The 72,089-nt window shown below is 35.9% G+C and overlaps 2 protein-coding genes across 2 annotated transcripts; one reads left to right on the top strand and one right to left on the bottom strand.

Moving 5' to 3' along the window:
• Positions 1–1,563: 1,563 nt before the first annotated feature.
• LOC138317079 (perlucin-like protein) lies at positions 1,564–30,702 on the top strand. Its single transcript, XM_069258700.1, has 3 exons — positions 1,564–1,781; positions 3,563–3,745; positions 29,824–30,702. Exons 1-3 carry the CDS (start codon positions 1,640–1,642, stop codon positions 30,048–30,050), a joined length of 552 nt encoding a protein of 183 aa, XP_069114801.1. The 5' UTR covers positions 1,564–1,639; the 3' UTR covers positions 30,051–30,702.
• Positions 30,703–52,453: 21,751 nt separating this feature from the next.
• LOC138316358 (sex peptide receptor-like) lies at positions 52,454–55,611 on the bottom strand. The gene has a single exon (XM_069258052.1). It carries the CDS (start codon positions 54,269–54,271, stop codon positions 53,078–53,080), a length of 1,194 nt encoding a protein of 397 aa, XP_069114153.1. The 5' UTR covers positions 54,272–55,611; the 3' UTR covers positions 52,454–53,077.
• Between the last annotated feature and the right edge of the window lie 16,478 nt (positions 55,612–72,089).

Raw genomic sequence — 72,089 nt, forward strand, 5'->3', positions numbered from 1 at the left:
TATTCAAACAGGACTGATGAGTACCGGGAAGAGGGGTTACTCAATATCATGAAGATGTAAATACATTTACATATATACATGTTTGTAGTCAAATGTTTTACATCATGGTAAAAGGCCATAAAAAAAACAAGATACATGTATTAACCCTGTTTTCGGGTGGATAACTGTGATTTATCAACCCTCGAAAATGACATAACGCATAAATTCTGGGGCCTTCGAACTCGGTAATATCACATCCTCGAGTTGATAAATCACCGTCTCCACCTATAAACAGGTCGATATTTGTATAATGAGTATTAATTTCCATAACACGGGATTGTGTGATGTTTCTCGGGCGTCGTGCCAAATATCACCATCAGTTGCATATCACTACACTAGATGGCAGATCCTTCATTGTTACAACACAGATTTACACAGGGACACTTTGGTTTGTGTTGTAACTGAATGGTATGGCATTAGGATTGTCATCTACAAACGTTTATTTTTGTTTCGGTAGCATAATGGGCATTTACTCAAAAATCATTTTTGAGATAAAACTAAGAAATGAAAAGCTGTTAGGAAACGGTAGTGGGCCTCTAAAGACTTGATACTATTTCGCTCAAATAATTTGACGATTGATTTTATAGGGTTTGATAACCATTCGTTATAATACATATCCATTATGGACCTTTCTTGGAGTCCATATGGTGTTTTACCACCCGAGTAGAATAACTAATGACCGAAAGGGCGATATTACATAATACGGACCAAAACCAAGGTCTTATGTTTTATATAAGATATGTCGTTTCTTCAAAAATACCAAAAAACAATCTCTAATGTTTCAAATTAACTATAAGAAAAGCGTTGGTCAACGAACGGCATCCCGAGGAATGAATCGTTTGTGCAATGTAGTTCACAAAGAAATATTGACTCGATGTTTCTAAAATGCCGAGTCAATATGCTATATATTGAACGTCAGGTGACCAAGTATTACCCAATGAAACAGTTGAAAATCAAAGCATATCTAATAAATGCTTATAACTACACTCCAACCGATATTGATCAAACAATATAATAAGTTTACGATGCTTTAACGGGTTATTGTGAGCGGTTGTTGAATTTAGACATGTTTATATCTCGGCTGTACATCTGCTTTCCTTTCTACGGTAAGACCATGGCATAGTTTACCTCATCGTATTTGTTATTATAAAGGATTTTAGAGTTTCATTTTGATTTTGTGTTTCATAATGATCAGTCGTAAAAAATTCAGTAGCAATTGTTATGATAAAACATATGTAACTGCATTTGATAAACATGTGAGATCGAAGTTTAGAACATTTAGTTCTACACATTTTTACGAAAATTATATCTTATTCATTGCAAAAAAACTAAACCAAATTGCATAGATAAAACGAATATCGTTTTTGGAGTGTCTTCGAATATACTTCCACATAAGTACATTATATATAAACACGCCTACCATCAATATAACAGATTCCTTTATCATACAGGGGGGTTTTGAGGCAGCTTTAAAACATTTCATCATCTCTATATTTCAGTATTTTTGGCTAGTGGGTACATAATGCTACGGAAGAACGTAGCATTTGATAACCTATTTCCTAACGTGCCATTAACTACTGTGGGTGTAGTACTATCGGTAATGGAGTGTGGTTTACTGTGCCAACAGGCTAGTTGTATGTCAATGGTGTACGAGGCCACAGGACGGATCTGTCACCTCCACAATAGGATCATCACAAATACTTCGGACTGTTCCTGGAGACCCAACACGTCTTACTACACAGGTACGTAGATTATTATATACGCTGTAATAACATGAACATTTACCAAAAGAAGCAGTAGACTTTGTTCCGTTTCTTCGCCTGATTCCATTCAATTAATATATTGTTTGATTTCTCGATGACAAATGATATCAGAGTGTTTTTAAGGAATATAATAGTAGCACTGTCAGACATAGATTTGGTTGCTTTAGTGGCGAGGTAGATTCTAGCTTTATATCGGATGTAATTCCACTATTACAACATACTATCGTATGGTGGAACTGCTGGGACAAGTGTAGGATGCACTTTTCTCCCATACTTGACAGGGTTATCCCGCGGTTGCTAGGGAAAAATAACTCTGAATTTACCAGGGTAGGGTAAAGACAGCTCACTATAGAAAGTGACGTCATCAATACATGCGGCGACAAAATTTTGACAATCGACCATCGGCAAGCCTTGGGTTGATAAGCCAAAACTTTTCACCCGGGTTGAGATATCCCTGTCCACTTGACAGACCCGTTTTAGATTATATTAGATACAAACACACACACACACACACACACGCACACACACACATATATATATGTGTGTGTGTGTGTGTGTGTGTGTGTGTGTGTGTGTGTGTGTGTGTGTGTGTGTGTGTGTGTGTGTGTGTGTGTGTGTGTGTCAAAGAAGTAATATCAACGGGATTTTCCAGATGACACGGGGTCCAATCTAACGTAAGTCTGTTGGATACGAATTACTTCAAATGGTAAATATGATACAAGGAAGTAATTCCAACCGTGTGGACAAAACAAAATTGTCAAATGTTCGAGGCGATCTGCCCCTTTATCAAGACATACAAAACGAACACGATTACATAATAGGATACGAACAGTAATGTGGGACAAAGTAGACAAATATATAGATATGTGTGCGTGTACAGAGACATCTGCACTTCCGGTGAGGATAAGATTTCTCTATCTTATCCAAGGATAGACAGTCTGCACGCGTAGAACATATTCGCATGCTAATCCGAAAGTTGTAAAACGTCATATGCAAATCGATCATATTGATCAGTTAGGTCAAATTGGACAATCCATCATGTCACCTTTGATATCCAGCTCGTGATTCGCGCACGTGCTCAACTTTGACCTAATTATGTATAATGATCATCGCAATCGGAAGTCCATCCGCCTTCACGTACAATGTACCCGGTAAAAAGACTCTATTTAAATGGTTTTGGGACAATATATGTTAATATTCCTTTGACTTTGAATATTTAAAAATGATTCTCACGGTGCAACGAGATGAACAAAGTTTGTGACAAAGTAAAATATGAGAAAAATCAATTTGATTGAGTTACTAAATAAATATTTGTTTTCGCATTTTGAAATCGTGTAGGCTATTACTACATGTAGTTTTCAACGTTTTTTGGGGGGAATTACAGGGGCAGAAAAAGGATCATTATCTACCTAAAGAGTAGGACAGGGTAATATCTTCCTATGGAGGAGATTTACGACAGTCTTACCGTAGGCAAACCTAGGGTTAGACAGTTATGAATCTCCGGTAGAGATTTTCCAGGCCTACCCTTAAGGTAGGGACAGATCCTGTTAGTCTCTTGTTGTGCATGGAATTGCTAACTGTCATATATACATGTACATGATATTTCACAATGACAAGGCAGACGTAATGAACTCGTCCATAATATCCACAAATGTTTTAAAAGTCTCTGTATTATATTGGTTAACAATTGGTATAGTGATATCAAATTAATGTTTAATACTTTATTTATATATTTGTATTTTTTAAATCACTTTATAAAGTTGTGAGCGGGGTGGCTAACGGTTACGACTGTGATATAATTACGGACAGCTGCCTGAAGAAGTTGCCTAGTGCCATGTCCTGGTCAGATGGCAGTGTACAATGTGCTGCTGAAGGAGCGGTACTACTCCATATTGACAGTGTTAGTAAACAACAGGCTGTCCAACACTACATGATAGAACGAGGTAAATACAATACTATGAATGTGAAAGCACATTATGATATGGCGAGAATGTTCAGAAAACAGTGTGATACGTTTGCATTGCACGAATTAACATGAATATTTCATAATATGGACCTTGTTGTTTATTTAGGCTTAACTCCAGTTATTATGTAGGGACAGGCTATTTAAGTGTTTGAGTTTTACATTTAGGTGTATAAAATGATTTTAGATTACTATTTCCTTATTGTCCTATGGGTGATTTTTGAGGTTTTGGAATGAATACCAGGTTATTTGTAATTTTGTAAAGTATGATAATGTATCTGTTCTATCTATAATGTTTTTCAAGTTGATGTCACGAACGCTCGTACGCTGACTGATTTGTATTATTTTCGCTTTTACGAGTTTAGAAAACACGAAAAAAAATCCTGCGTAGCCTTTTCTTTTTTGGCACTTTTTCCAACGCGGAAAGCGAAAATATGCAAAGCGAAAATGCGAAGAAAAAAAAACAAAAAAAAAAAAAAAAACCCGTAAAACGAATAAGCGAAAAAGCGAAACAATCGTGTGTTTCTGTGTGTATTTGTGACAACACGGGCTCCTCTTCGTTCTACTTTTTTCGATTGTGTACAAATTGCAGACTTATATTCTAGTGTTGGTTTGACAATTGCTTTCTTCTAATTATGTTCTTTGTAGAGATGGATGTCATGTTAAATGTTAATGATGGTGTGCCACTTAGACTCTGAGTGAATGAAGATGATGCTATATATGGCCGTTAAATGTTAATGATGGGTGTGCCACTTAGGTTCTGAGTAAATGAAGATGATGATATATGTAGCCGTTAAATGTTAATGATGGGTGTGCCACTTAGACTCTGAGTGAATGAAGATGATGCTATATGTGGCCGTTAAATGTTAATGATGGGTGTGCCACTTAGACTCTGAGTGAATGAAGATGATGATATATGTAGCCGTTAAATGTTAATGATGGTGTGCCACTTAGACTCTGAGTGAATGAAGATGATGCTATATGTGGCCGTTAAATGTTAATGATGGGTGTGCCACTTAGACTCTGAGTGAATGAAGATGATGATATATGTGGCCGTTAAATGTTAATGATGGGTGTGCCACTTAGACTCTGAGTGAATGAAGATGATGATATATGTGGCCGTTAAATGTTAATGATGGGTGTGCCACTTAGACTCTGAGTGAATGAAGATGATGCTATATGTGGCCGTTAAATGTTAATGATGGGTGTGCCACTTAGACTCTGAGTGAATGAAGATGATGCTATATGTGGCCGTTAAATGTTAATGATGGTGTGCCACTTAGACTCTGAGTGAATGAAGATGATGATATATGTAGCCGTTAAATGTTAATGATGGTGTGCCACTTAGACTCTGAGTGAATGAAGATGATGCTATATGTGGCCGTTAAATGTTAATGATGGGTGTGCCACTTAGACTCTGAGTGAATGAAGATGATGCTATATGTAGCCGTTAAATGTTAATGATGGGTGTGCCACTTAGACTCTGAGTGAATGAAGATGATGATATATGTGGCCGTTAAATGTTAATGATGGGTGTGCCACTTAGACTCTGAGTGAATGAAGATGATGATATATGTGGCCGTTAAATGTTAATGATGGGTGTGCCACTTAGACTCTGAGTGAATGAAGATGATGATATATGTGGCCGTTAAATGTTAATGATGGGTGTGCCACTTAGACTCTGAGTGAATGAAGATGATGCTATATGTGGCCGTTAAATGTTAATGATGGGTGTGCCACTTAGACTCTGAGTGAATGAAGATGATGATATATGTAGCCGTTAAATGTTAATGATGGGTGTGCCACTTAGACTCTGAGTGAATGAAGATGATGATATATGTAGCCGTTAAATGTTAATGATGGGTGTGCCACTTAGACTCTGAGTGAATGAAGATGATGATATATGTGGCCGTTAAATGTTAATGATGGGTGTGCCACTTAGACTCTGAGTGAATGAAGATGATGATATATGTAGCCGTTAAATGTTAATGATGGGTGTGCCACTTAGACTCTGAGTGAATGAAGATGATGATATATGTAGCCGTTAAATGTTAATGATGGGTGTGCCACTTAGACTCTGAGTGAATGAAGATGATGCTATATGTGGCCGTTAAATGTTAATGATGGGTGTGCCACTTAGACTCTGAGTGAATGAAGATGATGATATATGTAGCCGTTAAATGTTAATGATGGGTGTGCCACTTAGACTCTGAGTGAATGAAGATGATGATGCTATATGTGGCCGTTAAATGTTAATGATGGGTGTGCCACTTAGACTCTGAGTGAATGAAGATGATGATATATGTGGCCGTTAAATGTTAATGATGGTGTGCCACTTAGACTCTGAGTGAATGAAGATGATGCTATATGTGGCCGTTAAATGTTAATGATGGGTGTGCCACTTAGACTCTGAGTGAATGAAGATGATGCTATATGTGGCCGTTAAATGTTAATGATGGGTGTGCCACTTAGACTCTGAGTGAATGAAGATGATGATATATGTAGCCGTTAAATGTTAATGATGGGTGTGCCACTTAGACTCTGAGTGAATGAAGATGATGCTATATGTGGCCGTTAAATGTTAATGATGGGTGTGCCACTTAGACTCTGAGTGAATGAAGATGATGCTATATGTGGCCGTTAAATGTTAATGATGGGTGTGCCACTTAGACTCTGAGTGAATGAAGATGATGATATATGTAGCCGTTAAATGTTAATGACCGGTGTGCCACTTAGACTCTGAGTGAATGAAGATGATGATATATGTAGCCGTTAAATGTTAATGATGGGTGTGCCACTTAGACTCTGAGTGAATGAAGATGATGATATATGTAGCCGTTAAATGTTAATGATGGGTGTGCCACTTAGACTCTGAGTGAATGAAGATGATGATATATGTAGCCGTTAAATGTTAATGATGGGTGTGCCACTTAGACTCTGAGTGAATGAAGATGATGATATATGTGGCCGTTAAATGTTAATGATGGGTGTGCCACTTAGACTCTGAGTGAATGAAGATGATGATATATGTAGTCGTTAAATGTTAATGATGGTGTGCCACTTAGACTCTGAGTGAATGAAGATGATGATATATGTAGCCGTTAAATGTTAATGATGGGTGTGCCACTTAGACTCTGAGTGAATGAAGATGATGATATATGTAGCCGTTAAATGTTAATGATGGGTGTGCCACTTAGACTCTGAGTGAATGAAGATGATGATATATGTGGCCGTTAAATGTTAATGATGGGTGTGCCACTTAGACTCTGAGTGAATGAAGATGATGATATATGTGGCCGTTAAATGTTAATGATGGGTGTGCCACTTAGACTCTGAGTGAATGAAGATGATGATATATGTAGCCGTTAAATGTTAATGATGGGTGTGCCACTTAGACTCTGAGTGAATGAAGATGATGCTATATATAGCCGTTAAATGTTAATGATGGGTGTGCCACTTAGACTCTGAGTGAATGAAGATGATGATATATGTGGCCGTTAAATGTTAATGATGGGTGTGCCACTTAGACTCTGAGTGAATGAAGATGATGATATATGTGGCCGTTAAATGTTAATGATGGGTGTGCCACTTAGACTCTGAGTGAATGAAGATGATGATATATGTAGCCGTTAAATGTTAATGATGGGTGTGCCACTTAGACTCTGAGTGAATGAAGATGATGATATATGTAGCCGTTAAATGTTAATGATGGGTGTGCCACTTAGACTCTGAGTGAATGAAGATGATGATATATGTAGCCGTTAAATGTTAATGATGGGTGTGCCACTTAGACTCTGAGTGAATGAAGATGATGCTATATGTGGCCGTTAAATGTTAATGATGGGTGTGCCACTTAGACTCTGAGTGAATGAAGATGATGTATATGTGCCGTTAAATGTTAATGATGGTGTGCCACTTAGACTATAATGAGATGATGTAATTGCTAATGTTATGATGGTGTGCCACTTAGCTCTGAGTGAATGAAGATGATGATATATGTGGCCGTTAAATGTTAATGATGGGTGTGCCACTTAGACTCTGAGTGAATGAAGATGATGATATATGTGGCCGTTAAATGTTAATGATGGGTGTGCCACTTAGACTCTGAGTGAATGAAGATGATGATATATGTAGCCGTTAAATGTTAATGATGGGTGTGCCACTTAGACTCTGAGTGAATGAAGATGATGCTATATGTGGCCGTTAAATGTTAATGATGGGTGTGCCACTTAGACTCTGAGTGAATGAAGATGATGATATATGTAGCCGTTAAATGTTAATGATGGGTGTGCCACTTAGACTCTGAGTGAATGAAGATGATGATGATATATGTAGCCGTTAAATGTCAATGATGGTGTGCCACTTAGACTCTGAGTGAATGAAGATGATGCTATATGTGGCCGTTAAATGTTAATGATGGGTGTGCCACTTAGACTCTGAGTGAATGAAGATGATGCTATATGTGGCCGTTAAATGTTAATGATGGGTGTGCCACTTAGACTCTGAGTGAATGAAGATGATGATATATATGTGGCCGTTAAATGTTAATGATGGGTGTGCCACTTAGACTCTGAGTGAATAAAGATGATGATATATGTGGCCGTTAAATGTTAATGATGGGGTTTGCCACTTAGACTCTGAGTGAATGAAGATGATGATATATGTGGCCGTTAAATGTTAATGATGGGTGTGCCACTTAGACTCTGAGTGAATGAAGATGATGATATATGTGGCCGTTAAATGTTAATGATGGGTGTGCCACTTAGACTCTGAGTGAATGAAGATGATGATATATGTGGCCGTTAAATGTTAATGATGGGTGTGCCACTTAGACTCTGAGTGAATGAAGATGATGATATATGTAGCCGTTAAATGTTAATGATGGGTGTGCCACTTAGACTCTGAGTGAATGAAGATGATGCTATATGTGGCCGTTAAATGTTAATGATGGGTGTGCCACTTAGACTCTGAGTGAATGAAGATGATGATATATGTAGCCGTTAAATGTTAATGATGGTGTGCCACTTAGACTCTGAGTGAATGAAGATGATGATATATATGTGGCCGTTAAATGTTAATGATGGGTGTGCCACTTAGGCTCTGAGTGAATGAAGACGATGATATATGTAGTCGTTAAATGTTAATGATGGTGTGCCACTTAGACTCTGAGTGAATGAAGATGATGCTATATGTAGCCGTTAAATGTTAATGATGGGTGTGCCACTTAGACTCTGAGTGAATGAAGATGATGCTATATGTGGCCGTTAAATGTTAATGATGGGTGTGCCACTTAGACTCTGAGTGAATGAAGATGATGATATATGTAGCCGTTAAATGTTAATGATGGGTGTGCCACTTAGACTCTGAGTGAATGAAGATGATGATATATGTGGCCGTTAAATGTTAATGATGGGTGTGCCACTTAGACTCTGAGTGAATGAAGATGATGCTATATGTGGCCGTTAAATGTTAATGATGGGTGTGCCACTTAGACTCTGAGTGAATGAAGATGATGATATATGTGGCCGTTAAATGTTAATGATGGGTGTGCCACTTAGACTCTGAGTGAATGAAGATGATGATATATGTGGCCGTTAAATGTTAATGATGGGTGTGCCACTTAGACTCTGAGTGAATGAAGATGATGATATATGTAGCCGTTAAATGTTAATGATGGGTGTGCCACTTAGACTCTGAGTGAATGAAGATGATGATATATGTGGCCGTTAAATGTTAATGATGGGTGTGCCACTTAGACTCTGAGTGAATGAAGATGATGATATATGTGGCCGTTAAATGTTAATGATGGGTGTGCCACTTAGACTCTGAGTGAATGAAGATGATGATATATGTAGCCGTTAAATGTTAATGATGGGTGTGCCACTTAGACTCTGAGTGAATGAAGATGATGATATATGTGGCCGTTAAATGTTAATGATGGGTGTGCCACTTAGACTCTGAGTGAATGAAGATGATGCTATATGTGGCCGTTAAATGTTAATGATGGGTGTGCCACTTAGACTCTGAGTGAATGAAGATGATGCTATATGTAGCCGTTAAATGTTAATGATGGGTGTGCCACTTAGACTCTGAGTGAATGAAGATGATGATATATATGTAGCCGTTAAATGTTAATGATGGGTGTGCCACTTAGACTCTGAGTGAATGAAGATGATGATATATGTGGCCGTTAAATGTTAATGATGGGTGTGCCACTTAGACTCTGAGTGAATGAAGATGATGATATATGTAGCCGTTAAATGTTAATGATGGGTGTGCCACTTAGACTCTGAGTGAATGAAGATGATGCTATATGTGGCCGTTAAATGTTAATGATGGGTGTGCCACTTAGACTCTGAGTGAATGAAGATGATGATATATGTAGCCGTTAAATGTTAATGATGGGTGTGCCACTTAGACTCTGAGTGAATGAAGATGATGCTATATGTGGCCGTTAAATGTTAATGATGGGTGTGCCACTTAGACTCTGAGTGAATGAAGATGATGATATATGTAGCCGTTAAATGTTAATGATGGGTGTGCCACTTAGACTCTGAGTGAATGAAGATGATGATATATGTGGCCGTTAAATGTTAATGATGGGTGTGCCACTTAGACTCTGAGTGAATGAAGATGATGCTATATGTGGCCGTTAAATGTTAATGATGGGTGTGCCACTTAGACTCTGAGTGAATGAAGATGATGCTATATGTGGCCGTTAAATGTTAATGATGGGTGTGCCACTTAGACTCTGAGTGAATGAAGATGATGCTATATGTGGCCGTTAAATGTTAATGATGGGTGTGCCACTTAGACTCTGAGTGAATGAAGATGATGATATATGTGGCCGTTAAATGTTAATGATGGGTGTGCCACTTAGACTCTGAGTGAATGAAGATGATGATATATGTAGCCGTTAAATGTTAATGATGGGTGTGCCACTTAGACTCTGAGTGAATGAAGATGATGATATATGTAGCCGTTAAATGTTAATGATGGGTGTGCCACTTAGACTCTGAGTGAATGAAGATGATGATATATGTAGCCGTTAAATGTTAATGATGGGTGTGCCACTTAGACTCTGAGTGAATGAAGATGATGCTATATGTGGCCGTTAAATGTTAATGATGGGTGTGCCACTTAGACTCTGAGTGAATGAAGATGATGATATATGTGGCCGTTAAATGTTAATGATGGGTGTGCCACTTAGACTCTGAGTGAATGAAGATGATGCTATATGTGGCCGTTAAATGTTAATGATGGGTGTGCCACTTAGACTCTGAGTGAATGAATGAAGATGATGATATATGTGGCCGTTAAATGTTAATGATGGGTGTGCCACTTAGACTCTGAGTGAATGAAGATGATGATATATGTGGCCGTTAAATGTTAATGATGGGTGTGCCACTTAGACTCTGAGTGAATGAAGATGATGATATATGTAGCCGTTAAATGTTAATGATGGGTGTGCCACTTAGACTCTGAGTGAATGAAGATGATGATATATGTGGCCGTTAAATGTTAATGATGGGTGTGCCACTTAGACTCTGAGTGAATGAAGATGATGATGATATATGTAGCCGTTAAATGTTAATGATGGGTGTGCCACTTAGACTCTGAGTGAATGAAGATGATGATATATGTAGCCGTTAAATGTTAATGATGGGTGTGCCACTTAGACTCTGAGTGAATGAAGATGATGATATATGTAGCCGTTAAATGTTAATGATGGGTGTGCCACTTAGACTCTGAGTGAATGAAGATGATGATATATGTGGCCGTTAAATGTTAATGATGGGTGTGCCACTTAGACTCTGAGTGAATGAAGATGATGATATATGTGGCCGTTAAATGTTAATGATGGGTGTGCCACTTAGACTCTGAGTGAATGAAGATGATGATATATGTGGCCGTTAAATGTTAATGATGGGTGTGCCACTTAGACTCTGAGTGAATGAAGATGAATATATATGTAGCCGTTAAATGTTAATGATGGGTGTGCCACTTAGACTCTGAGTGAATGAAGATGATGATATATGTGGCCGTTAAATGTTAATGATGGGTGTGCCACTTAGACTCTGAGTGAATGAAGATGATGCTATATGTGGCCGTTAAATGTTAATGATGGGTGTGCCACTTAGACTCTGAGTGAATGAAGATGATGATATATGTGGCCGTTAAATGTTAATGATGGGTGTGCCACTTAGACTCTGAGTGAATGAAGATGATGATATATGTGGCCGTTAAATGTTAATGATGGGTGTGCCACTTAGACTCTGAGTGAATGAAGATGATGATATATGTAGCCGTTAAATGTTAATGATGGGTGGGTGTGCCACTTAGACTCTGAGTGAATGAAGATGATGCTATATGTGGCCGTTAAATGTTAATGATGGGTGTGCCACTTAGACTCTGAGTGAATGAAGATGATGATATATGTGGCCGTTAAATGTTAATGATGGGTGTGCCACTTAGACTCTGAGTGAATGAAGATGATGATATATGTGGCCGTTAAATGTTAATGATGGGTGTGCCACTTAGACTCTGAGTGAATGAAGATGATGCTATATATGTGGCCGTTAAATGTTAATGATGGGTGTGCCACTTAGACTCTGAGTGAATGAAGATGATGATATATGTGGCCGTTAAATGTTAATGATGGGTGTGCCACTTAGACTCTGAGTGAATGAAGATGATGATATATGTAGCCGTTAAATGTTAATGATGGGTGTGCCACTTAGACTCTGAGTGAATGAAGATGATGATATACGTGGCCGTTAAATGTTAATGATGGGTTTGCCACTTAGACTCTGAGTGAATGAAGATGATGATATACGTGGCCGTTAAATGTTAATGATGGGTGTGCCACTTAGACTCTGAGTGAATGAAGATGATGATATATGTGGCCGTTAAATGTTAATGATGGGTGTGCCACTTAGACTCTGAGTGAATGAAGATGATGATGATATATGTAGCCGTTAAATGTTAATGATGGGTGTGCCACTTAGACTCTGAGTGAATGAAGATGATGATATATGTAGCCGTTAAATGTTAATGATGGGTGTGCCACTTAGACTCTGAGTGAATGAAGATGATGCTATATGTAGCCGTTAAATGTTAATGATGGGTGTGCCACTTAGACTCTGAGTGAATGAAGATGATGATATATGTAGCCGTTAAATGTTAATGATGGGTGTGCCACTTAGACTCTGAGTGAATGAAGATGATGCTATATGTGGCCGTTAAATGTTAATGATGGGTGTGCCACTTAGACTCTGAGTGAATGAAGATGATGATATATGTGGCCGTTAAATGTTAATGATGGGTGTGCCACTTAGACTCTGAGTGAATGAAGATGATGATATATGTAGCCGTTAAATGTTAATGATGGGTGTGCCACTTAGACTCTGAGTGAATGAAGATGATGATATATGTAGCCGTTAAATGTTAATGATGGGTGTGCCACTTAGACTCTGAGTGAATGAAGATGATGCTATATGTGGCCGTTAAATGTTAATGATGGGTGTGCCACTTAGACTCTGAGTGAATGAAGATGATGATATATGTGGCCGTTAAATGTTAATGATGGGTGTGCCACTTAGACTCTGAGTGAATGAAGATGATGCTATATGTGGCCGTTAAATGTTAATGATGGGTGTGCCACTTAGACTCTGAGTGAATGAAGATGATGATATATGTGGCCGTTAAATGTTAATGATGGGTGTGCCACTTAGACTCTGAGTGAATGAAGATGATGATGATATATGTGGCCGTTAAATGTTAATGATGGGTGTGCCACTTAGACTCTGAGTGAATGAAGATGATGATATATGTGGCCGTTAAATGTTAATGATGGGTGTGCCACTTAGACTCTGAGTGAATGAAGATGATGCTATATGTAGCCGTTAAATGTTAATGATGGGTGTGCCACTTAGACTCTGAGTGAATGAAGATGATGATATATGTAGCCGTTAAATGTTAATGATGGGTGTGCCACTTAGACTCTGAGTGAATGAAGATGATGCTATATGTGGCCGTTAAATGTTAATGATGGGTGTGCCACTTAGACTCTGAGTGAATGAAGATGATGATATATGTAGCCGTTAAATGTTAATGATGGGTGTGCCACTTAGACTCTGAGTGAATGAAGATGATGATATATGTAGCCGTTAAATGTTAATGATGGGTGTGCCACTTAGACTCTGAGTGAATGAAGATGATGATATATGTAGCCGTTAAATGTTAATGATGGTGTGCCACTTAGACTCTGAGTGAATGAAGATGATGCTATATGTGGCCGTTAAATGTTAATGATGGGTGTGCCACTTAGACTCTGAGTGAATGAAGATGATGCTATATGTGGCCGTTAAATGTTAATGATGGGTGTGCCACTTAGACTCTGAGTGAATGAAGATGATGATATATGTGGCCGTTAAATGTTAATGATGGGTGTGCCACTTAGACTCTGAGTGAATGAAGATGATGATATATGTGGCCGTTAAATGTTAATGATGGGTGTGCCACTTAGACTCTGAGTGAATGAAGATGATGCTATATGTGGCCGTTAAATGTTAATGATGGGTGTGCCACTTAGACTCTGAGTGAATGAAGATGATGATATATGTGGCCGTTAAATGTTAATGATGGGTGTGCCACTTAGACTCTGAGTGAATGAAGAAGATGATGATATATGTGGCCGTTAAATGTTAATGATGGGTGTGCCACTTAGACTCTGAGTGAATGAAGATGATGATATATGTAGCCGTTAAATGTTAATGATGGGTGTGCCACTTAGACTCTGAGTGAATGAAGAGATGATGATATATGTGGCCGTTAAATGTTAATGATGGGTGTGCCACTTAGACTCTGAGTGAATGAAGATGATGATATATGTAGCCGTTAAATGTTAATGATGGGTGTGCCACTTAGACTCTGAGTGAATGAAGATGATGCTATATGTGGCCGTTAAATGTTAATGATGGGTGTGCCACTTAGACTCTGAGTGAATGAAGATGATGATATATGTGGCCGTTAAATGTTAATGATGGGTGTGCCACTTAGACTCTGAGTGAATGAAGATGATGATATATGTAGCCGTTAAATGTTAATGATGGGTGTGCCACTTAGACTCTGAGTGAATGAAGATGATGATATATGTGGCCGTTAAATGTTAATGATGGGTGTGCCACTTAGACTCTGAGTGAATGAAGATGATGCTATATGTGGCCGTTAAATGTTAATGATGGGTGTGCCACTTAGACTCTGAGTGAATGAAGATGATGATATATGTGTGCCGTTAAATGTTAATGATGGGGTGTGCCACTTAGACTCTGAGTGAATGAAGATGATGCTATATGTGGCCGTTAAATGTTAATGATGGGTGTGCCACTTAGACTCTGAGTGAATGAAGATGATGCTATATGTAGCCGTTAAATGTTAATGATGGGTGTGCCACTTAGACTCTGAGTGAATGAAGATGATGATATATGTAGCCGTTAAATGTTAATGAAGGGATGGGTGTGCCACTTAGACTCTGAGTGAATGAAGATGATGCTATATGTGGCCGTTAAATGTTAATGATGGGTGTGCCACTTAGACTCTGAGTGAATGAAGATGATGCTATATGTGGCCGTTAAATGTTAATGATGGGTGTGCCACTTAGGCTCTGAGTGAATGAAGACGATGATATATGTAGTCGTTAAATGTTAATGATGGTGTGCCACTGAGACTCTGAGTGAATGAAGATGATGCTATATGTAGCCGTTAAATGTTAATGATGGGTGTGCCACTTAGACTCTGAGTGAATGAAGATGATGCTATATGTAGCCGTTAAATGTTAATGATGGGTGTGCCACTTAGACTCTGAGTGAATGAAGATGATGATATATGTGGCCGTTAAATGTTAATGATGGGTGTGCCACTTAGCCTCTGAGTAAATGAAGATGATGATATATGTGGCCGTTAAATGTTAATGATGGGTGTGCCACTTAGACTCTGAGTGAATGAAGATGATGATGATATATATGTAGCCGTTAAATGTTAATGATGGGTGTGCCACTTAGACTCTGAGTGAATGAAGATGATGCTATATGTGGCCGTTAAATGTTAATGATGGGTGTGCCACTTAGACTCTGAGTGAATGAAAGATGATGATATATGTGGCCGTTAAATGTTAATGATGGGTGTGCCACTTAGACTCTGAGTGAATGAAGATGATGATATATGTGGCCGTTAAATGTTAATGATGGGTGTGCCACTTAGACTCTGAGTGAATGAAGATGATGATATATGTAGCCGTTAAATGTTAATGATGGGTGTGCCACTTAGACTCTGAGTGAATGAAGATGATGCTATATGTGGCCGTTAAATGTTAATGATGGGTGTGCCACTTAGACTCTGAGTGAATGAAGATGATGATATATGTAGCCGTTAAATGTTAATGATGGGTGTGCCACTTAGACTCTGAGTGAATGAAGATGATGATATATGTGGCCGTTAAATGTTAATGATGGGTGTGCCACTTAGACTCTGAGTGAATGAAGATGATGATATATGTGGCCGTTAAATGTTAATGATGGGTGTGCCACTTAGACTCTGAGTGAATGAAGATGATGATATATGTAGCCGTTAAATGTTAATGATGGGTGTGCCACTTAGACTCTGAGTGAATGAAGATGATGCTATATGTGGCCGTTAAATGTTAATGATGGGTGTGCCACTTAGACTCTGAGTGAATGAAGATGATGATATATGTGGCCGTTAAATGTTAATGATGGGTGTGCCACTTAGACTCTGAGTGAATGAAGATGATGATATATGTAGCCGTTAAATGTTAATGATGGTGTGTGCCACTTAGGCTCTGAGTAAATGAAGATGATGCTATATGTGGCCGTTAAATGTTAATGATGGGTGTGCCACTTAGACTCTGAGTGAATGAAGATGATGATATATGTAGCCGTTAAATGTTAATGATGGGTGTGCCACTTAGACTCTGAGTGAATGAAGATGATGATATATGTAGCCGTTAAATGTTAATGATGGGTGTGCCACTTAGACTCTGAGTGAATGAAGATGATGCTATATGTGGCCGTTAAATGTTAATGATGGGTGTGCCACTTAGACTCTGAGTGAATGAAGATGATGCTATATGTGGCCGTTAAATGTTAATGATGGGTGTGCCACTTAGACTCTGAGTGAATGAAGATGATGATATATGTGGCCGTTAAATGTTAATGATGGGTGTGCCACTTAGACTCTGAGTGAATGAAGATGATGATATATGTGGCCGTTAAATGTTAATGATGGGTGTGCCACTTAGACTCTGAGTGAATGAAGATGATGATATATGTAGCCGTTAAATGTTAATGATGGGTGTGCCACTTAGACTCTGAGTGAATGAAGATGATGATATATGTAGCCGTTAAATGTTAATGATGGGTGTGCCACTTAGACTCTGAGTGAATGAAGATGATGCTATATGTGGCCGTTAAATGTTAATGATGGGTGTGCCACTTAGACTCTGAGTGAATGAAGATGATGATGATATATGTAGCCGTTAAATGTTAATGATGGGTGTGCCACTTAGACTCTGAGTGAATGAAGATGATGATATATGTGCCGTTAAATGTTAATGATGGGTGTGCCACTTAGACTCTGAGTGAATGAAGATGATGCTATATGTAGCCGTTAAATGTTAATGACGGGTGTGCCACTTAGACTCTGAGTGAATGAAGATGATGATATATGTGGCCGTTAAATGTTAATGATGGGTGTGCCACTTAGACTCTGAGTGAATGAAGATGATGATATATGTGGCCGTTAAATGTTAATGATGGGTGTGCCACTTAGACTCTGAGTGAATGAAGATGATGATATATGTGGCCGTTAAATGTTAATGATGGGTGTGCCACTTAGACTCTGAGTGAATGAAGATGATGATATATGTAGCCGTTAAATGTTAATGATGGGTGTGTGCCACTTAGACTCTGAGTGAATGAAGATGATGATATATGTAGCCGTTAAATGTTAATGATGGGTGTGCCACTTAGACTCTGAGTGAATGAAGATGATGCTATATGTGGCCGTTAAATGTTAATGATGGGTGTGCCACTTAGACTCTGAGTGAATGAAGATGATGATATATGTGGCCGTTAAATGTTAATGATGGGTGTGCCACTTAGACTCTGAGTGAATGAAGATGATGATATATGTAGCCGTTAAATGTTAATGATGGTGTGCCACTTAGACTCTGAGTGAATGAAGATGATGATATATGTGGCCGTTAAATGTTAATGATGGGTGTGCCACTTAGACTCTGAGTGAATGAAGATGATGATATATGTGGCCGTTAAATGTTAATGATGGGTGTGCCACTTAGACTCTGAGTGAATGAAGATGATGATATATGTAGCCGTTAAATGTTAATGATGGGTGTGCCACTTAGACTCTGAGTGAATGAAGATGATGATATATGTAGCCGTTAAATGTTAATGATGGGTGTGCCACTTAGACTCTGAGTGAATGAAGATGATGATATATGTGGCCGTTAAATGTTAATGATGGGTGTGCCACTTAGACTCTGAGTGAATGAAGATGATGCTATATGTAGCCGTTAAATGTTAATGATGGGTGTGCCACTTAGACTCTGAGTGAATGAAGATGATGATATATGTGGCCGTTAAATGTTAATGATGGGTGTGCCACTTAGACTCTGAGTGAATGAAGATGATGCTATATGTAGCCGTTAAATGTTAATGATGGGTGTGCCACTTAGACTCTGAGTGAATGAAGATGAATGATATATGTAGCCGTTAAATGTTAATGATGGGTGTGCCACTTAGACTCTGAGTGAATGAAGATGATGATATATGTAGCCGTTAAATGTTAATGATGGGTGTGCCACTTAGACTCTGAGTGAATGAAGATGATGATATATGTGGCCGTTAAATGTTAATGATGGGTGTGCCACTTAGACTCTGAGTGAATGAAGATGATGCTATATGTAGCCGTTAAATGTTAATGATGGGTGTGCCACTTAGACTCTGAGTGAATGAAGATGATGATATATGTAGCCGTTAAATGTTAATGATGGGTGTGCCACTTAGACTCTGAGTGAATGAAGATGATGATATATGTAGCCGTTAAATGTTAATGATGGGTGTGCCACTTAGACTCTGAGTGAATGAAGATGATGATATATGTGGCCGTTAAATGTTAATGATGGGTGTGCCACTTAGACTCTGAGTGAATGAAGATGATGATATATGTAGCCGTTAAATGTTAATGATGGGTGTGCCACTTAGACTCTGAGTGAATGAAGATGATGCTATATGTGGCCGTTAAATGTTAATGATGGGTGTGCCACTTAGACTCTGAGTGAATGAAGATGATGATATATGTGGCCGTTAAATGTTAATGATGGGTGTGCCACTTAGACTCTGAGTGAATGAAGATGATGATATATGTAGCCGTTAAATGTTAATGATGGGTGTGCCACTTAGACTCTGAGTGAATGAAGATGATGATATATGTGGCCGTTAAATGTTAATGATGGGTGTGCCACTTAGACTCTGAGTGAATGAAGATGATGATATATGTAGCCGTTAAATGTTAATATGATGGGTGTGCCACTTAGACTCTGAGTGAATGAAGATGATGATATATGTGGCCGTTAAATGTTAATGATGGGTGTGCCACTTACACTCTGAGTGAATGAAGATGATGATATATGTGGCCGTTAAATGTTAATGATGGGTGTGCCACTTAGACTCTGAGTGAATGAAGATGATGCTATATGTGGCCGTTAAATGTTAATGATGGGTGTGCCACTTAGACTCTGAGTGAATGAAGATGATGATATATGTGGCCGTTAAATGTTAATGATGGGTGTGCCACTTAGACTCTGAGTGAATGAAGATGATGCTATATGTGGCCGTTAAATGTTAATGATGGGTGTGCCACTTAGACTCTGAGTGAATGAAGATGATGATATATGTGGCCGTTAAATGTTAATGATGGGTGTGCCACTTAGACTCTGAGTGAATGAAGATGATGATATATGTAGCCGTTAAATGTTAATGATGGGTGTGCCACTTAGACTCTGAGTGAATGAAGATGATGATATATGTGGCCGTTAAATGTTAATGATGGGTGTGCCACTTAGACTCTGAGTGAATGAAGATGATGCTATATGTGGCCGTTAAATGTTAATGATGGGTGTGCCACTTAGACTCTGAGTGAATGAAGATGATGATATATGTAGCCGTTAAATGTTAATGATGGGTGTGCCACTTAGACTCTGAGTGAATGAAGATGATGATATATGTAGCCGTTAAATGTTAATGATGTGTGTGCCGCTATATGTAGCCGTTAAATGTTAATGATGGGTGTGCCACTTAGACTCTGAGTGAATGAAGATGATGATATATGTAGCCGTTAAATGTTAATGATGGGTGTGCCACTTAGACTCTGAGTGAATGAAGATGATGATATATGTGGCCGTTAAATGTTAATGATGGTGTGCCACTTAGACTCTGAGTGAATGAAGATGATGATGATATATGTGGCCGTTAAATGTTAATGATGGGTGTGCCACTTAGACTCTGAGTGAATGAAGATGATGCTATATGTGGCCGTTAAATGTTAATGATGGGTGTGCCACTTAGACTCTGAGTGAATGAAGATGATGATATATGTGGCCGTTAAATGTTAATGATGGTGTGCCACTTAGACTCTGAGTGAATGAAGATGATGATATATGTAGCCGTTAAATGTTAATGATGGGTGTGCCACTTAGACTCTGAGTGAATGAAGATGATGATATATGTGGCCGTTAAATGTTAATGATGGGTGTGCCACTTAGACTCTGAGTGAATGAAGATGATGATATATATGTAGCCGTTAAATGTTAATGATGGGTGTGCCACTTAGACTCTGAGTGAATGAAGATGATGATATATGTAGCCGTTTAAATGTTAATGATGGGTGTGCCACTTAGACTCTGAGTGAATGAAGATGATGATATATGTGGCCGTTAAATGTTAATGATGGGTGTGCCACTTAGACTCTGAGTGAATGAAGATGATGATATATGTGGCCGTTAAATGTTAATGATGGGTGTGCCACTTAGACTCTGAGTGAATGAAGATGATGATATATGTGGCCGTTAAATGTTAATGATGGGTGTGCCACTTAGACTCTGAGTGAATGAAGATGATGATATATGTGGCCGTTAAATGTTAATGATGGGTGTGCCACTTAGACTCTGAGTGAATGAAGATGATGATATATGTAGCCGTTAAATGTTAATGATGGGTGTGCCACTTAGACTCTGAGTGAATGAAGATGATGATATATGTGGCCGTTAAATGTTAATGATGGGTGTGCCACTTAGACTCTGAGTGAATGAAGATGATGCTATATGTGGCCGTTAAATGTTAATGATGGGTGTGCCACTTAGACTCTGAGTGAATGAAGATGATGCTATATGTAGCCGTTAAATGTTAATGATGGGTGTGCCACTTAGACTCTGAGTGAATGAAGATGATGATATATGTAGCCGTTAAATGTTAATGATGGGTGTGCCACTTAGACTCTGAGTGAATGAAGATGATGATATATGTAGCCGTTAAATGTTAATGACGGGTGTGCCACTTAGACTCTGAGTGAATGAAGATGATGATATATGTAGCCGTTAAATGTTAATGACGTGTGTGCCACTTAGACTCTGAGTGAATGAAGATGATGATATATGTGGCCGTTAAATGTTAATGATGGGTGTGCCACTTAGACTCTGAGTGAATGAAGATGATGCTATATGTGGCCGTTAAATGTTAATGATGGGTGTGCCACTTAGACTCTGAGTGAATGAAGATGATGATATATGTAGCCGTTAAATGTTAATGATGGTGTGCCACTTAGACTCTGAGTGAATGAAGATGATGATATATGTGGCCGTTAAATGTTAATGATGGGTGTGCCACTTAGACTCTGAGTGAATGAAGATGATGATATATGTGGCCGTTAAATGTTAATGATGGGTGTGCCACTTAGACTCTGAGTGAATGAAGATGATGATATATGTGGCCGTTAAATGTTAATGATGGGTGTGCCACTTAGACTCTGAGTGAATGAAGATGATGATATATGTAGCCGTTAAATGTTAATGATGGGTGTGCCACTTAGACTCTGAGTGAATGAAGATGATGATATATGTAGCCGTTAAATGTTAATGATGGGTGTGCCACTTAGACTCTGAGTGAATGAAGATGATGATATATGTGGCCGTTAAATGTTAATGATGGGTGTGCCACTTAGACTCTGAGTGAATGAAGATGATGATATATGTGGCCGTTAAATGTTAATGATGGGTGTGCCACTTAGACTCTGAGTGAATGAAGATGATGATATATGTGGCCGTTAAATGTTAATGATGGGTGTGCCACTTAGACTCTGAGTGAATGAAGATGATGATATATGTAGCCGTTAAATGTTAATGATGGGTGTGCCACTTAGACTCTGAGTGAATGAAGATGATGCTATATGTAGCCGTTAAATGTTAATGATGGGTGTGCCACTTAGACTCTGAGTGAATGAAGATGATGATATATGTGGCCGTTAAATGTTAATGATGGGTGTGCCACTTAGACTCTGAGTGAATGAAGATGATGATATATGTGGCCGTTAAATGTTAATGATGGGTGTGCCACTTAGACTCTGAGTGAATGAAGATGATGATATATGTAGCCGTTAAATGTTAATGATGGGTGTGCCACTTAGACTCTGAGTGAATGAAGATGATGATATATGTAGCCGTTAAATGTTAATGATGGGTGTGCCACTTAGACTCTGAGTGAATGAAGATGATGATATATGTGGCCGTTAAATGTTAATGATGGGTGTGCCACTTAGACTCTGAGTGAATGAAGATGATGATATATGTGGCCGTTAAATGTTAATGATGGGTGTGCCACTTAGACTCTGAGTGAATGAAGATGATGCTATATGTAGCCGTTAAATGTTAATGATGGGTGTGCCACTTAGACTCTGAGTGAATGAAGATGATGATATATGTAGCCGTTAAATGTTAATGATGGGTGTGCCACTTAGACTCTGAGTGAATGAAGATGATGATATATGTAGCCGTTAAATGTTAATGATGGGTGTGCCACTTAGACTCTGAGTGAATGAAGATGATGATATATGTGGCCGTTAAATGTTAATGATGGGTGTGCCACTTAGACTCTGAGTGAATGAAGATGATGATATATGTAGCCGTTAAATGTTAATGATGGTGTGCCACTTAGACTCTGAGTGAATGAAGATGATGCTATATGTGGCCGTTAAATGTTAATGATGGGTGTGTGCCACTTAGACTCTGAGTGTGAATGAAGATGATGATATATGTGGCCGTTAAATGTTAATGATGGGTGTGCCACTTAGACTCTGAGTGAATGAAGATGATGCTATATGTGGCCGTTAAATGTTAATGATGGGTGTGCCACTTAGACTCTGAGTGAATGAAGATGATGCTATATGTGGCCGTTAAATGTTAATGATGGGTGTGCCACTTAGACTCTGAGTGAATGAAGATGATGATATATGTGGCCGTTAAATGTTAATGATGGGTGTGTGCCACTTAGACTCTGAGTGAATGAAGATGATGATATATGTAGCCGTTAAATGTTAATGATGGGTGTGCCACTTAGACTCTGAGTGAATGAAGATGATGCTATATGTGGCCGTTAAATGTTAATGATGGGTGTGCCACTTAGACTCTGAGTGAATGAAGATGATGATATATGTAGCCGTTAAATGTTAATGATGGGTGTGCCACTTAGACTCTGAGTGAATGAAGATGATGATATATGTAGCCGTTAAATGTTAATGATGGTGTGCCACTTAGACTCTGAGTGAATGAAGATGATGCTATATGTGGCCGTTAAATGTTAATGATGGGTGTGCCACTTAGACTCTGAGTGAATGAAGATGATGATATATGTAGCCGTTAAATGTTAATGATGGGTGTGCCACTTAGACTCTGAGTGAATGAAGATGATGATATATGTGGCCGTTAAATGTTAATGATGGGTGTGCCACTTAGACTCTGAGTGAATGAAGATGATGATATATGTAGCCGTTAAATGTTAATGATGGGTGTGCCACTTAGACTCTGAGTGAATGAAGATGATGATATATGTGGCCGTTAAATGTTAATGATGGGTGTGCCACTTAGACTCTGAGTGAATGAAGATGATGATATATGTGGCCGTTAAATGTTAATGATGGGTGTGCCACTTAGACTCTGAGTGAATGAAGATGATGATATATGTGGCCGTTAAATGTTAATGATGGGTGTGCCACTTAGACTCTGAGTGAATGAAGATGATGCTATATGTGGCCGTTAAATGTTAATGATGGGTGTGCCACTTAGACTCTGAGTGAATGAAGATGATGATATATGTGGCCGTTAAATGTTAATGATGGGTGTGCCACTTAGACTCTGAGTGAATGAAGATGATGATATATGTGGCCGTTAAATGTTAATGATGGGTGTGCCACTTAGACTCTGAGTGAATGAAGATGATGATATATGTAGCCGTTAAATGTTAATGACCGGTGTGCCACTTAGACTCTGAGTGAATGAAGATGATGATATATGTAGCCGTTAAATGTTAATGATGGGTGTGCCACTTAGACTCTGAGTGAATGAAGATGATGATATATGTGGCCGTTAAATGTTAATGATGGGTGTGCCACTTAGACTCTGAGTGAATGAAGATGATGATATATGTGGCCGTTAAATGTTAATGATGGGTGTGCCACTTAGACTCTGAGTGAATGAAGATGATGATATATGTGGCCGTTAAATGTTAATGATGGGTGTGCCACTTAGACTCTGAGTAAATGAAGATGATGATATATGTGGCCGTTAAATGTTAATGATGGGTGTGCCACTTAGACTCTGAGTGAATGAAGATGATGCTATATGTGGCCGTTAAATGTTAATGATGGGTGTGCCACTTAGACTCTGAGTGAATGAAGATGATGATATATGTGGCCGTTAAATGTTAATGATGGGTGTGCCACTTAGACTCTGAGTGAATGAAGATGATGATATATGTAGCCGTTAAATGTTAATGATGGGTGTGCCACTTAGACTCTGAGTGAATGAAGATGATGATATATGTGGCCGTTAAATGTTAATGATGGGTGTGCCACTTAGACTCTGAGTGAATGAAGATGATGCTATATGTGGCCGTTAAATGTTAATGATGGGTGTGCCACTTAGACTCTGAGTGAATGAAGATGATGATATATGTGGCCGTTAAATGTTAATGATGGGTGTGCCACTTAGACTCTGAGTGTGAATGAAGATGATGATATATGTAGCCGTTAAATGTTAATGATGGGTGTGCCACTTAGACTCTGAGTGAATGAAGATGATGATATATGTGGCCGTTAAATGTTAATGATGGGTGTGCCACTTAGACTCTGAGTGAATGAAGATGATGATATATGTGGCCGTTAAATGTTAATGATGGGTGTGCCACTTAGACTCTGAGTAAATGAAGATTGATGATATATGTGGCCGTTAAATGTTAATGATGGGTGTGCCACTTAGACTCTGAGTGAATGAAGATGATGCTATATGTGGCCGTTAAATGTTAATGATGGGTGTGCCACTTAGACTCTGAGTGAATGAAGATGATGATATATGTAGCCGTTAAATGTTAATGATGGGTGTGCCACTTAGACTCTGAGTGAATGAAGATGATGATATATGTAGCCGTTAAATGTTAATGATGGGTGTGCCACTTAGACTCTGAGTGAATGAAGATGATGATATATGTGGCCGTTAAATGTTAATGATGGGTGTGCCACTTAGACTCTGAGTGAATGAAGATGATGATATATGTGGCCGTTAAATGTTAATGATGGGTGTGCCACTTAGACTCTGAGTGAATGAAGATGATGATATATGTAGCCGTTAAATGTTAATGATGGGGTGTGCCACTTAGACTCTGAGTGAATGAATGAAGATGATGATATATGTGGCCGTTAAATGTTAATGATGGGTGTGCCACTTAGACTCTGAGTGAATGAAGATGATGATATATGTAGCCGTTAAATGTTAATGATGGTGTGCCACTTAGACTCTGAGTGAATGAAGATGATGCTATATGTAGCCGTTAAATGTTAATGATGGGTGTGCCACTTAGACTCTGAGTGAATGAAGATGATGCTATATGTGGCCGTTAAATGTTAATGATGGGTGTGCCACTTAGACTCTGAGTGAATGAAGATGATGATATATGTGGCCGTTAAATGTTAATGATGGGTGTGCCACTTAGACTCTGAGTGAATGAAGATGATGATATATGTAGCCGTTAAATGTTAATGATGGGTGTGCCACTTAGACTCTGAGTGAATGAAGATGATGATATATGTAGCCGTTAAATGTTAATGATGGGTGTGCCACTTAGACTCTGAGTGAATGAAGATGATGATATATGTGGCCGTTAAATGTTAATGATGGGTGTGCCACTTAGACTCTGAGTGAATGAAGATGATGATATATATGTGGCCGTTAAATGTTAATGATGGGTGTGCCACTTAGACTCTGAGTGAATGAAGATGATGATATATGTGGCCGTTAAATGTTAATGATGGGTGTGCCACTTAGACTCTGAGTGAATGAAGATGATGATATATGTAGCCGTTAAATGTTAATGATGGGTGTGCCACTTAGACTCTGAGTGAATGAAGATGATGATATATGTGGCCGTTAAATGTTAATGATGGGTGTGCCACTTAGACTCTGAGTGAATGAAGATGATGATATATGTAGCCGTTAAATGTTAATGATGGGTGTGCCACTTAGACTCTGAGTGAATGAAGATGATGCTATATGTGGCCGTTAAATGTTAATGATGGGTGTGCCACTTAGACTCTGAGTGAATGAAGATGATGATATATGTAGCCGTTAAATGTTAATGACGGGTGTGCCACTTAGACTCTGAGTGAATGAAGATGATGCTATATGTAGCCTTTAAATGTTAATGATGGGTTTGCCACTTAGACTCTGAGTGAATGAAGATGATGATATATGTAGCCGTTAAATGTTAATGATGGGTGTGCCACTTAGACTCTGAGTGAATGAAGATGATGATATATGTAGCCGTTAAATGTTAATGATGGGTGTGCCACTTAGACTCTGAGTGAATGAAGATGATGATATATGTGGCCGTTAAATGTTAATGATGGGTGTGCCACTTAGACTCTGAGTGAATGAAGATGATGCTATATGTAGCCGTTAAATGTTAATGATGGGTGTGCCACTTAGACTCTGAGTGAATGAAGATGATGATATATGTAGCCGTTAAATGTTAATGATGGGTGTGCCACTTAGACTCTGAGTGAATGAAGATGATGATATATGTGGCCGTTAAATGTTAATGATGGGTGTGCCACTTAGACTCTGAGTGAATGAAGATGATGATATATGTAGCCGTTAAATGTTAATGATGGGTGTGCCACTTAGACTCTGAGTGAATGAAGATGATGATATATGTAGCCGTTAAATGTTAATGATGGGTGTGCCACTTAGACTCTGAGTGAATGAAGATGATGATATATGTAGCCGTTAAATGTTAATGATGGGTGTGCCACTTAGACTCTGAGTGAATGAAGATGATGTATATGTGCCGTTAAATGTTAATGATGGGTGTGCCACTTAGACTCTGAGTGAATGAAGATGATGATATATGTGCCGTTAAATGTTAATGATGGGTGTGCCACTTAGACTCTGAGTGAATGAAGATGGTAATATATGTAGCCGTTAAATGTTAATGATGGGTGTGCCACTTAGACTCTGAGTGAATGAAGATGATGATATATGTGTAGCCGTTAAATGTTAATGATGGGTGTGCCACTTAGACTCTGAGTGAATGAAGATGATGATATATGTAGCCGTTAAATGTTAATGATGGGTGTGCCACTTAGACTCTGAGTGAATGAAGATGATGATATATGTAGCCGTTAAATGTTAATGATGGGTGTGCCACTTAGACTCTGAGTGAATGAAGATGATGCTATATGTGGCCGTTAAATGTTAATGATGGGTGTGCCACTTAGACTCTGAGTGAATGAAGATGATGATATATGTGGCCGTTAAATGTTAATGATGGGTGTGCCACTTAGACTCTGAGTGAATGAAGATGATGATATATGTGGCCGTTAAATGTTAATGATGGGTGTGCCACTTAGACTCTGAGTGAATGAAGATGATGATATATGTGGCCGTTAAATGTTAATGATGGGATTTGCCACTTAGACTCTGAGTGAATGAAGATGATGATATATGTAGCCGTTAAATGTTAATGATGGGTGTGCCACTTAGACTCTGAGTGAATGAAGATGATGCTATATGTGGCCGTTAAATGTTAATGATGGGTGTGCCACTTAGACTCTGAGTGAATGAAGATGATGATATATGTGGCCGTTAAATGTTAATGATGGGTGTGCCACTTAGACTCTGAGTGAATGAAGATGATGATATATGTAGCCGTTAAATGTTAATGATGGGTGTGCCACTTAGACTCTGAGTGAATGAAGATGATGATATATGTAGCCGTTAAATGTTAATGATGGGTGTGCCACTTAGACTCTGAGTGAATGAAGATGATGCTATATGTGGCCGTTAAATGTTAATGATGGGTGTGCCACTTAGACTCTGAGTGAATGAAGATGATGATATATGTGGCCGTTAAATGTTAATGATGGGTGTGCCACTTAGACTCTGAGTGAATGAAGATGATGATATATGTGGCCGTTAAATGTTAATGATGGGTGTGCCACTTAGACTCTGAGTGAATGAAGATGATGATATATGTGGCCGTTAAATGTTAATGATGGGTGTGCCACTTAGACTCTGAGTGAATGAAGATGATGATATATGTAGCCGTTAAATGTTAATGATGGGTGTGCCACTTAGACTCTGAGTGAATGAAGATGATGCTATATGTGGCCGTTAAATGTTAATGATGGGTGTGCCACTTAGACTCTGAGTGAATGAAGATGATGCTATATGTGGCCGTTAAATGTTAATGATGGGTGTGCCACTTAGACTCTGAGTGAATGAAGATGATGATATATGTAGCCGTTAAATGTTAATGATGGGTGTGCCACTTAGACTCTGAGTGAATGAAGATGATGCTATATGTGGCCGTTAAATGTTAATGATGGGTGTGCCACTTAGACTCTGAGTGAATGAAGATGATGATATATGTAGCCGTTAAATGGTTCAGTGTGCCACTTAGACTCTGAGTGAATGAAGATGATGATATATGTAGCCGTTAAATGTTAATGATGGGTGTGCCACTTAGACTCTGAGTGAATGAAGATGATGATATATGTAGCCGTTAAATGTTAATGATGGGTGTGCCACTTAGACTCTGAGTGAATGAAGATGATGATATAGCCGTTAAATGTTAATGATGGGTGTGCCACTTAGACTCTGAGTGAATGAAGATGATGATATATGTGGCCGTTAAATGTTAATGATGGGTGTGCCACTTAGACTCTACTCTAGTCCGGATATTTCCTTTTCTATCGCTTTGTATCAGCTAACCAGGTTCGGTACGGTACGGCATAGACACGTTTGGATTTATCTTAAATGGCGTCACCAATATGAAAGATGCTTTTCGAATATAAGCAAAGATTGTCATATCATAATAATAGAACAGATATAAAAGCAATACACCTTTTGTTGTGGCATACATTAAAGTACGAAATCTATCAAATTCCAGCCACTAGGAATGCTGTCTTACTTGTTTTCAACAAAGAAAACATTTCGATGACAAAAGAAATGAAAAAAATAATCGGTTCCGTCAACTTGAATGTAAGTGGTACGTTTCAGGAAACGAACGATTTGTCGGTTAGGCTGCTACATCGCGTTCTATTGTAGATACAGCAGTTTTGTGCCGGTGCAACTGGTACTCGTGTATTAATGGAACGCACGCTACACTGTATATGTTCTTTGATTTTATGTTAACGCAGGATATTCGACTGTCTGGCTTGGCATCAATGACATCGCAAAAGAAGGTGACTGGAGAACAGAGCACGGATCAGATTCTCCGGGTTACTTCAACTTTAGCCCAGGACAACCTGACGACTTCACAAATCAAGACTGTGCAATTCTGAAAATCTATTACGGGTATCAATGGGAGGATGTGTGGTGTTGGAGTACAAACACTGTTGTTTGTGAAATTGCAAAAGCTCTTTAACATAAGTCACATGTCTAAACGGGAACACATATACTTTCCAGGTTCGGTATTCTGGTTTGTGTATAATTGTAACTGAAGATCCTGAGGCTCGAGCTCAACCCTCCCTAGTTTCCCTGTGTCCCATTTCCCATTGCTTTCTTACAGTCATAGGACAAAATGTCCAAGCTCCCCTCAACTATAGCATGTTTTCTCTGACTTATTGTATTGCTGTTTAGATCTTTTCTAATATGTATTTTTTCATTTCTCAAACTGTTCTAATAATAGCGCACCTAAGTCTATCTCCGGTTCCCCCCCTATCGTGGTTTTATATGGGAGCTTTCCCAGAAATAGCTTATACAAACACATGTATGCATGTATGAATGTATATATGAGTGTATGCATGTATGGTTATGGTTGTATGTATGTATGTATGTATGCATGTATGTATGGATGGATGGATGTATGTATGTATTTATGTATGTATGTATGTATGTATGTATGTATGTATGTATGTATGTATATGTATATGTATATGTGTTTTTGTATGAGCGTATGTATATGTTTATGTTTGAATTAAGGCAAATATTGAGAAAACAACAGTAAGATAAAAATAACGCAATAGTATTGCGTGCGAACGAAATAATTATTGCGTGCGAACGAAATACTATTGCGCGCGAACGAAATAATTATTGCGTGCGAACGCAATAATTATTGCGTGCGAACGCAATAATTATTGCGTGTGAACGCAATACTTATTGCGTACAAACGCAATAGTATTCGCACGCAATACTATTACGTTCATAAGCAATAATTATTTCGTTCGCACGCAATATAATTGCGTTCGCACGCAATATAATTGCGTTCGCACGCAATAATTATTTCGTTAAAACTATTATGTCGTCACATTAATATTTGACGTCATACTTTATTATATGATGTCGTATGATTGTCTCAGTGGACAGAGACGTCACGTCCCAGACGGATCGCTACTGTTTAATATAGCGACGAAATTGAAAGTTTCACTTATTATTTGTTTATAAAAGTAATCTAATAAGCATATCAAATTATTGGACTCGTTTGATAAATTTCCTATTACATAGCCACTCATGTAAGATCCTTTATGTCCATTTCGTTATATAGAATTAAAAGCAATATCATACAACAAACAGTAAACATTGAAGATACATTTGTAAGTTTGAGAAGAGTGGGGAGCCGGCGAGACATTACGGACTCATACATTTATACTTTTAATCCCAATAACAAACCACATGAATCCTACTAAAGCATTGATCATTGCTAAGACGCTTACTGAAGGATATAAACGTTAACGGGAATAATAGTCATTGATGACGGACATATTTGAATATTAGAGAAATTGATATTTAACGATATACAAATGATGCATTAAACACAGACATCCTACTGAATAAATTAAAAAGCCGGTATTCTATAAATTTTGACAGGTTTAAGAATTTATTTTATCCTTACATGACCACATGTGACCGATGTAGTCCTTATCGACGGTCGCGAAGGGCATGTTTTATTGACGAGGAACCATTTGGTGCAGTGAATTAACTCTACTATCTATTATAGAAACGGTACACGCACAAAAATTAGTGTCTCATGATAATATTGATTTTAATAACGTGTGAGGTTATGCAAGTGACAATTAATTAGTAATTTGAATAAGCTTACTAAATTTTAGTGGGGGGAACTGAGGCGTTCCATTTTCTATACACGTAAAAGTCATCTATATATATAGATGTAAGCCGGATATTTGGTAAGTCTAAATAGTTCTTACTATAACATTATTGTATTATAAAGGCATTATTACGAAGTAAGTGTAAATATAATTTAACTATAATATAAAGTTAAAATAATTATACTTAATAAATCAAACTACGATATAAAGTTAAAAAAATTATACTAAATAAATTTAACTATGATGTAAAGTTAAATAATTTTACTATCTTTCGCAGCCAAGACAGAAGTGTCAGGGTGAGAGATACAGAATGAGTTACAGAAAATCATGCAAAATTACGTCCAATCAGTGTCCAGAGTCAAGTCACATATGCATATCAACACATGAATACATTAAAAATATAATACTGAAATATAGTTCACAGGTCAAAGGTTATAGCCTTTGAAAAAGTTGGCATCAGCTTATTTCTACATAAACATTAAAGATACATTCTCACAAATTTTACTAATTAAAATGCAATACTAATATTTCTAGTTTAACACATTACTAGACATCTTCAATCTAGGAATATCCTGTCACAGTATGACGTCATTCGATTATTGATGACGTTGACCAATGATGACGCGGCACCAAAGTAAAAAGTAGTTCACCGAATCAGCCAATCAGAATGCGTACAGAGTTTATACCACGTGTGGTATAAACAAATTGTTAATCAACAGCTGTACTGTTTATTTGATACCTTGAGAGTTGTATAACACCGACTGTTGTGGTAGAAAATAATTTGATAAAAAAACGATGAAACCCTTTGAAGAAAACCTGTTTAACCGTAGCCTGTGTCATAAGAGTATCATTTCGAATTTAATTGAAAACTACTATTTGTTACTTAATTATGAATACTCGATATACCCATTTTTAACTATGCGATACAAATACGATTTGTAGTGGTATATTTATGACATTGTGTCATTTCGAACTTTCTTATTTGATCTTATTCGTATCCGATTGCCTTTTCACGTGCACATTGCAGACGATAGTAGACCTGGTTTATCTGGAGTTATCTCCCTTTATATACGTACAGATTGTGACCATTTTTATTCGTTTAGCAAGGTAAACAAGATCTGATATCATTTTTACCCCACCTTTTGTACGTTCTGTATATTACTTTCAGGGTAGACTGACAATGATATATTTGTGTCTGCCAGTTGTGTGTACAACATTTGCGGATCCCGAGACAGTGATTTCCAGTTAAACACATTTGTGATTATTTTCTGTATCAAGTCATTAGAGCTAGAATTTGATAAATATAAGCCATAGAAATCATCTCACCACGAATACAGACAACAGGTACGATACTACTATTTATTGTTATGTCACTTACCTTATGGATCTAGTGAGGTTTCAGTCACGTTGAAGTCTCGTGTCAACATTAAACAAAGAGGGGTTGTGATTTCCAACAAAATGATTGTCTCTATTTGTAGCAAGTTGTCACATACAAAACAAATAAAACAAAAACTAGACTATATTGTTTATATATTCTTAATACACAAATTTAAAGGAATGGCCGATTTGGTGCCTAACTTACATTTTGAAAAGAGGTGAAAATTCACTTTTTGTTTACTTTAATAGTTTCACTTACATCGCATGTGCGACGGCATTTTTACTGTGAATCTTTTTAAGGTTCACTGTAATGAAACTCAATAAGACGTTCAATGGGTACCATTTCATCTTAAAGATATTCCAAATTAGAAAAAAAATTATACCAATGGATTCTTTATTAGAATTTGACTTTTGAATATTAATTAGTACCTTTTTGCCGATGAAAATATTACAACACCCCATTTGCATTTTTCAGTAAATACAGGCTATTTTATCCTCGTCGTATTTCTCGCTAAAGATCGTGTCTTTTGTAAATTAAAAAAAAACTGACTCGCTCGTGTGGAATAAATTCAATATTCAACAACCACTCATTGTGTAACCTCTATATAATACACTTCGGCATATATATCGTGACATTGTTTTGTTGAGTTTATTGACTATTGCCTGAGATAATTACAGTAAACCCCTTAACTGATTATTTCACTTATTCGTGGATAAAGTAACCTAGCATGTCTTTCAACAATTCAGATTGTAAAACTAACACTTTTTTCATACCGTTTGACAGACTCGGTCATTTTCCATAGGATTGCGCTGATGACGTGTCGCTTCTGTAAAGCTGCCCATTCTGGTTTCCGGCTCACTTGTAACCATGGCGTACATAACGGAACAATGTGTGTCGGCACGTGCGCCATGTCACCTGTCAGACAGGCACGCGCTGATAAAAGTAACAAGTATTAGCTTCCCAAAAAGTTAAGAAGGCAGCCATGCAGCATTATTTATTAGAAAACAATGACAGAAAAATTTGACGAATTGTTCTGTTAACAGTGAGCTAGCATTCAATATAAAAGATAATCAACTTCATGATATTCATGAAAGGACCATTATGCTACTTTTCCGAAACAAAAATTAACAGTTTCTTCAAAACAATTACAACAAAATACAATTGATAAAGATGAGGTTACAACAACAGACAAATTCAAATCGGTATATTCACAGTTAGGATTCAGGCTTCTGTTTTGCCATCTGGCGCACTAATGATAAACTGACGCATGATACTTAGGAAAACGTCGGGAAACATAATATACATTTCCACAAATATTCCCTTAGTCAAACATTTTGTTTCAGCATCTCCCATGTACGGACAGTTACTACAAGTAAGTCATGATCAACTAGCTAACAGTTAGGCTATATATTACCGAACATTTGAAACCTCTTTAGACTTATATTCTATATATGCTATATATTCTATTCAGTACATGTAGCGCCGCCTTGTGTGATTTCTGAGAATTATGCTCGACAACCAGAAAAAAGCATTATCTTATGATAATTTGTTGCAATAATTTCCCCGCTCACTGGTACCCCTTACATTATAAACAACAAGTAACCAATAAAAACGCGTAAATAGATTTGGCCAACCAATCAAAGTGAACAGACTATTTATAACCATGTGAAATCCCAACACCATGGCAGGCAAAGCGAAGATGGTAGCAATGACACTGCAGAAACAGTGCTGTATCTCCCACAGATGTAGTTCAGTATCCTCCAATCACGGTCTGCCTAAATCCCAGGATTCTCATAATAATACATAATAATCATTATCAATCTGTTACCACAATCATTCGTGGGTGTCGGATTTACACAAACATTGTAAGTTTTATACTCTAACCAATCCATTCACATTTTCCCGTTTTATCGAGTAGATATCGATAAAAATCAGCTCCTAAACCCATAGCCACTTTGGCGGAGGCTACCGTAAGACGTACCTCCGTAATGCTAGGTTTACACTATGTTCCCGGTGGACGTGGTGACCGCGAGACAACGTGAGATAACGCAGAAGGACGTGATAGACAAACGTGAGCGGTCGTGATTACCGTGGATGCCGTGCCAGATTTTTTATGCTAGGTTTACACTATGTTCCCGGCGACCACGGTAGCCCCGTTTGCCCGAAACGTGGTGCGCCGTGGAATTTTGGCTATTTTTGTCTCTGCATTCAAGTTGAACTAGGTCTTGTGAAGTTTTGCCATGGTATTTTACGGATTACGTGGTGGACCGTGGATATAGGGGAAAGTGCTGTTCCCGGAGGTTAAAGGTACACTACGGCTATAGCACGGTCTATCAAGGATACCACTACGTTCTCTCTAGGCCTGATACGATATGATGAGATCTGCTACGTTTTACACGTTTTGATCAAGCTCCGATACTTTTTTCACGGTCCGCCAAGGCTTACTAGGGATGAAAGTCTGATGCCGGGCTTTTTTGGAGCAAATGAAACAATATTTATTGCCGAAAATGTCATTTCAAACACGTTTTGATTACAAAATTATAATTATTATATCCAAGTGTTTCTACGCAAATAGTTTTTTTTTCTGTAATGGTTCTCACATAATCTGCCTTTTGCAATAATAGTCTTGGTATAATTTTATGGTTTAAATGTGTTTGATAATGACAATTTCTATTTATTAATACAAATAACTCCATGAAGTAGCAAATATGTACCAGGTCAGGCAATGATACTCCATCATATATATCTTGCAACGTAAGACCGTAGTAAGACGCAACACGTCGTATCACGTCGGGCTTTCAACCGCTACAAGCCATGATGTGCCTTTACAGAACGCATCGAAACGGCTATCTTTCACCTTGGCTTGCCGTCAAAACCTTGACAAACCTGGACAAAACGGCACAAAACGTGCAGCCAATCTGCATCAATCGTGATAAAACGTGGAAAAAACGCAACAGAACGTCACAAAACTTGAAATCACCGTGAGATTCCGGGGAACGTGCTTGCTGCCCGTTCCACCACGGACCGTCTGGAAGTTTTGTTACGGCCTCGTACGCACTGTTACGTTTTGTTACGTCAATCCCGTTTTATTACGTCCTGTGGCGTTCACCATCTTTACCGTGACTGCCGTGGCAAATTTTTTGACAGTTTAAAAATCTGGCACGGCATCCACGGTATTCACGACCGCTTACGTTTGTCTATCACGTCCTTCTGCGCTGTCTCACGTTGTCTCGCGGTCACCACGTTCAGTCCACGGTGGTCTGAAACGGGGCTGCCGTGGCCGCCGGGAACATAGTGTAAACCTAGCATAAACTGTCAAAAAATTTGCCACGGCAGTCACGGTACAGATGGTGAACGCCACAGGACGTAATAAAACGGGATTGACGTAACAAAGCGTAACAGTGCGTACGAGGCCGTAACAGAACTTCAATACGGTCCGTGGTGGAACGGGCAGCAAGCACGTTCCCCGGAATCTCACGGTGATTTCGAGTTTTGTAACGTTCTGTTGCGTTTTTTCCACGTTTTATCACGGTTGATGCAGATTGGCTGCACGTTTTGTGCCGTTTTGTCCAGGTTTGTCAAGGTTTTTACGGCAAGCCAAGGTGGATGAAAACCGTTTTGATGCGTTCTGTCAAGGCATCTCACGGCTTGTAGCGTTTGAAAGTCCGACGTGAGACGGCTTGTTACGTCTTATTACGGTCTTGCAAGCAAGATATGATGGAGTATCATTGCCTGGCCTGGTACATATTTGCAACTTCATTGAATTATTTGTATTAATAAATAGAAAAAGTAATTTTCAAACACATTTAACCCTTCTTATACCAAAGCTATTATTGCAAAAAGCAGATTAAATGAGTACACAAAAACAAAATATTTGCGTAGAAACACTTGGCTATAATAATCATATATTTATACCAAATATGCTTTTAACAAATTTTGTAATCAAAACGTGTTTGAAATAACATTTTCGGCAATAAATATTGTTTCAGTTGCTCCAAAAAGCCCGGCATCAGACTTCCATCCTAGTAAGCCTTGGCGGACCGTGAAAAACGTATTGGAGTTCGATCAAAACGTGTAAAACGTAGCAGACCTCATCAGATCGTAACAGGTCAGGAGAGAACGTAGTGGTATTCTTGATAGACCGTGCTAAAGTCGTAGTGTTCCTTTATTCTCCGGGAACAGCACTTTCCCCTTTATCCACGGTCCACCACGTAATCCGTAAAAGACCGTGGCAAAACTTCACAAGACCTAGCTCAACTTAAATACAGATACAAAAATAGGCAAAATTCCACGGCGCACCACGTTTCGGGCAAACGGGGCTACCGTGGTCGCCGGGAACATAGTGTAAACCTAGCATAACACGCTGGCTCTAACAGTGGGAGCTAGAAAAAACCTTAATTATTTATATTTCTACCACAATAGGCGGTGATATTCAACTCTCAGGACATTTTATAAACACTACAGCTGTTGATTAACAATTTGTTTGATATCTTTGGTGAAGATGTATTCGTGAATTACTATATTTGATAAATTAGTTTGCCGGCTTTTAGAATCTTTATAGAAAAAAAAATGTATGTACTTGCACGTGTATTTTGATTGATTTGTGAACATCTTAGCATTTTAGTTTCATCACATTCCCAAAATAAATGTACGATGCTTTCAGTTTCTATTTTACATAAGTTACATTTGTTGCAATTTTTTACTCCAATGCTTAAGTACATATTAAGGGGAAGAATTCTGAGTTTCAGCCTATATTGGAACCATTGTATTGTAGTGTATTGTGTTATTTTGAAAATATTTGTGTATATTTGTTTCCAATTTTCTATTTGAATATTGGTATTTAAAAGCCATTTCAATTCTGCAGTATTTACATTTTGTGTTGATTTTGTCAGATTTCTATATATATCCTTACATCCCTTCTTGTTTTTTATAAGAATGTGTATATGATGTGGAATAAAAGGTCTAGTGATAATGCAACTTTATTTCTTTTCTATTTCATCTAATCTTAAGGCACTTTAATTGATTCACAGATCCCTCTGTATTACAAGAAATTTGAAGATTGTTTATTGAATTTTTGCTTAAAATTTGTAAAATTTAAAAACTTTTTATCTGTATCTAAAAAATAAGAAACTTTTAAGTTAATTAAAAATATGATACATTAACAGTCTTGGTCAGCTTTCCAATGTTGAAGTTTTTACATTGTTATATTTACATATGCCCCTATATGTAGTCAACGGGAGGGGAGTTACGTTCAAATTAGCGTAAACGCAATGACGTACAAACGCAGTGCAGGTTCGGACTACTTCTAGTTCACGCTTCGATAAGATTTTGCGTCATAAGTTGACGGATTTTAAAATAACAATAAAGGGTTTTTATTAGATCCAATTAAATATGTATTTGACATCAAAACAAAACATGTGTTCAAGCATTGTAACGGTAATAAACTACAAAATGAATCGCTGGTCGGGACTACAACCGGGGGCTTTCCTCAGGAATGTTCGGGGAATCCCATAGTTACGTCAGATGTACACGTGTGTACGGTCACTCATCTCACCCAAATATACAGAACATCTGATTGACGGTGAACAATTCTGGAAGCGTCTAAGCGAACAATAGGTTAACAGATCATATACAGGTTTCCAGAAAAAAAACCCATTACAGGTAGCCTATCCGAAACAGTATCAACAGCTTAAATGGCCCCGTCTTGGCATTCAAAATAGGCCTACACACAGGCAAACACTTGTCTATCCTCGGTACAATAAAATAAAAGTCATGACTATGAAGAATTTAGTCTAAATCGCGTTCTTAGACCGATACATACATGACAAATATTCAGCAGCTCAACGGTCATACCATCAATAGGCTATATCACAGTCACTTTCCTCGGTTGAAAATCAAATATGGCGGCTCGCTCCACTTCGGACCGCATCACTACCCTGACAACGATACATACCGGTAGTCGTTCCACCTTGGCTATCTCAATTTTTATTCGAAATGGACATTATTGATATATTATCAAATTTGAAAAAAATATATGTTGAAAATAATTGAAAAGTTTCATTGTTGTATTTTAAACCAAACTGCAGCTATAACTTTCAACAATCGGAACTATATCTTCGGTCATCCTGACTACCGTAGTATTTTACCCAACTTAGCAACCATCCCGACACCGTTTTTAGCAACCAAAATTTAAAAATTTACGTAAAAGTAGATTTATTTATGTAAATATAAAGATTGAACAGTGTTTTGATTGCGTTAAAGGTGGTATGAACGCAATGGGATACATACATATTCTACATGTAGCGCTAACGCGCTACATTGAATATGTCTGTATCCCATTGCGTTCATACCACCTTTAACGCAATCAAAACACTGTTCAATCTCTATATATTTACATATGCCCCTATATAATCAACGGGAGGGGAGTTGCGTTCAAATTAGCGTAAACGCAATGACGTATGAATGCAAACGCAGTGCAGGTTCGGACTACTTCTAGTTCACGCTTCGATAAGATTTTGCGTCATAAGTTGACGGATTTTAAAATAACAATAAAGAGTTTTTATTAGATCCTATTAAATATGTATTTGACATCAAAACAAAACATGTGTTCAAGCATTGTAACGGTAATAAACTACAAAATGAATCGCTGTTCGGGGCTACAACCGGGGGGCTTTCCTCATGAATGTTCGAGGAATCCCATAGTTACGTCAGATGTACATGTGTGTACGGTCACTCATCTCACCTAAATATACAGAACATCTGATTGTCGGTGAATAATTCTGGGAGCGTCTAAGCGAACAATAGGTTAACAGATCATATACAGGTTTCCAGAAAAAATCATTACAGGTAGCCTATCCGAAACAGTATCATCAGCTTAATGGCCCCGTCTTTGCATTCAAAATAGGCCTACACACATGCAAACACTTGTCTATCCTCCGTACAATAAAATAAAAGTCATGACTGCGAAGAATTTAGTGTATATCGCGTTCTTAGACCGATACATACATGACAAACATTCAGCAGCTCAACGGTCATACCATCAATAGGCTTTATCACAGTCACTTTCCTCGGTTGAAAATCAAATATGGCGGCTCGCTTCACTTCGGACCGCATCACTACCCTGACAACGATACATACCGGTAGTCGTTCTGCCTTGGTTATCTCAATTTTTATTCGAAATGGACATTATTAATATTTATTATCAAATTGAAAAAGAAAATATGTTGAAAATAATTGAAAAGTGTCATTGTTGTATTTCAAACCAAACTACAGCTATAACATTCAACAATCGGAACTATATCTGCGGTCATCCTGACTACCGTAGTTACCCAACTTAGCAACCATCACCGTTTTAAATTGTACGTAAAGGTAGATTTATTTATGTAAATATATAGATTGAACAGTGTTTTGATTGCGTTAAAGGTGGTATGAACGCAATGGGATACAGACATATTCTACATGTAGCGCTAACGCGCTACATTGAATATGTCTGTATCCCATTGCGTTCATACCACCTTTAACGCAATCAAAACACTGTTCAATCTCTATTTATGATTTTTCTTACATCACATTGTTTGGTAAAATATTCCCATCATACAGTACCCTGCTTTTTCCTGCAGTCCAAACCGTTCATACATGTCTCCTTTTTTCCCGATTTTGTATATTTGTTTCCCACGATTCATGTCTTTTCTGTCGATAGTGGAGATTTGGTAATCCCAATCTTCTTTAAATGTATATATTTACATATGCCCCTTTATAGTCAACGGGAGGGGAGTTGCGTTCAAATTAGCGTAAACGCAACGACGTATGAATACAAACCCAGAGTAGGATCGGACTACTTCTAGCTCACGCTTCGGTAAATTTGCGTCATATGATAATCTAAATAAGCTTTAATTATTTGATATACATTTTTCCTTTTCACAGATGACAGATTTGCTTTGAATTAATAATAAACCAAAAAAACCTATTTCGTTCTTCTATTTGTCTCAAGACTGATCCTTAGGCGGCACAGACAATATTATGCTCGTCAGTACTCGGTTGACAGTAGTAGGCCGTGTAAACAAAGTTTCTTCATTGTCGGGTTTCAAAATAACAATAAAGAGTTGTTAAAATCCAATTAAATATGTATTTGATATCAAAACAGAATATGTGTTCAGGAATTGTAACGGTAATAAACAACAAAATGAATCGTTGGTCGGGGCTACAACCGGGGGCTTTCCTCAGGAATGTTCGGGGAATTCCAAAATTACGTCAGTCACACACCATGCAAACAAATGTCTATATTTACATATGCCCCTATATGTAGTCAACGGGAGGGGAGTTGCGTTCAAATTAGCGTAAACGCAATGACGTACAAACGCAGTGCAGGTTCGGACTACTTCTAGTTCACGCTTCGATAAGATTTTGCGTCATAAGTTGACGGATTTTAAAATAACAATAAAGGGTTTTTATTAGATCCAATTAAATATGTATTTGACATCAAAACAAAACATGTGTTCAAGCATTGTAACGGTAATAAACTACAAAATGAATCGCTGGTCGGGACTACAACCGTGGGCTTTCCTCAGGAATGTTCGGGGAATCCCATAGTTACGTCAGATGTACACGTGTGTACGGTCACTCATCTCACCTAAATATACAGAACATCTGATTGACGGTGAACAATTCTGGAAGCGTCTAAGCGAACAATAGGTTAACAGATCATATACAGGTTTCCAGAAAAAAAACCCATTACAGGTAGCCTATCCGAAACAGTATCAACAGCTTAAATGGCCCCGTCTTGGCATTCAAAATAGGCCTACACACAGGCAAACACTTGTCTATCCTCGGTACAATAAAATAAAAGTCATGACTATGAAGAATTTAGTCTAAATCGCGTTCTTAGACCGATACATACATGACAAATATTCAGCAGCTCAACGGTCATACCATCAATAGGCTATATCACAGTCACTTTCCTCGGTTGAAAATCAAATATGGCGGCTCGCTCCACTTCGGACCGCATCACTACCCTGACAACGATACATACCGGTAGTCGTTCCACCTTGGCTATCTCAATTTTTATTCGAAATGGACATTATTGATATATTATCAAATTTGAAAAAAATATATGTTGAAAATAATTGAAAAGTTTCATTGTTGTATTTCAAACCAAACTGCAGCTATAACTTTCAACAATCGGAACTATATCTTCGGTCATCCTGACTACCGTAGTTACCCAACTTAGCAACCATCACCGTTTTAAATTTTACGTAAAAGTAGATTTATTTATGTAAATATAAAGATTGAACAGTGTTTTGATTGCGTTAAAGGTGGTATGAACGCAATGGGATACATACATATTCTACATGTAACGCTAACGCGCTACATTGAATATGTCTGTATCCCATTGCGTTCATACCACCTTTAACGCAATCAAAACACTGTTCAATCTCTATATCATCCGTACAATAAAATAAAAGTCATAACTATGAATAATTTAGACTATATCGCGTTCGTAAACCGATACATACACGACAAACACTCAGCAGCTCAACGGCCATACCATTAACAGGCTATGTCACAGTACTTTCCTCGGTTGAAAATCAAATATGGCGGCTCGCTCCACTTCGGACCGCGTCACTACCCTGACAACGATACATACCGGTAGTCGTTCCGCCCAGTTATCTCAATTTTTATTCGAAATTGACATTATTGATATATGATCAAATTGGAAAAAAACCCAACATATTTTAAAAATAATTGAAAGGTGTCATTGTTATATTTCAAATCAAACTGCAGCTATAACATTCAACAATCGGAACTATATCTTCGGTCATCCTGACTACCGTAGTTACCTAGCTTAGCAACCAACATCATTTTAAATTTGACCACGAACATGTAAAAAAAGACTAATTTATGTAAATATATAGATTGAACAGTGTTTTGCTTGCGTTTAAGGTGGTATGAACGCAATGGGATACAGACATATTCTACATGTAGCGCTAACGCGCTACATTGAATATGTCTGTATCCCATTGCGTTCATACCACCTTTAACGCAATCAAAACACTGTTCAATCTCTATATGTGCCATAACTGGGCAAAGATTTTAAAACATTTTTTTTCTTCAGTAATATATTAAAAACCTTCATATTTCAAGAACTATTTGAAAATATATTTCCAATTGATCCATATTTGATCAAATTTCTCAATACATCCATTTTTAATTGACAGGTTTTTTTCAACGTCATATTTTGTTGACAAAAACTCACTCAAACCTTGCATATTTATGTTTTGTTTTTTTCTTGATACAGAAAAAATATAAAACTTCATATAAAGAGTAATAAAATTGAGAAGTATTGAAAAGTTTTCAGTCTCACCAAACAGTATTGTTTCTAATTTAAATTCCACCACATTATTAGTTTTTCATATATTTTTGGTTTCATATCTTGCCATATTTCAAAAGATTTTTGACAATACCAAAAAACATGTTCTGTGGTTTCAACTTCTGTATTACAGATATTACATATATTATTTTCAGAGATATTTACAATTTTTAAGTAATTATTCAAAGGGAGTATACGGTGTTGTAGTCTATACTGTAGCATTAACCTGGAATCTGAGGAAAACGAGTCTGATGAAGACTTAGATTGATCGTCTTTATCATTGAGACATATCACATCAACACTTGGTTACAGAATCCAGGCGGAAATATCACGTGATATTCCATGATAGGGATCACGGGAAAATGGTGTCGGAATGTGCCATGTTGATAGACATTTCCAAATACTTGGATTAGACTACTAACCAGTAACTGATATTTATAGTTAAGCATTTTACATACGTCTGTATTGAACATAATTAAATGTGCAGTGTCGCGTCCGATAACAGTACAGTTTTGGCGAAATGCTATCAAACTCGACGTTTGACCACTTTGAGCCCATGATATCAACGTTTTTGTTCTATCTACACATACTGAATATAGATCTGATTGCTAGCCCTATTATATGTACGTCGTTAAACATTTATGGTATGTGGGAGTTGGCATATAACTGCTCTATCTGATTTCATCCGTCTAGTAAGTATATACGATAGAAGGAAATATAGTTTCTAAAGAAGTCACAGTGACTTCTTGAATCAAATTTGTTAAAATTTTGCAGAAACCTTCCATAGCCAAAGGTCAACCAAAATTGTGAATTATATGGTCCCAGCCCCCCAGAGGCCTGCTGGGTGGGGCCAAAAGATGTCATATAGGCTATAACTTCAAAAATCTTCTTCATAAATTCCAGAGATTGTAGAATCAAATACTCTTCATAAATTGAAAGGTCTTAATGTCCTTTATAAAAAAATGTTAATTATATGACCCTGTGGTCTCACGTCCCCCCTGAGGAAATAGGTCAAATATTGTCAGAATTATCAGTATCAGCCTGAGGGGTTGAGTCAAAAGGGGTCAAATAGGCTAAAACTCTTCTAAAAATCTTCTTCTGAAATTCCAGAAATGGTAGAATCAAATATTCTTCATAGATGGAAAGGTCATTTACAAAAATTGTGAATTATATGACCCTGGGGTCTCAAGTTTTCCCTTGGGGAGGGGGGAAGTTTACTATAGTTATAATAGTTTAATATAGGAAAAACACATTTATGAGCAATATTTGCTCAATTTCCATTGGAAATGAATCAAACTTTGTTAGAATAGTTTAATATAGGAAAAACACATTTATGAGCAATATTTGCTCAATTTCCATAGGAAATGAATCAAACTTTGTTAGAATTATTAGCCTGATATAGTATTTTAGCATCATATCCATATTTGTCCTGGCCGAACCCCAGGGGCCAGAGGGCGGGGCCAAAATTGGTCAAAATGGCTTAAAATTTCAAAAGTCTCCTTCTGAATTCACATATTTGATGGAACCAAATACTCTTCATACATTAAAGGTCTTTTTAAGGTCCTTTACACAAAATGTGAATTCCATGGCCTTGGCCCTGAGAAGGGGGTCGAATCTATTATAGTTTATATTGGAAAAACACATTTATGAGCATTATTTGCTAAATCATCATAGGAAATGAGTCACACTTGGTTAGAATTATTACCCTGTGATAGAATTTAAGTATTATATTCATAGTGGTCTTGGCTGACCCTAAGCGGCAGATTGGCAGGGCCAAAAGGGGTCAAAATGACTAAAATTAAAAAAGAAAAGACACTTATGAATTCACAGATTTGATGGAACCGGATACTCTCCATAGATTGAAAAGTCAAAGTTATAAAATCGCTGACTGATTTCATGGGCGTGATGGGCCAATATATTCTGTATCACAATGTGACCGCTAAGGCCAATGGGCCTCTTGTTTATCCTTACTTTTAATTGACTTTTTATCCAAATAAAATTATCCAACAAAGTGTCAAGATTAATTAACAATTTTGATCCATGAGTGAACAAATGGATGTTTTAGCCGTCAAGATATCTAAAATACAGCGAAAAGCATAGCAGGCAGAATTCATTTTCGACTACACCGGAGCCGACAGTGATGCTATGCACTCATCAAAACGTATTTCATCCGTCATATATGGGTAATTTACATAATGTAATTTGTATAAGCAGACAAAATACTTTGGTCGTGAATTTGTTTTGAGCACAAAAAAAGTAAATTTTGTTGGACACAATCATTACTTTAGGTTTAGTTTATGGTATTACATAAGTTATGTAACCCTCAGAGCTCTGACAAGGGAGATAACTCCTGACCGTCTACAATTACGTAACTAATTTGTGAGTTTCTTTTATCCAACATATATCCCATGAGGCGGAAGTTTTTTTTCCGGTGTCATGCATGCATGCAAAGCAGATTTACCTTTGTACAAATACATTGAATGAATTGAGCTTACACTGTTAAAATAAATACCTACCCTACCCAATTCCACTTTGTAGATAACGAATATTTATTTTAAAAATATACTTTATTTCTATTTAAGATTTTAGACGAAAATATGTTATTTGATATTTTGGAGTATTGTGTGTGGTAGGATTCTCCCGGTACATTCACCCCAAACAACACACGCAGTACCTACATGACCCTAGTGTAGCGTGGGGATGTTTAATATCAATCATCGAAATATGATCATTGTTTATCATCGGACTCACGTGGATTTCGAGTGACTTGACGTTCAATCACGTTGTTCCTGGTATAAAAAAACATTTAAAGCTTCAAACATTACAGATAATCTCCTTCATCAGTGTCTCACAAATGTTTGTTTATTTTTGTCATTTATACATCACAAATACCGATGCTGATGGATTTTGTATGATATAAGCGGCTCTTTTTCTCTTGAGATTTTGTATGATACAAGCGGCTATGTTTCTCTTGTCATTCATGCTGACTACCTAACATTCCTGTTGAGTACGATTCCAACATTTGATTTATCCAACAAGATTAACAGATAGTTTTTCATCATCAAAACAATCCAATGGATTTCACATCTGGCTAATACAAGCTACAGAAAAGGAATTTGATTTTCTTTTCCATCACAGTTCATGTAATAGTTTAGTGTGTATAAGCATTACTTTACAAATAACATTATCGGTTTGCTTCAATAGTGTCATTATATTTTAGATTTCATCGGTGTATGAACGAAATTTTGTTTGCAAACTGTGTAAACCCGCATATGCTTATAATTATTTTTCCAGGCTACCTGATAAATAAAATACAATGTATGTTTAAACGTAAAATTCCATTGATTTTCCTATGGATTATTTTTCCAAAACAATAGACAACGTCGACGTCTCTATTGTGACATCATGATAAAGTCGGGTTTTCGTGCCATTCTCGGATTTCTTCATCATTTAACCAATAATGTCACTATTTTTTTTTACTTCATGGAGGAATGAAAGAAATTTTGTTTACAAACTGTGTGAATCCGCTTCGCGGATTCTCTACGCGGATTCTCACAAAAGCTTGCAAACCAAATTTATTTCATTCCCCGATGAAGTTTAAAGTGACACCAATGCTTATAATTAATTTTGCAGAATACTTGATGATATAAAATATGTTTGAACGTACGATTCTATTGATCGATTGATCCGATGGATTATTTTTTTTCTAAATCAATACGCAAAGTCGACGTCTCTATTGTGACGTCATGATTACGTCGGACTTTCGCGCCATTCTCCATTGCATAGTATATCAAGAAAAACAATCTGCCAATCAGAGAGTTGGATTTAGTATGAAAACAAATAAAATTAATTATAGTGGTATGAAGAAAAATAATCTGCCAATCAGAAATTCGAATTGAGAATGAAAGCAAATGAAAATTAATGTTAGAAGTATGAAGAAAAAGAATTAGCCAATCTGAAAGTCGGTTTTGTATGAAAACAAATAAAATTTTGTTATTGTCAAATAACTTTTTGCTATTTCTTCCGATATGTAGCTGAAAAGTCTTTGAGAAAAGTATTTTTCTTGTATAAATTGAGATATTCACAGTATATTAAATGCTGATCTGCCCACTTAAACCATTTAAATACATGTTAATTTCTTTATCTATACGTTGTGTGTTCACCATGTTTTGGTATTTTTCTCCATTTATTCTCCGTGGCTGATCAACCCAATAGTGAACACTATTCGTTCAATTTGGAAATGGAAGTACTGAATCAGATAAACCGGTTATGAAGATGTAAACAGAACGTCAGGACGTCGATCGAGATCCAAACTCATGCTGGTCAAATTATTTGTTTGTTGTTTTTCCGCTGTTGAAGTGTCAGGATGGTGCGTATATGTTGGTACACAAATCCTCTTCCAGTCAGCACGCAATGTCTGTGTTATGTAATTATGTCTGAAAATTAACACATGTATAATGACTGTGAGGGCAAAGTGCACAATATGAAAAAAATACCTTTCGTCCAGGCATACAAAAATACACAAAATTGCACATTGATAGAGTCTCCGTCAAAACAGTCACCAGTCCACTTTACACATGTACTTATTTGATAATTACATTTATTGTACCGCTCTCTCGTGCATCTTATCACATGAATGTGAATTACACTGTATCAATATGATGTTTTCTCACCGTCACAGAGTATTCTATGATGCTGAATAACATGATATTTCAGTTCATATGAGATCAAATAATGCAACCATTGTCTTCACACTGATATCATCCAAAAATACAGAACATTACATGATTTTGTACTTGACTTGAAAGCTCGGATCAATACAAAAAAGATATATTTTGTAATACCGGGAAACTCATTAAATATAAATGTAATTTTATAAATAAATACATGGCTGGTTGTGTCATTGGGGACGCATTAAGTTAATTTTGGCGATAACTGCAGGCTTACTTCAAACTGCGGTAAAAGAAGATAGGACCATACCTATATTATAGCCAGTATGTTTTATTCCGCCGGGGGATTGTAGAGAGCAAATGGATTAAGTTTATATTTCCATTGATAAGCTGAAGGTAAATGTAACGTTTGTCTTTAAACCTTAGTATTTTTTTCCGTAATTTATGAAAACAGTGGAGAGTCATTTCGCTGTTTTGCCGTCTAGCTCAGTGATAGCCCATTACCACCCGGTATTTAGGACGACGACGGGAAACATAAGACGATCAGCTTAATGAAAATTAGTCTACCATTTTGTTTATTTAAATAAAATTGTTCAGAAGGTGATGATACGTCTAATATTAATGGTAGTAAATAACTTTTGTGACTCTACAAAATTATTGATCTCGTTTCACATCCCCATTTTTGAAATTAAAAGCCGTTTCGGAAAGATAGTAAAGGAATGTAGTTAAGTTGTGTCCTGTATAAAACCAGTTGTAAAATACAAATATAAATAACTCTTTAATACTCGTTTATACGTATCCGTCACCGCGCACCATTCCACAATGGTCGTCATTCATGTCACTCAGTAGAGGCACACTTTGATATAACTGACTTTAATGTAATTCATTACTAAAAATGCTCGTAAATGTTCTAAAACAACTGTAATCATGACATACCAATGTTGTATAGTTCCGTATCATATCTCATCCTTCTGTTTTCATAACACTACATTATTTTACTCTTTAACTTTTGCCTAAATATTTGTCAACATTTGTATATTCATTTACAGTGTACGCATCAATTATTTAAAGTATAAAATTAGTTTTAAAATTGTACTTAATGGAACGCATCAAAGTAATGTGCAAGTTAAATTATACTATAACTCATTCATATGTGGATTTGGAGGATAGGGATACGTTATCCCAAGGGTAAAATATCCATATCATTCATAACTATATATGAAAGAGAATTTTTCTCTCATACTTCGATGTTTTGTTAATTTCACAATTAATGATAGCCCGCCAATTCGAGAAATAATAAAAAATCGAAGAAAACCGCAACTGCAAATCAATTCTTCATAAATGTACATGTATTTTTAACGCAAATATAGCAAAACCAACAGAGTTTCTGAAAATAACATTACAAATAATGGAGCAAATAGGAATTGATGACGAAGTGACGTCACGAACTTATAAATGCATATGTAACCATGTGATACACCATCAGGCGACCCAAGTTTATTGTATGGAGCCAGTATTACATCGTACTTAGGAGAGAAACTGGACATTCGAGCTAGTGATGACGATATAAATATCAGATATGATACAAATGATCTCCGACATGACCTGTCATCCGATTGAATTACTGTTGTGTTCCATAGGGGTACAGTTTGTGTATTGATTTCATTTATTGGTCAAGTGTGTTGTCCTGCCCACACAAGTTCACCACAAACATACGGGCCGACAGCCGACATCTGGTGAAGATTATCTCCTTACGTCATACAGCACCACAATTACCTGTCAATATTTCCGGAATTATTCCATTTCCTATTTTAGTGGGACCAATGTGTTTCGGATGGAATCTAACATCTGACTCTGCTTAGTTTACTTGTACACTGTACCTACCATGGTTGAAGGTTTCCATTCTGCAATTAGTCATTTTGTTATACTATAGATTGCGCAATCAAGATTGTTTTCTTTTAAAACTGGTTGCAATGAATCATGCGTGATAGTCTTGACTAGACAATGAAGCTATTTTGGAGGCATTCGTCCCAACCTTAAATTGTTTAATTGTTGGTTTTATTTTTGTGTGCAGCACTACGGGTTTAAACGATTTTGACCTTAACAACTAAAACTAGTTTACGGAGCCTGGTCCTTCATTACGGTCTTATCAGAGAAATGCTATCATACATGTATGTATATTTGTATAGTTTAAATATCAAAGAAACACTATTTAACAAAGCATGACACTTATGTCTCGTATGTCCCACTTTTGGCCTTCTACTTCACAAGTATCCTACCTATTTTTGTCATGCCAATGGTTTAGTACTTTGAAGTAGGTATTGATTATTACAGAATTGTCCTTTTACTCTCTGAGATACAATGTATGATGTTCCATATTCGCAAAATACCTCAAATCATGCTGAAAATAAAGACAAATGAAAACAATAATTGGACAGAACAGCCAAACAATGAGAGAGAAAACAGCCAAACAATGAGAGAGAAAACAGCTTAACAATGAGAGAGAAAACAGCCAAACAATGAGAGAGAAAACAGCCAAACAATGAGAGAGAAAACAGACAAACAATGAGAGAGAAAACAGCCAAACAATGAGAGAGAAAACAGCCAAACAATGAGAGAGAAAACAGCCAAACAATGAGAGAGAAAACAGCCAAACAATGAGAGAGAAAACAGCCAAACAATGAGAGAGAAAACAGCCAAACAATGAGAGAGAAAACAGCCAAACAATGAGAGAGAAAACAGACAAACAATGAGAGAGAAAACAGACAAACAATGAGAGAGAAAACAGACAAACAATGAGAGAGAAAACAGTGATGACGTACAAACAGAAAACCGCCACTGAACAATAGAATTTCGTAAAACTACCCTCCCCATACGTCATACAAATAATCTTCTTATTTCGAGCAAGATTCCCGATAAACATCAGTTTGGACAATTCTAATTTCACGTGATCGCCACTCTATTAGGCCAGGATCCCTAGAGAGCAGTTTTTGTGTTCAAGTGTTTATAACCTCGACACAAGCTGTCCAGTGAATGGACGAACTGACCGGAAACGAGAATAAAATGACTACAAGGGAAAATGATCTAACCAGTGCGATACATACTTTCATTTACTCTTGACATGTAATCTCTAACTTTAAAATTCATTGACAAATATACGTATTCCCATATTAAATCTAGATGAGTAAATCTACAGTAAAATGTACACACACTGATAACTGTTTCACGTCGAATACATCAGAATCTTAGTAGTTTTACAGTTATCAGATTTATAGTCTGATCATTGACAATATAGGCAATACCCATACAGATTGGAATAGATCGGAACAGTTAAGATATTTCCGAGCTATTTCAAACGTGTACACTTTAAAAATAAATATTTTAATTTATTTGTTTGATAACTTTGCGAATACGAATTTAATAAAAGTCGGTAAATATCGAAAGTTTAAAACAGAGAGGCGGAGGAAAATATGTAGAAAACTTTAAATATTTTTTTTTATGCCAAACACACAAGTCACAGACCATACAATTTTAAGTACTGGGCATGTTTGTAGTTATAACGTAGAAATAACTGATAAACACGTTATATTTATAGAACGTTTTCATAAAGATGCTCCACCGCCGACCCTAAATGATACTCATCAATTGAACAACAATTGGTGTTTAATCGTGTATACATATGTCAAATTAACACAAAAAATATATAAAATTATTTATTTTGCTTTTGGTGCATGCGCAGTCAGAACTTCATTCTATATAGAACATAGTGCCATGGAATTTTTTCGGGATGCAATTAAACATATCTAATATTTTTATCATGCAGTAAAACTAGAAGCTCAAACTTTCAATGGTGTAAAGTTTTGTAACTGAAAAAAATACCAAATCATCTGATCCTGTTTTTGATAGTGAAATGATACCATTCGTCAGCGGCGGAGCATCTTTAACATACAACAAACGAGGAGTTAAGATTCCGATGATAAACCGGTGAAAAGTTACTCAAAATTAGTCCCTGATTGACTTGTGATGGTATTGAATTGTGGAGTCCTTGGTCGTTTTTATTTTGGATTGTTTAAGGGGGAACACCTAAATCAGGTAAGGCTCGCTACTTTTGAGTTGCTTGCCTAATTTTCTGTGTCATTTTAGACTTATTTCTGCTTGTTTCTTAATGGATTTTTAATATGTTTTTATTTTCTGAATCACGATCATTTTGCATAGCATGTGTAGATAGGTACCACACGGCCTTAAGATACAAAAGACGTTGACCATCTCAGTGTACTAAAACAATGATATAAACGCTATTATCCTATTTCAATTCAATATATTTAATCGTAATTTACATAAATGGCATGTTTAATACTTTAGAAAACATTTAGTTCTGTTTTAATGTTAAAAATCAATTTTCCTCACAAGCCTCCTAATGTATGTTGTATAACCACGTAAACGATCTACCTTTGATGTCCGACCCTGAAACATCCGTAAAGGAACTAGCACATTGCACGGAATATTTCCATTGTTGCTGAAACACCCACACCATCCAATTTACACGTCTTCGAAGAATAATACACGAACGAACGATACCACGGTAAATCCATCAGAGTTAGCTGGTATAATAATCTGGCTATTATCGGCTCCACGTACGGTTTTATAGAAGTGCATTGATGTATATAATTGGTATATTCAATACTGCTGAAGAATGGCACTCTTACACAGAAAGAACATACACATGAACTGTACGCGAGACCATGCACCAAGCACATCATACGTCTATATATATCCACTAATTAATAATGTAGAGCCTTCAGCTTGTCATCCCTCGATGATGATCCTTCAAATTTGACCACTACACACGAATATCATCCATATACACATATTGAATGATGTTTCAGTAATTTCTTACGTCATCAGCGGATGACGTAAATTGGTCTCCCGACGTCATCTTTCGGTGTAACAATGGCCGTTACCATTAACAACCAGAGACTGGCGCGTGCTTCTGTCAGAGTAGTTATGTGGAGATCGGATACTCATTGAAATAACCTCTTCCATTGTTTTCTTCAGGGAATACCCAAAAAATAAATTCTGAAGAGTCTTCCTAAATCGGGCACTCAAACCAACGTAAATCCAAAAGTTACAATGATAACTTAATAACAGGAAAAAGTTCTGAAATATTGCAAATGGATAATCCACATCGCGGGTCAGGATTAGTTTATTCGCTGTATCTTCGTAAAATTTTATTCCAAAAACAATACCTGTTGGAATTTCAACAATCATGAATATGACCATGATTATCACTACCATGAGAGTGGTTCGTTGTCTACGCTGAAAATCTCGTTTTTGTCCGTCCACAATCCGGGACATGTGACGTTGTAAGATCCTTTCGTGACGTAATTTGTACGCGAGTACAGCTGTACTGATCATCATCAGCACACACGGCAGTAGCTGGACAAAGACACCCCGGAATATGTAATAAACTACACTAAATGGCTTCATGTCATCGAGATACCAGGGAGATAAATAGGATGTACAATAAACTGATGTCGAATTATCGTCAGCAATGAAATAAAACGGGATATAAATCTTCATAAAGAAAAGTGGAGCGAAAAATAATGTTGGGATTAAATATGCCATTACAGCTATGAAAGTCGACTTACGAATCGTCCATAATCTTGGTCCTTTGAATGGTTTGACAACTATTATACAGCGTTGTAATCCAAGAGTTAGTGTGAGCCAGACTGATGTTGTGTGAAAAATTACTGCAAAATAGAGCGCAAAATCGTGAAATACACAGTCGGGATATAACAAAGGTTGTTCAGGTCTATCTCTTATTCCATAAAAGAAAAAGTGTGTAATACTCCAGAGTACTGCCGACAGAGTATCTGACACCGCAAGTCCAACCAAAAACACCGTCGTCACCGATCTCATCTGTCTTTTCATAAATACACACACGACGATGAAGTTAGATATCAAAATGAGAATCGCTATTATAGGACACAGAATCCCGTAAATTGGGAAAGTCAAATTCGACGGATACTGAAGCAGAAGAAATTTATGTTGATTTCCAAAGAAACATGTACTGTTTTCCGTCTCGATATCATTTACAGAACACTCCATTTTGTCAGCGAAGGTCATGGATCGAGATCAAACAGGATCGTTCATGTATGATCAACGCAAAAGTATTTTTCTGAATATTCTTTAGCAAAATCCGCAAGAAACGAAACGTACCTTTACTCCTTATTTGACCAACTTGAGAGGTAGCTCTAATCCTTGATTGCTTCGTGTTAGAAAACTTTCCAAAGGTTTAAAATGCACACATCCGTTATTTGTTATCATTTGTAATTCCACATTTGGTATCCACGTTCAGGTATCTATCTCAGGAATTCGTTCTTACTTCCGAATTATTCCGAAAATGAGAGAATTATTTCAAACATATGAGAGTTAGTAACCCGTAAACTTAGTAAATCTTGGTGTGTCAAATTATTGTTTGTTCTCCCTACACTGAACATTCCTATTTACATCCGGATTATTCCGTAAACGAATGTATGAGTACTTTTTCAGATACTGTGCTAAGTTTATTTGTATTTAGGCGTTAAGGTGGCCGCTCTGTTTGGCGCAGCGAGAGGCCGAGTGATGTGCCGCGAGGCGGTTGTTCATACCAAGCGTGGCCCGCTAGTAAGTGCTGCCCTCTATGATATGTTAATCCGACAAAGTACGCCTTAAATCCCTTGGATGGTTCAGTCAACACCTGGTCTTTAATTTTGAATCACAGGCAAAACTCATTAAATTTCTAATTTGAAATCTAACGGATTTGAGTGTCTATTAAAAATTAGATTAAATTTGTCACGCGATTTCCCGTAAAGTGATTTGTGTCGTTTCTTGTCACTTAAACTTCCACATGATACATATTATTGCATCCTACTCGCAGATCGATTAGTCTTCAACGTTAACCCTGTTACCGGGATCCGGTTCATTTAAATAACGACATCAGTATACACAGATTCTTCACCGGTGAAATTAGTTTTCAATCACTAAAATTCCAAAAATGTGTTTACTGCTCATGCCATACGTAATACACATTGTTATGTTTTTAAACTCGTGTCTTTTAAACAATTCAAATTCGAGTCTATTGTCACAATAATGTATCCATTGCATACTTGGTCAATCATAGTTAATTGAGATTTCAAACATTTCTGTATCTTCCAGCATGTGAATGATTAATTCAACATATGAAACACCTTTCGTTAGTATGCGCGGGGAATGACTAGAGATTGAAGTTCTGTAAGTTAAATGGCCAAATTGTTCCACTCGCCGCATTGCCTGTTCATAAAATAGCTTATGATTCCAGTTGCACACAATTGTTTATCTACTTAAAAGCATGTTTTCCAGTTATCTTACTCTCGTTACTTTCTGTAAGATAAACACAACTAGCCCAGAACCTTAATGTCCCGTCAGATCTCTATCTACTCCCTCGTCTCTATACTAACGCTCCGCCTAAGGCAAATATTCCAACATTGATGTATCGAACAGTTTCATTGGTTGTTTCACTCAACGCCACACATTTAATAGAAAATTTTGCATATTGCTTTGCGAGAAAGTTTTTTTTCTGTAGAATAACGTAAAAATCAGGACACCGCCATTACAATGCCATTGGATCGGCTTCTGGTGCAAGTCAAATGTCGTTGTTTGTTACGATATTAGGCATCCGCGTCTTTAATGTACACCAGTATACAGAGATTTACTTCATCAATTCCTACGTAATGCCTGTTTATTTGTGGCGCTGTGAGAAGCTCGGAGGGGAGTGCCGTGGATTGATCGCCAGTATCTGTACAAAGCCGAGCTTTATTATCAACTCATTATCGTCATACAGGTTTCACAAGTTGGTGGCGATGGCGAGGATCTGTTCGGAACAAAACTAGGCGTAAGGATGGAACATCTCCAAGTTATGTTTTTGTGTACATATAATGATTAATCTTCATTATTTGATAACAAAACATATGCCGTTTAATGATAATTGTGTAGATCTGTTGATGAGAACATCATCTATGCACTATCGTGAGACGACTGGAATCAGGTAAAAGAACCAAAATTTACGCAAGGTAAAGCGTTGTCTGCTTTATCTATAACGTGTGCAATCTAAGTCAAATGAGAATTTCAAATTATTACAATAATCTAAGATAACTGTCTGCTTTGTAAAGACAAAGATAAAATTAAATATCAGTAGAACAAAACCTATTGGATCTTTCACTTGTTCTTCAAATAATCAATCGAACAAAACCAAAAGAAGAAACAAACTCACGATTAACACCTTTTTACATAAATATCTTATCACAGATTGTCACCAATTGAAAAGATATATTGTTTCAAGTACAAAGAGGTTCCCCAGCAAGTGACTGCTGTTTATAATGGTTATCAAACTCGAATTAGTTTACTTTCAAATTTTGAAAATACACCAGCTTTAGCGAGTGTTTACAAAATTAACAAACGAAAGTTAAACATGATAAATAACAGTTATGTGTTGGGGAACTTTTTTGTACTATGATTATCAATCGTCACATTCAGAGAAGCTAACAACCTAGTGATACTTTTGTATCATAAATTGTTGTGATAAATTTACAGACAAAACGCTTACCTTTCTGAAATAACAACGATAAGAATTAATATTTGTATCGTTATTTAGTCAAATTATTTTATATTCACATTTCCTTTTCCCAATGTTATTTACATTGTACGTCCTTTCGTCTAACTTTAACACTTATCTCTCTTCTACACTTTAGTCTCTCCCCTTTACAGGGGTCAGGACAACTTCTAAATAGCTACACGTATTAAAATGGCATTTTTATCACCAACTAGGATGGTGAATATTCCGATAATCAGGTATTCACAGGATATAGGAGCGATGACATCAAATAGCCTTTTACCACCTTTATTGATACTTGCTTCTTCACGAAACATATTTGTACATGACATTAAAAAAACAAATAGAACAATGCGTGTTACATATATATATATGTCAGGTAAAAGGATTTCAGGTGAAATGAACATCAAAAGGATATATAGTTGAATGAAAAAAGAGCAGAGCTTTGCAGTATCAGCCTGATACATCCTACCTGTCCCCTACCCCTCCCCATCATCTCTTGTCCGTGCATTCATATTCAAAATATTTCTATACAAATACTCAGAAAAAATCGGTGATAAAACTTTTAACATAATTTCTGCTCCAGTTAACAGTAACCATTATATTGTTTTACAATCGCATTGAAGCATGGCGACTCTCACCCCATGGTATATAGATAATAATCACATAAATTAGTTACCATGTCGGATATTGACGCCAGGCCGCTTTGTATTAGGTAACTTTTCTTACATAGCGTACTAATTACATTTGCCAGTAAATAAAAAATGGCACTACAATCAGGCGTTCTCTTTGTGTAGTATACAGCTGTCTGCTGGATACTTGTAAGACAATTACTGTAGGCTAGCCTTTGTGATGGCAGGCTATTATTTAATTTTAAGCTTTGTTTAACATCATTTTAAAGATTGTTGCCCCAGATTTAGCAGTGTATAAGCCTTAGACACAGCTCCGCAATGTTCAATGGCCGTCAAACTGAACGCAAATTAGGGTCGGCTATTGTATTAGTACAGGTAGTTTGACCAATATTTTCCCCCAATTTTCAGCCGCATTCAAATCAACAATGTTTTCATTTACGATTACCCAGCGAGCCAAAGTATCCAATATTTAGCCTTAGTTTCTCTAAACCCGTGTGTTCCTCAACACATACCAATATCATACGTAAAAACAGGAAATATAAGTCTATGGAGCGTAAATATAAAAGGCAATATCTAAGTTCCGAAGGTGATATGTTTGAATAGGAAACATAACCAAGGGTCTTTTTATAAGAAATTTGGACATAAAAAGTCTGTTTCACCATTAATTATAACCAATTGTATAACCATTTTAATAATTTGTCCTCTGTCAATCAAACTACTAACCAAGTTCCCCAAGATGACCTAACTTAAGTTGAGAATGATTTCATATTCGAGGAGTTAGATGTCCGTATTTCATCCCGGAAATTGCTGATGCTATACATAAATTGAAATGTGGTAAGTCACATAGACCTGATGGTATTTTAAATGAGTGTTTTAAATATTGTGAGAATTTACTTATTCCAACTCTCTGAATATTATTCAATAACATCCTTAATAGTGGTTGTTTTCCTTCTAATTGGTCATCCGCTATGATAATACCAGTATATAAAAATAGGACAATGAAGTTGAAATAGTAAACGATTTTTGCTATCTTGGTGTAAAGCTGAAGTATAATAATAAATTTAGTCAAATTCAGAAACATTTATCTGACCAAGGACATATGCCATGTTTGCACTTTTTTGCACCTTGTTACGTTTCTTTGACACGTATGTTTCTAGCATTTTGCATTTGAGCATTATGCTTGCAAGGTGTACTGGGGATCATAGAAAGGGCGTGATATAAAAAAAGTCAATTATCATTTTGTAAGAAGATCCTAAAAGTTAAGAAATCAACTTATAACGCCATGGTATATTTTGAGTTAGGTCGGTATCAATTAGAATGTTTAAGAAAGTACAGAATGATAAAGTATTCGCTTAAATTAATGTTCTCAAGTAACTGAATTCCGCTCTTTTATATTTAAGTAATAGCAACACTGGCAATTGTTTGAATTGGATAAACCATGTTAAACATTGTCTTTTTTTATCACTATCAGTATAATGATAAGCATATATTATGTTTTATAAAGCAACGAGTCCTTGATCAGAGTCAGCAACATTTGAGAGGCTTATTGGATTCCTCATCAAAATGTTTATCCTATAAACATATTGTGAATCATTTTACTATACAATACTATTTGACTAAATACATTCTTTCGAAATACCGAATTGTTTTATCTAAATTTCGTCTATCTGCTCATAATTTGGCCATCGAAACAAGCAGAGATACTAATATTGCGAGAGAAGAAAGATTTTTCCCTGGTTGCAAATTAGATGTGGAAGATGAATATCACTTTATTTTAATCTGTATTAATTATCATGAAGAAAGTAATGTGCAAAAACTTTTTCTCGGCGTAAACCATCTATTATATTGCGATAATATTAGTGATCTACGTAAATTAGCAAAATTTATCTTTGGGGCCATTAAAATACGATACTGCCTCTTATAATTTCAGTATAGTTGTTTTAGTGTTGAATACTTAACCTGTAAGTTGTGTAGCCTTTGTAAAGTAAACTAATATTATTTGAGAACATCTTTTCAATTATACGAAGTGTCTACATGTAATATATCCACACAACTCAGATGTCCAAATACAAATTTATTTCAATGTACATAACAATTGTAACTTGTCTTTGATATTTTACTAATATCTATGTGATTGTATTTTGTTATGTCATATTATTCCAATAAGTTATAAACTTGAGGAAATATAAAATTGAATTGAATAGTGTTCTAACTAACTGAAATCTACTGGCGATGGCAACTAATATAAAATCAAATGTAGTAGAATATATCTAAAATCTTCATAATCTACTTTCTATATTTTATTACCGCATTCTATTGGTAAATTGCGAGTGTTTGTCGATAACTTTGGTGTTTCCTCTAGAGAGATCGAATCCCTTGCTGTGATTGCAATAGACGGTATTAGAAAGAAAACATATTTGAGGAAAAGTGTTGTTTTATAAGATGAGCCTGTTAAATAGATACAGATACAGATATAATAACAATAATTACAGATATAACATACAAAAAATCTATAATATTGTTTAAATTTTCGTGATATTCCACATTCCTAATCATGTCCCCGTGAATTAGTAATATATCAGTGATTTATTTCCGCACACCAGAGTAAATCACCAAGGGAGGTAAAACCTTGTTCCCATGTTTAAATTGTACTGAATACATATCGTCCATTACTGGTAGGTTGTATACAATGTAAAAGAGGAAAGCATCGCTAATAGGTAATGGTATTCAAAACTATTAACCCTAAATAAATAACAGCGAACACCTCTCAGTAATTAATGAGCATATCTCCTTACGAAGGTAACTTGTTGATAGGACAATAAAAGCGTAGCAGCAACGTATCATCGCCAAAATGTGAAATACTGAAGCATAGATACGGAAGCCACGTCGGAGCCCTACGGAGTTAATTATCGATATAAATATACGTTAAGACTTTGTACTAAGGTTATATACATAACGGTAATATATCGGACTGATAAAACTCGCACTTGTCAGTCAGCATTCCGGATCGACAGTCCAATTTGTAAGAACAAGAAAATGGTTTTAGATGTAAGAGAAGGCCGGCTTACTGCAGGTTACTGGATACTTAGTTAACATAGAAGGCATGCCCATTAAACTAATCTAACTCATCTTAATGTGATACCGAAAAATAGTTTTTGTAAGCGAACCGGGGTAATGTCATACTCGTAATCACATACAGAACGCATGGAATGTCAATATACTGTATCGCCTTATAAAGTACTACATCTGCATTATATGTTTGTGGGTATCTTTATGTATTCTCAAGGAAAATTAGTATTCAACTCAATGTACCAAATCTATGCTTAATTATTGGGGCCCTAAATCTTGAACTTTCCCGAACAAAGGAAAAGAAAGGTACGTCATAGCGTTACAACTTCGATAAGTTTCAATGCATTATGATGGTAGATACAGCAAACACAAAAGAAAACAATTTTTGACCGACAGCTTTTTAACATGGGGTTCCTTACTGAAGCTCTGGATGTCCTTTGCCATTCACTAAGGGATTTGGAGTCCAACGGGCTGTTAGCTTGAGCATACATAAACAATCTATTACGTAATGACTGCGTTTTTTCATCTACATATTCCGAACGTTTACACATCTTGTGGACGTTCAAATCTAGCTTCATCTCCAAAAGAAGCTTTACTGCATGTGATATCCCTATATAGCATTTACCCTGAACATGGTGAAGAAGACACATGAACACAAACGAACTTGCCTCGTATTCCCTAGACCTTTTACCTGTTGAAGTATCAACTTATTGCACGATTTTCAACTTCAGATGATGAGCATGTCTTTGCATCACAAATCAAGTTTGACGCTCAATATGTTATTAAAAATGACTCGATACGCCTGTTAGTTTGTCTTCAGATATTAAACATGTATAGAATCAAAACATGAAAAATGTGAGCCTCTCTAGATCTCGCAATCAGAAATGAGCTAGGTTCGGCACCATAAAACTATTCCCAGACATATTTTTACTCAAGTATATGATTTTACATAGACTTGAGTAAAACATCTGTCTGAGAAATAATTCACGCCAGCGTATGTAGATGATTGGATGGTGTTTAAATGTCGGCCCATTGTCCAGGGTGGGGATGCGGTTCACATCTCTGAAGAATGGACTCTCTTATTCGCTCACTCTGTTGGTATCAATACACAGCATGTCAGTATCTAATTCTCTCCTTTGGGTAACTGTGGCCTAAAACATAAAAAACATCGTCTGAAGGTGCCATTTTAATTTGTTATAGAAAAAATACAGAAAAACTATTTTCAGTGATGGTCTGCTGCCGTTGTACATGTGATTTGTTTGTTTTCCCGTGTTTGAAGTGTGATTAGAGTTTGGTTTGGATATGCCAAAACCATCACCACCGTTACTTTAACACGAAGTAGTTCACGCTCCTTGTTCCTTCCGATAGCCACTATCCTAAACGTGAATCTGTTATAACGTGTGGGGTGTTCGGGTTATCAAACACCTCGCTGTGTTTGTTATTCCAGGCGATACAATGTTTACCCGAGGTTTAACCTCTCGTTTGATATCGCTGTCCCAAACAGGCCCACACAAACCTACACGATATAAACCAATAAAACACACTCCTTCTGTTAACATGTGTAATTTAATAGATATTAATGTAATGATGAAAACTGACAATGGCAGTTCGCTTCAATAAAATCAACACTTTGTTTGATAGTATAAGACTTGATTTCTTCACACCCTGTATTCATTGATATTGATTCTCAATATACCTTATTTCTATCTCGTGCAACTTTGTATTTGTTATGTTATCATATTTGATGATTTCCGAAGTATTTTAATCATATACTAGGATTCCTGCTTTGTGGTCCAGTGAGGTGTCACTATGTTGTGACCAGTCTACCTTCTACGATCTCATTCCCTCCCGACACCACTTGGTACGTCTACCTTGTAAAAGTTCTCATTCCCTCACGACACCAGTCGGTAGGTCTACATTGTAGAACGTTCTCATTCCCTCCTGACACCAGTCGGTTGGTCTACCTTGTAGAACGTTCTCATTCCCTCCCGACACCAGTCGGCAGGTCTACCTTGTAGAACGTTCTCATTCCCTCCCGACACCAGTCGGTAGGTCTACCTTGTAGAACGTTCTCATTCCCTCCTGACACCAGTCGGTTGGTCTACCTTGTAGAACGTTCTCATTCCCTCCCGACACCAGTCGGTAGGTTTACCTTGTAAAACGTTTTCATTCCCTCCCGACACCAGTCGGTAGGTCTACCTTGTAGAACGTTCTCATTCCCTCCCGACACCAGACGGTAGGCCTACCTTGTAGAACGTTCTCATTCCCTCCCGACACCAGACGTTAGGTCTACCTTGTAGAACGTTCTCATTCCCTCCCGACACCAGTCGGTAGGTCTACCTTGTAGAACGTTCTCATTCCCTCACAACACCAGACGGTAGGCCTACCTTGAAGAACGTTCTCATTCCCTCCCGACACCAGTCGGCAGGTCTACCTTGTAGAACGTTCTCATTCCCTACCGACACCAGTCGGTAGTTCTACCTTGAAGAACGTTCTCATTCCCTCCCGACACCAGTCAGTAGGTCTACCTTGTAAAACATGCTCATTCCCTCCCGACACCACTCGGTAGGTCTACCTTGTAGAACGTTCTCATTCCCTCCCGACACCAGTTGGTAGGTCTACCTTGTAGAACGTTCTTAATCCCTCCCGACGACTATAATCATCTGTATGGCTTCTTAATTCATTACATGGTAAAACCTGTGTGTATCTCTGTATTATATTATAATAATTGTAGAAATAAGACGATAATATTTAGCGTATTACTTGGTACATTGGTTTTTGCATCGTCTGTTGGATTATGGCAGTTATTTTATTAAGTTGGATAGATACAGGGACAACAACTAGGGTTAAAGCCAAAGGCCCAATAATCAAATGATAATTATATTTTAGGGACTCCTCCAGATTATGTGTATTTCTCCTACATTCAAACCAGTCGTAAACCTCTATTGTATCGCCATCCATATACACTTAAATAATGAAGTTCACTGAACACTGTTTTACCGTCCTGTACATATAGAGCAGTGTAAAGTCATACAATGTCGTGAGTATTTTGATTACGGTGTTCAGAAAAGTTGGATTTTATTATGGAAATATGTGTAAAACATCACACGAGTAGTATATCATATTTTATAATGGCGGTTTACAGATAGCGGCATAAAACCCATACAGAAGCCTTCAATGGACACATGTCTCTTTTACTAATGCACTGCCTTTGATGTGAGGTAGCATGCCGACTTGGGTTCATTAACATAAGCTATGCTTAGTAATGCTGTAGACTTTTATCTACATTGCTACAGATCCATAAACATAAACAGGATTTACAAGCTTACTAAAGTGTAGTCTATTGCACATAACATATGCTGGTGTTCGCCTATTTTCATTTCGTCATAACTTCCAAAGTTGTGCAGGTGCCAACGTACTCGATAAAACGGTAAAACTATTTCGTTAAACGTTTTTCCAGAAATCCTTTTTTCTTTCTGAATAGTTGACAGTCTTCCAAGCGAGGTTAAGAATGCCGGGTATCGATAGATGTGGTGTTTAAATTCCCCTGAATAAAATTGTATTTTTTATAAAGAATAGTTCCATTTCATGGGGGAGGGTCTTTTAGCAAATTGACTCCTTTGGTGTTACATTTAGCATTTCAACAAAGAATGGTGCACATACAGATATATGCTTTATAGAAACACCAGTGGCCCTGTTTATATATGAAGTCATGCTGTCATGACTCTCGCCTAGGTCTTAACGGTATAGTAACTGAGACAGGATGTAACGTATACAACCTAGGATCGTAGTTGTGTGAAAGGTATTGTCAGTAGATAAGCGATATTAATGTATTGTCAGTACATTAGCGATATTAATGTATTGTCAGTAGATAAGCGATATTAATGTATTGTCAGAAGATTAGTGATATTAATGTATTGTCAGTAGATAAGCGATATTAATGTATTGCAGTAAATTAGCGGTATTAATGTATTGTCAGTAGATAAGCGATATTAATGTATTGTCAGTAGATAAGCGATATTAATGTATTGTCAGTAAATTAGTGATATTAATGTATTGTCAGTAGATAAGCGATATTAATGTATTGTCATTAGATTAGTGATATTAATGTATTGTCAGTAAAGTAGCGATATTAATGTATTGTCAGTAGATAAGCGATATTAATGTATTTTCAGTAGATTAGTGATATTATTGTATTGTCAGTATATTAGCGATATCAATGTGTTGTCAGTAGACTAGCGATATTAATGTATTGTCAGTAGATTAGTGATATTAATGTATTGTCAATATATTAGTGATATTAATGTATTGTCAGTAGATTAGCGATATTAATGTATTGTCAGTATAATAACGATATTAATGTATTGTCAGTATATTAGCGATATTAATGTATTGTCAGTAGATTAGCGATATTAATGTATTGTCAGTAGATTAGCGATATTAATGTATTGTCAGTAGATTAGCGATATTAATGTATTGTCAGTAGAATAGCGATATAAATGTGTTCTCAGTAGATTAGTGATATTAATGTATTGTCAGTAGATTAGTGATATTAATGTATTGTCAGTAGATTAGTGATATTAATGTATTGTCAGTAGATTAGTGATATTAATGTATTGTCAGTATATTAGCGATATTAATGTATTGTCAGTATATTAGTGATATTAATGTATTGTCAGTATATTAGTGATATTAATGTATTGTCAGTATATTAGTGATATTAATGTATTGTCAGTATATTAGTGATATTAATGTATTGTCAGTATTTAGCGATATTAATGTATTGTCAGTAGATTAGTGTTATTAATGTATTGTCAGTAGATTAGTGATATTAATGTATTGTCAGTAAATTAGCGATATAAATATATTGTCAGTAGATTAGTGATATTAATGTATTGTCAGTTAGGAATATTAAGCGATATTAATGTATTGTCAGTATATTAGCGATATTAATGTATTGTCAGTAGATTAGCGATATTAATGTATTGTCAGTAGATTAGCGATATTAATGTATTGTCAGTAGATTAGCGATATTAATGTATTGTCAGTAGATTAGCGATATTAATGTATTGTCAGTAGATTAGCGATATTAATGTATTGTCAGTAGATTAGTGATATTAATGTATTGTCAGTAGATTAGTGATATTAATGTATTGTCAGTATATTAGTGATATTAATGTATTGTCAGTAGATTAGCGATATTAATGTATTGTCAGTAGATTAGTGATATTAATGTATTGTCAGTAGATTAGTGATATTAATGTATTGTCAGTAAATTAGCGATATTAATGTATTGTCAGTATATTAGTGATATTAATGTATTGTCAGTAGATTAGCGATATTAATGTATTGTCAGTATATTAGTGATATTAATGTATTGTCAGTATATTAGCGATATTAATGTATTGTCAGTAGATTAGCGATATTAATGTATTGTCAGTAGATTAGTGATATTAATGTATTGTCAGTAGATTAGTGATATTAATGTATTGTCAGTAGATTAGTGATATTAATGTATTGTCAGTAGATTAGCGATATAATGTTTGTCAGTAGATTAGCGATATTAATGTATTGTCAGTAGATTAGTGATATTAATGTATTGTCAGTAATTAGCGATATTAATGTATTGTCAGTATATAGATTAGCGATATTAATGTATTGTCAGTAGATTAGCGATATTAATGTATTGTCAGTAGATTAGCGATATTAATGTATTGTCAGTAGATTAGCGATATTAATGTATTGTCAGTAGATTAGTGATATTAATGTATTGTCAGTAGATTAGCGATATTAATGTATTGTCAGTAGATAAGTGATATTAATGTATTGTCAGTAATTAGTGATATTAATGTATTGTCAGTAGATTAGCGATATTAATGTATTGTCAGTAATTAGCGATATTAATGTATTGTCAGTAGATTAGCGATATTAATGTATTGTCAGTAGATTAGTGATATTAATGTATTGTCAGTAGATTAGCGATATCAATGTGTTGTCAGTAGATTAGCGATATTAATGTATTGTCAGTAGATTAGTGATATTAATGTATTGTCAGTATATTAGTGATATTAATGTATTGTCAGTAGATTAGCGATATTAATGTATTGTCAGTAGATAGCGATAGTATTGTCATGTATTGTCAGTAGATTAGCGATATTAATGTATTGTCAGTATATTAGCGATATTAATGTATTGTCAGTAGATTAGCGATATTAATGTATTGTCAGTAGATTAGCGATATCAATGTGTTGTCAGTAGATTAGTGATATTAATGTATTGTCAGTATATTAGTGATATTAATGTATTGTCAGTAGATAAGTGATATTAATGTATTGTCAGTAAATTAGCGATATTAATGTATTGTCAGTAGATTAGTGATATTAATGTATTGTCAGTATATTAGCGATATTAATGTATTGTCAGTATATTAGCGATATTAATGTATTGTCAGTATAGATTAGCGATATTAATGTATTGTCAGTAGATAGCGATATTAATGTATTGTCAGTAGATTAGCGATATTAATGTATTGTCAGTATATTAGCGATATTAATGTATTGTCAGTATATTAGCGATATTAATGTATTGTCAGTAGATTAGCGATATTATTGATATTAATGTATTGTCAGTAGATTAGCGATATTAATGTATTGTCAGTAGATTAGCGATTATAATGTATTGTCAGTAGATTAGTGATATAATGTATTGTCAGTAGATTAGTGATATTAATGTATTGTCAGTAGATTAGCGATATTAATGTATTGTCATTATATTGATATTAATGTATTGTCAGTAGATTAGCGATATTAATGTATTGTCAGTAGATTAGATATTAATGTATTGTCAGTAAATATGTATATTAGATGATATTAATGTATTGTCAGTAAATTAGTGATATCAATGTATTGTCAGTAGATTAGCGATATTAATGTATTGTCAGTAGATTAGCGATATTAATGTATTGTCAGTAGATTAGCGATATTAATGTATTGTCAGTATATTAGCGATATTAATGTATTGTCAGTAGATTAGCGATATTAATGTATTGTCAGTAGATTAGCGATATTAATGTATTGTCAGTAGATTAGCGATATTAATGTATTGTCAGTAGATTAGCGATATTAATGTATTGTCAGTATATTAGTGATATTAATGTATTGTCAGTAGATAAGTGATATTAATGTATTGTCAGTAAATTAGCGATATTAATGTATTGTCAGTAGATTAGCGATATTAATGTATTGTCAGTATATTAGTGATATTAATGTATTGTCAGTAGATTAGCGATATTAATGTATTGTTCAGTAGAATAGCGATATCAATGTGTTGTCAGTAGATTAGTGATATTAATGTATTGTCAGTAGATAAGTGATATCAATGTATTGTCAGTAGATTAGTGATATTAATGTATTGTCAGTAGATAAGTGATATCAATGTATTGTCAGTATATTAGTGATATTAATGTATTGTCAGTATATTAGCGATATTAATGTATTGTCAGATAGATTAGCGATATTAATGTATTGTCAGTAGATTAGCGATATTAATGTATTGTCAGTATATTAGCGATATTAATGTATTGTCAGTATTAATGTATTGTCAGTAGATTAGTGATATTAATGTATTGTCAGTAGATTAGCGATATTAATGTATTGTCAGTAAATAGAAGCGATATTAATGTATTGTCAGTAGATTAGCGATATTAATGTATTGTCAGTAGATTAGCGATATTAATGTATTGTCAGTAGATTAGCGATATTAATGTATTGTCAGTATATAGCGATATTAATGTATTGTCAGTAGATTAGTGATATTAATGTATTGTCAGTAGATTAGCGATATTAATGTATTGTCAGTATATTAGTGATATTTAATGTATTGTCAGTAGATTAGCGATATTAATGTATTGTCAGTAGATTAGCGATATTAATGTATTGTCAGTAGATTAGTGATATTAATGTATTGTCAGTAGATTAGCGATATTAATGTATTGTCAGTAGATAGCGATATTAATGTATTGTCAGTAAATTAGTGATATTAATGTATTGTCAGTAGATTAGCGATATTAATGTATTGTCAGTAGATTAGTGATATTAATGTATTGTCAGTAGATAGTGATATTAATGTATTGTCAGTAGATTAGTGATATTAATGTATTGTCAGTATATTAGCGATATTAATGTATTGTCAGTAGATTAGTGATATTAATGTATTGTCAGTAGATTAGTGATATTAATGTATTGTCAGTAGATTAGTGATATTAATGTATTGTCAGTAATTAGCGATATTAATGTATTGTCAGTAGATTAGCGATATTAATGTATTGTCAGTAAATTAGCGATATTAATGTATTGTCAGTAGATATTAGCGATATTAATGTATTGTCAGTATATTAGCGATATTAATGTATTGTCAGTAGATTAGCGATATTAATGTATTGTCAGTAGATTAGCGATATTAATGTATTGTCAGTATATTAGCGATATTAATGTATTGTCAGTAGATTAGCGATATTAATGTATTGTCAGTAGATTAGCGATATTAATGTATTGTCAGTAGATAGTGATATTAATGTATTGTCGATATAGATTATTGATATTAATGTATTGTCAGTAGATTAGCGATATTAATGTATTGTCAGTAGATTAGCGATATTAATGTATTGTCAGTAGATTAGCGATATTAATGTATTGTCAGTAGATTAGCGATATTAATGTATTGTCAGTAGATTAGCGATATTAAATGTATTGTCAGTAGATTAGCGATATTAATGTATTGTCAGTAGATTAGCGATATTAATGTATTGTCAGTAGATTAGCGATATTAATGTATTGTCAGTATATTAGCGATATTAATGTATTGTCAGTAGATTAGCGATATTAATGTATTGTCAGTAGATTAGCGATATTAATGTATTGTCAGTATATTAGGATATTAATGTATTGTCAGTAGATTAGCGATATTAATGTATTGTCAGTAGATTAGTGATATTAATGTATTGTCATATCAGTAGATTATGATATTAATGTATTGTCAGTAGATTAGTGATATTAATGTATTGTCAGTAGATTAGTGATATTAATGTATTGTCAGTAGATTAGTGATATTAATGTATTGTCAGTATATTAGTGATATTAATGTATTGTCAGTAGATTAGCGATATTAATGTATTGTCAGTAGATTTATGATATTAATGTATTGTCAGTAGATTAGTGATATTAATGTATTGTCAGTATATTAGCGATATTAATGTATTGTCAGTAGATTAGTGATATTAATGTATTGTCAGTATATTAGCGATATTAATGTATTGTCAGTATATAGTAGCGATATTAATGTATTGTCAGTAGATAAGTGATATTAATGTATTGTCAGTAGATTAGTGATATTAATGTATTGTCAGTATATTAGTGATATTAATGTATTGTCAGTAGATTAGCGATATTAATGTATTGTCAGTATATTAGCGATATTAATGTATTGTCAGTATATTAGCGATATTAATGTATTGTCAGTATATTAGCGATATTAATGTATTGTCAGTAGATTAGTGATATTAATGTATTGTCAGTATATAAGCGATATTAATGTATTGTCAGTAGATTAGCGATATTAATGTATTGTCAATAGATTAGCGATATTAATGTATTGTCAGTAGATTAAGCGATATTAATGTATTGTCAGAAGATTAGTGATATTAATGTATTGTCAGTATATTATTGATATCAATGTGTTGTCAGTAGATTAGCGATATTAATGTATTGTCAGTATATTATTGATATCAATGTATTGTCAGTAGATTAGCGATATTAATGTATTGTCAGTAGATTAGCGATATTAATGTATTGTCAGTAGATTAGTGATATCAATGTGTTTGTCAGTAGATTAGCGATATTAATGTATTGTCAGTAGATTAGCGATATTAATGTATTGTCAGTATATTATTGATTTTAATGTATTGTCAGTAGATTAGCGATATTATTGTATTGTCAGTAGATTAGCGATATTAATGTATTGTCAGTATATTAGTGATATTAATGTATTGTCAGTAGATTAGTGATATTAATGTATTGTCAGTAGATTAGCGATATTAATGTATTTGTCATTATATTAGTGCTATTAATGTATTGTCAGATAGATTAGCGATATTAAATTAATAGTGATATTAAATTTGTCAGTAGATTAGTGATATTAATGTATTGTCAGTAGATTAGTCGATATTAATGTATTGTCAGTAGATTAGTGATATTAATGTATTGTCAGTAAAGTAGATTAGTGATATTAATGTATTGTCAGTAGATTAGCGATATTAATGTATTGTCAGTATATTAGTGTTATTAATGTATTGTCAGTAGATTAGCAATATTAATGTATTGTCAGTAGATACGCGATATTAATGTATTGTCAGTAGATTAGCGATATTAATGTATTGTCAGTAGATTAGCGATATTAATGTATTGTCAGTAGATTAGTGATATTAATGTATTGTCAGTAGATTAGTGATATTAATGTATTGTCAGTAGATTAAGTGATATTAATGATATTAATTTGTCAGTAAGATTAGCGATATTAATGTATTGTCAGTAGATTAGCGATATTAATGTATTGTCAGTAGATTAGCGATATTAATGTATTGTCAGTATATTAGTGATATTAATGTATTGTCAGTAGATTAGTGATATTAATGTATTGTCAGTAGATAAGTGATATTAATGTATTGTCAGTATATTAGCGATATTAATGTAATTGTCATATATTAGCGATATTAATGTATTGTCAGTAGATATTAGCGATATTAATGATTGTATTATTGTCAGTATATTAGCGATATTAATGTATTGTCAGTAGATTAGCGATATTAATGTATTGTCAGTAGATTAGTGATATTAATGTATTGTCAGTAGATATGTGATATTAATGTAATTGTCAGTCAATAGATATTAGTTATTGTCAGTAGATAAGGCGATATCAATGTATTGTCAGTAGATTAGTGATATTAATGTATTGTCAGTATATTAGTGATATTAATGTATTGTCAGTAGATTAATGATATTAATGTATTGTCAGTAGATTAGAGCGATATTAATGTATTGTCAGTAGAAGTAGTGATATCAATGTATTGTCAGTATATTAGCGATATTAATGTATTGTCAGTAGATTAGCGATATTAATGTATTGTCAGTATAGCGATATTAGTGATATTAGGGATATAAGTATTGTCAGTAGATTAGTGATATTAATGTATTGTCAGTATATTAGCGATATTAATGCAATTGTCAGTATATTAGCGATATTAATGCATTGTCATGTAGATTAGCGATATTATTGTAATTTTTTGTCAGTAGTTTGCGATATTAATGTATTGTCAGTATTATTTAGTGATATTAATGTATTGTCAGGTAGATAAGTGATATTAATGTATTGTCAGTAAATTAGTAGTAAATGTAATGTCATATATTAGTGATATTAATGTATGTCAGTACATTAGCGATATTAATGTTAATGTATTGTCAGTATATTAGTGATATTAATGTATTGTCAGTACCTATTAGTGATATCATTTATGTATTGTCAGTATCAACATTAGTGATATTAATGTATTGTCAGTAGAGAA

This window comes from Argopecten irradians, chromosome 2 (genome assembly GCF_041381155.1).
Source record: "Argopecten irradians isolate NY chromosome 2, Ai_NY, whole genome shotgun sequence".
NCBI lineage: Eukaryota > Metazoa > Mollusca > Bivalvia > Pectinida > Pectinidae > Argopecten > Argopecten irradians.

Excerpts from the sequence above, each read along its gene's own strand:
- LOC138317079 (XM_069258700.1), top strand. The coding sequence starts at position 1,640 with ATGGAGTGTGGTTTACTGTGCCAACAGGCTAGTTGTATGTCAATGGTG. Across the intron at positions 1,782-3,562 it reads CAACACGTCTTACTACACAG|TTGTGAGCGGGGTGGCTAAC; the intron begins GTACGTAGATTA and ends CACTTTATAAAG. Across the intron at positions 3,746-29,823 it reads ACACTACATGATAGAACGAG|GATATTCGACTGTCTGGCTT; the intron begins GTAAATACAATA and ends ATGTTAACGCAG.
- LOC138316358 (XM_069258052.1), bottom strand. The coding sequence starts at position 54,271 with ATGACCTTCGCTGACAAAATGGAGTGTTCTGTAAATGATATCGAGACG.